Source organism: Cynocephalus volans, chromosome 2 (genome assembly GCF_027409185.1).
Source record: "Cynocephalus volans isolate mCynVol1 chromosome 2, mCynVol1.pri, whole genome shotgun sequence".
NCBI lineage: Eukaryota > Metazoa > Chordata > Mammalia > Dermoptera > Cynocephalidae > Cynocephalus > Cynocephalus volans.
Window position 1 is genome coordinate 176,491,852 of NC_084461.1, and position 65,850 is coordinate 176,557,701.

At 42.3% G+C, this 65,850-nt stretch overlaps 2 protein-coding genes across 3 annotated transcripts; both read right to left on the bottom strand.

The window, feature by feature from the left end:
• Positions 1–8,458: 8,458 nt before the first annotated feature.
• Positions 8,459–12,867, bottom strand: LOC134370705 (zinc finger protein 25-like). The gene is made up of 6 exons (XM_063087719.1): positions 12,720–12,867; positions 12,221–12,462; positions 9,362–9,709; positions 9,059–9,219; positions 8,677–8,869; positions 8,459–8,500 (listed from the first exon to the last, which is right to left on the bottom strand). Exons 1-6 carry the CDS (start codon positions 12,865–12,867, stop codon positions 8,459–8,461), a joined length of 1,134 nt encoding a protein of 377 aa, XP_062943789.1.
• A 33,737-nt stretch (positions 12,868–46,604) lies between these two features.
• On the bottom strand, positions 46,605–58,873 carry ANHX (anomalous homeobox). 2 transcript variants are annotated; one of them, XM_063083755.1, is made up of 9 exons: positions 58,625–58,873; positions 57,279–57,406; positions 53,808–53,931; positions 52,618–52,834; positions 51,975–52,095; positions 50,484–50,776; positions 48,089–48,236; positions 46,993–47,077; positions 46,605–46,691 (listed from the first exon to the last, which is right to left on the bottom strand). In XM_063083755.1, exons 1-9 carry the CDS (start codon positions 58,871–58,873, stop codon positions 46,605–46,607), a joined length of 1,452 nt encoding a protein of 483 aa, XP_062939825.1. The 2 variants fall into 2 exon arrangements, with proteins under 2 accessions (XP_062939825.1, XP_062939830.1); XM_063083760.1 differs by lacking the exon at positions 50,484–50,776 and having other exon boundaries at positions 48,089–48,217.
• Positions 58,874–65,850: the final 6,977 nt, after the last annotated feature.

Genomic DNA, 65,850 nt, shown 5'->3' on the forward strand with positions numbered 1-65,850 from the left:
TAGCCTTTCTACTTTTCAAAAGGTTTTATTTCTTTTAGTACTAAGTAAATTTCTTTGGGTCCACAGGTGATGGGGTTTGGATTTTTGTCCTCCCAGAACTCATGTGGAAATCTGGCCCCAATGTGGCAGTGTTGGGAGCTGTTTGGGTCATGGGGGTGGATGGCTCATGAATGGATTAATGCTCTCCCTGGGGGGTGGGGGTAGCGAGTGAGATCTTGCTCTATTAGTTCCTGCGAGAGCTGGTTTTTTAAAAGACCCTGGCAGCTCCTGCCTCTCTCTCTCTCTTGCTTCCTCTCAGCATGTGGTCTGCTTGTACTTGCATGGCCCTGACCCCTGAGTGAGGTGTAAAACGTACTTCTTAATTGTGTGTCTGAACTGAGTTTGGCTGTGGTTTATACCATTTTGTCACCATTATTTATTAATAATAGTAAAAGTAATGACTGACCAGGTTCTCGCTTGGTCATGGTGAGAACATAGGAGAACTCTTCTGTTGGGGGCTGGTCCATAGCAAGTAGCAGGGTTTAGAAAGCCCAGCCTACACTCCATTTGGGGTTCTCTGCTTCTGAGATGCTCTGTATACCCACGGATGGTTCCTGATTTGAGAGAGGAAGTGCACCCTGACACATCTGGGCAGAGAGGAAAGCTGGAGCCCTTGCCCAGCCTCTCCGGATCCCTCACTGTGAGGCAGCCTTTAGCTGAAATGCTTATCCTGATCTAAATTGTATTTTTACTTTAATGCCATTGCTATATAATATTCTTTTTTTCTTTAATAATCTGCAGATCTCTAAGCATTGCCATTTTGGGCCCTATACCTGTCAAGAGAAGAAATCTCTTTGTCATTAATTCATTGTATTTTGACCTAAGAGATGCAAACTTTGACAGCTATAATTGGCCTTAATTGGGTCAGTGTATTTTGGTGAATTTAAAACATGCCTCAGTTGCACACAATTTAATTACTAGGTAGTCGACTCCCTGCACACAGAGGATTTCTAAAACATTATGTTCCTGTCAGCAAGTGTCTCAGTTAGTTTTATATATATATATAGTTTCCCTAAGACCCTAAGAGAACAAAGTATATATGTCCTCAAATTCCTTTATGGAACTGACTGGCTTTGGATTCCAGATAATTCTTTTTTCTTTAATTCTGGAAGGCTGTGCAGTCCCAGCCTATATAAAGGAATTAAAGAAATTATCACAGGGTGGATTCCAGACCCAGTGGGCCCATGATGAGAGGGCCTCAGGCCTGCATTCCTCTGCCTTTGGGCCCAGCACAGCCTGTCAGGTCTTAGAGCTGAGCAGTCCAGAAACCAGAAGGTTGGGGAAGGATTTATTGGGCACCTACAGTGTGACTATGGCCCAGGCCAAAAGGCAGAGTCAGGCCAAGGCTCCACCACTCCCACGGGCCTGGAGGTCTTGGACCTGTCCCTCCTCCCAGCACAGACTCAGCTGAGGCAGGTTGTACCAAAATAGTACCTTTGTTTCCCCCAGCCCCGTGGGATAAGGTCTGAACAGGAGTGTCCTCCTTCCAGAAAAACCTGGAAGGCACCAGGTTTTTCTCCTCATGAACTTTGAGGTACTGTGAGAGGTCAGGATCTAGGCTGAGGGTATCCCCCATCCCTGCATCCACAACATCCCCTCCGATCTCTCTCCAGCCCAGTACTGCCTTGCTTGTGCCCCCTGCAGGAATGCCCTTCCCCACAGACCATCCTCTCAGGACTCCCAGAACCCTCCTTGCCCTCCTGCCCCCAGCTCCCTTTAGGATCTGTCTCTGCTGTCTGCCACCTGATCTGGGAGTTCATTGCCTCTCCTGGACTGTCCCCTTTCTCTTGCTTGCTGTGGGCTTGAGAAGTGTCCTGCACCTCATGCTTTTCCAGCTCTGCCTTCAGCCTGGATGAAAAAGGGTGGAGTAGAAGACAGAATGATGGAAGAAAGAGGGGAGAAGGGATGAGGACCCCCTCAGCCACCCTCAGGTGGAGGGGGAAGTCTCCACATTCACTTCTGTTGTTTGTGCTGAAGCTGCTGGCTGGGGTCCTCCACGAGCTTCTTGGCCTTTCTGTCCTCCTGGAGCAGCTGCCTGGGGGTATCAGAGCTGGCCTTTCTTTCCTCCTATCCCCTCCACCTCCTCATCTTACCCCATGGCTGCCGCCCCTAGGCTGTGGAGGAAAAGACCCTCAGTGATGGTGGAGGGGCCCTCTGCACCACATGGGGAGCACAGCCAGGCAGGGAGATTGCCAGGATATGAGGCTGGAGAGTGGGCAGGACCCTTAGCCATGGCAAGAGTGCTAAGCGTCTGGAATATTGGGTCAGGAGACACTTGAGACATCGTAGGGATCTCTGGGTGTTCCCTGGCTCACTTATGTGTGAGTCCAGTTTTCTCTGCAGGCTTCCCAGATGGTCTGGGCCTCTCCCAGCTTTTTATTGGCCTATTTTTTGCTTCACCAAAGAGTAGAAGGACAAATATTGTGTGAATTCAGTCACCAGCCACACTACTCCCTTGCAAATAGTGAAACTTCACATTTGTTTTTAAGCAAACCTGAAGGGACCCAGATTTTACAGAGCAGGAAACAAAGCTTTCAGATTCCAGGCCCTTCTTGCCTTGCTCAGCTGGCAGCAGCACCAAGTTCATGGGCATATGACGATGGCAGTTGCACGTAGAAGGGCCCTAGACCTAATTTAATGCTCTGCTGTTGTAGTTGTGAGTTTCTGGTAATTTTTGAACAAAGGGCCCTGCATTTTTATTTTGCATTGTGCCTAGCAAATCACGGAACTGGTCCTGGCTGGCCACCAAGGTCCCTGGGCTCACCTTGCTGAACCTCATTAATCCAGTTAAATAGGGCCTTAACCCAGGGCTCCAGATTTCCCGCTGCAGGGAGGAAAGGAGGTTGAGTTGCTGAAAGAGCAGGCAGATGTGGAGCGGGTGCCAGCCCTATGTCTCAGCTGCCTCCATTCAACATAAAATTATTGAGCACCTACTGTGAGCAGGTGCTGTGTGGGACCCTCAAGGGGCTCACATTATAAGACGGGGTGAAAAGGAACACATACTAAATCAGCTTGTGGTAACTGCGGTCAAGAGAAATAAAGTGGGGCAAGAGGTTATACAGTGAAGAAGTGAGAAGTGCTTCTAGATGTGGGAAGGCATCCGCAGGACCCCAAATTAACTGAGGGAGCAGGTTATGAAGCTCTCCAGGTGGCAGTAGAGGAAGTCAGTGCAAAGGCCCACCCTGAAGTGGGATTGTGGCTGGGGTGAGCCTGGTGAGCAAGTGGGTAGTAGGTGAGATAGAAAGAAGGGAGTTGAAGGTGGAAACTTCTGGATTTAACAGAGTGCAGTGGGAGCCAAATGGATGACCAGCAAGGGGCTTGGGACAGAGCTTTGGGAAAATATTTTGCTTTCTATCTTTCTATCTCTTTTTACTTTAATTTTGAATCATGGAGCCCTATTTTTAGTTTAAGAAATTAAATTTTTGGAAAAAGAGAAAGGGAATGGGATAACTTCTCAAGGTTGTGAATTGTGGGGCCTGGAATTGAACCCACATCAGCCTGATCCCAAACCTCAGGCTGAGCCTCAGGAACTAAGGAGACAAGTCATGTTCCTGAAGATTTCCCACTATTTTCATCAATTCTTCAACTTTCTGTGAGGATGTGGCCTGCCCTGTGGAAACAAAACCAAGCACTTCAGAATCCAGTAGGGTGAGAGGACAGTGGCAGTATCCAACAGCCCTGGGCTGGGACTGAGGGGGGCTGAGGGCAGATCTCCAGCCAGAGTAGTGACCCTGCTCCTTGTCCTGAGGCGATGCGTGCACAAGAGATGAATCAGACTTCTCCAGGGTCAGCTTTTCCCTCCAGGGTGAAATGACACAATAGAGATCCCCTTTATAAAATTCAGGGTGACGGCAGGGTGCACTCTCACAGCTGATGCTGTTCAAAGTCGGGTCAATGCTCACAATGTAAGAATGCAAGAAGAAAAAAAGGAGGGCATATAAAGTTGAAAATCATTATAACTGGCAGATGGCATAATCAATTAGAAAGCTCCAGACAATCTTATACAAAACCAAAAGAACTGGTAAGAAAATATAATAAGATGTCTGATTAAAACATATAAATAAAACAGCTTTTTTATATAAAATCAGTACAGATTCTGAAGCCTCCCTGTAAAACAATGTTTCATATTAATTCATTTATAATATAGGCACCTATTTTTAACCCCAAATAAATTAGTAGATCTAGGAAATTATTTGTTATTAACATCACAATAGCAGTAACCAGGCATCATGAACCACCTGATTTAAAGAGACAATATCACCTATTAACACTCTTGCCAAAACAAAACAAAATAAAATAAATGTGACACTAATACTCTAAAGCTCTAGATCTAAATACCATTTCAGAGGAAATTTTAAAATAGAGCAACATGGTCAATGGCATATGAAGATGCAATTAGCAACATCCAGACTGAGAAACTATCCAAGAAAAAGAGATTGCTGATCACAGGTCATCATAACAGATAGAGTAATAATGAAAAAGTTTGAAATATTGCAAGACTTACCAAAATGTAACACAAAGACATGAAGTGAGCACCTGCTGTTGGAAAAATAGTGCTGATAGACTTGTTCACATAGGATTGCCACAAACCTTCAATTTGTTTTAAAAAAAAAAAAGCGAAGCACAATAAAACAAGGAATGCCTGTGTATCTTTCCATTTATTTAGTTCTTTGATTTCTTCCAGCACATATGTACTTTTCTGGGATTACAGGACTACATTTTACCTAGAGCAAAGAACAGTAAAGAATGCTACATTCTGGGCCGACCCGTGGCGCACTCGGGAGAGTGCAGCGCTGGGAGCGCGGTGACGTTCCCGCAGCGGGTTCGGATCCTATATAGGAATGGCCGGTGCGCTCACTGGCTGAGTGCCGGTCATGAAAAAAAAAAGACAAAAAAAAAAAAAAAAAAAAGAATGCTGTATTCTGCAGCCAACTATTCACCTCTGAGCACCAGATGTCTGAGCATAGACAGGATGGTCAGAGAAATAGACAAGCAAACTGGGAAAATTGTGAAATTTAAGAATTGACAACTGTGTTTGAAGTAATTCATTTTATTCCCACAGGGTGCTTGTCATTCCATCAAAGACCTTCCAGCTCATGCCAAGCTTGCTGTTGCTTCTGGTCTTCCTCAGCTCTGCTTCTGGTTCTATCATTGGGTGTGTCTCTTGAAGTTAGCCAGAAAGTCTTTCTTTATCTCTACCTTGGAAAAAAGTCTGACAGACAAAAAGATTCAGTCTAACCATGAAACAATTATTAGTTTGCATTCTAGCACATCCTCTGACGATGGTCTCTACCTCTCAATTGAAGGTGTCTATCCTTTCCAAATATGTATTTTTTCCTTCTAAAGGAAGAAAAAAAAGGTTGGTGTCTTTTTCCTGACCCTGATCCTAACACCTAACCCTGACCCTAACACACCACAAGCCCTGACCCTGACCCTCACACCAACCCTGACCCTAACACTGACCCTCACCCCTGCCCTAACCCTGTCCTTCATCCTAACCCCAAACCTGACTCCAACCCTAACTCTAATCCTAATTGTGTTATGGTAGCCCAAGCAGACTAACAATAGATTAAAGGTAAATTGTCATAGTCATAATATAGGGAAACGACATTAGGAAAAGATTAAGTTAGATCCCCAACACACACCAAATCTAGTCAAGTAACAACAGGGAGAGTTATCAATGAAGAATTCAATTTAAACAATATGTGCTTTCAACAGTTTAAAGGACAGGAAGACCTGACACCATGCTATGTCCCAAGAAGGATGTTCTATTGATATGACAGCTTGTCAATATACAAACATATTTCCTTCAAACAATGGCATAATAACTTTATTTCTAGCATTTGGAGTTATCCAGGATGCAATAATAGCCAATCTTGAGGGAGTTTCTGGTAAGTAGTAATTCTATACTGTAATTGCTGTATGTAATATTTCTAAACTGAGTAACTTATAATATTAATCTTGGACAGTTCAGATACCTTCTGCTTTAAGAAACAGAAACCCACAATATCACTGCCACCCCCTCCAAAAAAGGATTTACAATCTACATATCGTACACACCCTAACATGACCTCTGAGTCACACCCTCATGCAATTCTCTGCCTAGTATGTGGGTGGGAACTTTGACTCAGGTCCAACCAACAGAGTATGGCAAAGGGGCAGGGATAACATCATGATGCTGTTTAACAGTATCCTAGCAGACTGGAGTAAAACCCTCCCTTGCTAGCATTGAAGAAGGAAGCAATCCTGAGTGCCCTGCCTCCATGGAGAGGGCCATGGAGCAGGCAACTGCAAGTGGCTTCCAGTCAACAGCCAGTAGGGAACCAGGCCCTCAATCATACATCCTCAAGAGAACAAATTCTGCCCGGACCTGAGTGAGCTTGTTTCCCAGTGAGAATGAAGCCCAGCCAAAGCCTGATTGCAGCCTTCTGAGTTCCTGAGCAGAGGACCTGGCTAAGCAGTGCCCAGACTCCTGACCCATAGAAACTGTGAGGTAATAAACGTGTGTTGTTTTAAGGTGGTAAGTTGGTAGCCATTTCCTCGGCAACTACAGAAACCTAAAGCTCTGCATAAACATCCCAGAATAGAGCAGCTCCTTTTCCTTTGAGGAAATTTTCTCAGACATGCCACAGAATCCTGCTAGTAAGCCCCTAGACAGAGCTGGGTCACATGCTCAGCCAGGAAGGACCATGAAAAGATTATCCTGAGCTCCTCATAAAAATCTCAACCAAGATAAACCCCTGAATAACTGTGTATGAATGGCTAACAAAACCAAATCAAGAATTCACCAAAGTGAGAGATGGCTCTTGTATAGGCAAACAACAGTGTGTTATCACCTCCTACCAATTTATGACAGTAATTTCGTAAATTATGATAATAAACAATACCATCATAGCTACAGACTATACTGTTAACCAGGTGCCAGGTAATGTTCAAAGTACTTTACTTATCTAATGTACTCCTCATGATGACCCTCTGAGGCAGGTTTTATTATTATTCCCTTTTTAAATATGAAGAAACAGAAGCTCAGAGAGGTTAAAGGCCAGAAGTCACAGACAACAACTGGAGCTGTAATTTACCAGGTTGCCCCTATAGTGACAAAGCACACACGCAGCACTTCATTGGTGGAAACAGAAACATAAGAGATTCCTCATGTACACAGCTCTTGGTACACACGCTCATACCTATGCTCATGCCCTACTTAAAAATGAGGAATAGAAACAAAGGGTAAATTTTCCTTCTAGAAACTGCTTTTCACTTGCAGAATGAAGTACTATTGTCCACAGATGTTAAAGTTAACTCAGACTTGCTGTTAATAATTATGTGCCTGATTTGTGCATTTCTATGGAAATAATGTTTGTATTAGAATCACTGTCTGGCTTACACTTTAGAAAAATATATCTTCTTAAAAGATAGTTTGGTAATACAAATGTACATATACTAGGAGAGCAGGGGAAAAGTATGTAGTGGAATACTTTAGACTTAATATGTTTAACAAGATATATAAGAGGCTAGAGTGGCATTAATTAGGAAAATCCTAATGTAAGTCACAATATCTATTATGCTAAGTGTACATTATTCCTATCCACAGATATGCTCAGTTCCATTAAGAAAAATTTCAGTTAACACAGAAAACTCAAAAGGGGGCTGTTCTGTGCACTGCAGGCTGTTTAGCAGTATCCCTGGCCTCTTCCCACTAAATATAGTAGCACGTCCCAACCTCCAGTTCTGACAACCAAGAATGTCTCCAGACACAGCCAAATGTCCTGACAGGCAATATCACCACTTGCATTTATCAGTAGACAAATATTTCTAAAGTATTTTTTATACTATATTTAATGTATCTATTTAAAAATTTACACTCATATTACACACATTGATAGTTTCCCCTTCATTTCAAATATTCTGATACATAACATGTTGGAAGTCTTGTAGAAAGTCTTGACCAATTAAAGATATTTGTAAAGATTCACTTTACTATCAGCAGTGCTCAATGAGGTGTCTCTGCCTGATAAGGCATTCAATGTGTTGTTTCTATGACTTGTTTGATTTTTCTATAAACTGATGTGGGGAAAACAGGTAGCATACAGGTCTCTCCCATGTGAATCTTCTCATATACAAGTACTAAAAAGTTCTCAAAGTGAAATAGCTACAATGGTCTGTTTGTGTTGTGATGCAAACAGATCACACATACAGGGTCTCAACAGAGTAGGTATTTATTTCTCGCTCACATAAAGTAAAAATGGAGGGTTTGGGGATAAATGTGGGAAGATCTCTGCTCTCTCCTACCACTTCCTTCTAACTTTCATCATGGTGACCTTCTCCTACCTATGCCTCCAAGGCCACCCTGGGGGTCATCTGTACTTCAGCTCCAGAGGGCAGGATAAACCAGGGACGACTGCACGGACATTTTTTGTAGTCAGGCTTCAAAGTAATGTTCATCATTGATGTTCATATTTCCCTGAAAAGAGCACACAATAAGGTGAGACTGAGAATGCAGGCTAAATCTGTGTCCAGAGAAAAGAAAGTGGTCTTAGGACCACTTAGCCAGTCTTCTACAGGATTTCTTCCCTGTATAAGTTCTCCAATGCCTGCTGAGGCGTGACCCATAGCAAAAGTTTCCTCCACAGTCATTACATTCATACAGTTTTTCCTGTGTGAACTCTGATGTTCAGTGAGGGCTGACTTCAGGCAAAATGTTTTCCCACATTCATTACATTTATAGGATTTCTCTTCTCTGTGAGTTTTCTGATGCTTCCTGAGGTGTGACCTCTGGCTGAAGGTTTTCCCACACCCGTTACCTTCATAGGGTTTCTCTCCTGTGTAAACTCTGTAATGCACAATAAGAACTTATGGTAGAAGGTTTTCCTGCATTCATGACATTCATAAGGTTTCTCTTCTGCATGAGTTTTCTGATGTACAGTGAGGTGTGACTTCTGGCAGGTTTTCCTACATTCTTCACATTCATATGGTCTCTCTCCTGTGTGAGTTCCAGATCTGATGTATAGTGAGGACTAACTTCTGTGAAAAGGTTTTTCCACATTCATCACATTCATATGGTTTCTCCTGTTTGAGTACCCTGATGCTTGTTGAGGGCTGATTTCTGGCAAAAGGTTCTTCCACATTCATTACATTCATACGGTTTTTCCCATGTGAACTCTGATGTTCAGTGAGGGCTGACTTCAGGCAAAATGTTTTTCCACGTTCCTTACATTCATATGGTTTCTCTCCCGTGTGAGTTCTCTCATGCACAGTGAGGACTGACTTCCAGGAAAACCTTTTCCACATTCCTAACATTCGTATGTTTCTCCCGTGTGAGTACCTTGATGCACCCTAAGGTTTGACTTCTTGCAAAAGGTTTTTCTACATTCACTGCATTCATGTTTCCCCTTGTGTGAATTCTGTAATTCACAATAAGAGCCAACTTATGGCAGAAAGTTTTCCCATATACATTACATTCATAGGATTTCTCTTCTGTGTGAGTTTTCTGATACTTCCTGAGGTATGACCTCTGGCTGAAGGTTTTCCCACATTCATTACATTCATAAGGTTTCTCTTCTGCATGAGTTTTCTGATGTACAGTGAGGTGCAACTTCTGGCAGGTTTTTCTACATTCATCACATTCATATGGTTCGTCTCCTGTGTGAAATCTATGTCTAGTAAGGTCTGACTTATAAGAAAAAGATTTCTCACATTTGGTACATGCATAGGGCTTTTCCTCTGAATGTGTTCTCTGATGTACTGTAAAGACTGATTTCTTAATGAAGGATTTCTCACACTCACTACATTCATAGGCTTTCTCTCCTTGTGTACTTTCTGGTGTTGAGTGAGTTTAAACCTTCTGTTGAACGTTTTCCCACATATATGACACTGAAAAGTTTTCCTCTCTATCTGAGTCTGTTTGGCAATGAGAGCTGACTTATCACAGGCCTTCCCATGTCCACTGTATTTACAAGAGGTCTGTCCCATGTGATCCCTTTTATGTGTCAATAATATAGCCTCTGTGTTGAAGGCCTCCCCTTGTTCACCACATTCAAAAGGCTGCTGCTCCTTTTGTATCTTGGGAGGCAGACTTAGATCTTCAGGTCATCTGAGTGATTTCCCCATCATCTTATGGGTTATTAGGTTCCTCTCCAGACTGCATCTCATCAAGCTCTCTAGAGAGAAATGTGTTCTGACATGCATTAAAATCCTCAGGCCTCATTCCTGAATGGTTTCCATTATTTATAATCAGATTTGAAATATCGTTTGAGCTCAAATTCCACAGTTTTTCTAATTTATCTCTCTCCTCAGTTGATGATATGTTGTGGTTGGTGACTACAACTTGCCACAAATGTCTACAGTGACTTTCTTGGCTCCTCTCAATTAGCTCATCAACTGTCTGGACATCTGAAATGAGAAAAAATAACCATATCCATGAGCCACACATATGCATATTTTATGGAATGCTTGTTTAAAGGTAAAGAAGTTTCTACCTATCCTAGTGATATAAGAGTTTGCAAAAATCAATAATGGTATTGATTTTACAAGTATATTTTTTCTTCTTGCTGTCTTAATATATTACATTAACAGATTTTCTAATGTTAAATCATGTTTTTTGCTGCTTTCTTATTTTATTTTTCAAAATGAAGAAATATTTTCTTAAAATGTTCACCTCTGCCTAGTCATAGTTTCAACTAAGTGCTTATCGTCTTCCATTTTTTCTCTTCTTTTTCTCTATTTTATTCTTATAACAACGGTGGGTGTCTAATGCTGGTATATTTCTCATTATTCTGCTTTGAAGGTGGCAAGGATTTCCTAGATCACCCACTTGCAGGATGTGGGTGAAGTCCATTTGTCTGTACCTTGCACAGGAATATGGCCTAAGATCAAAGTTATGTACAAATGTTGGTTTAGTTCAATCTTCCATGAGGAATGTCTACAGGAATCTGAAGGTTTTTCAAATACATAATCTCTTCTTCACCTTACTAGAAAAAGATAGCTTCCTGCAAATTCCTGGTTTAACCCAACTTCCTCTACTTCTCAGTATCATAACTGCAGGAAGCTCCAGTACACCACCCTAGCGACTCCCTCCCTTCTGGTTAAAAGGATTTGGTTCTGCAGCCAAAGCAGTGAACACCCTCTTTGAAAACTGTCTTTTCTGGCTCCTTCAGAGATTAATAGTCCTGGTATTCTTCCCCCAGTTCCTGGTACACCCCACCACCACCACCACCACTTGATAATTCACTGCTTCTGAAGGCTTTTGTTTCATGCACTGGTGTTTCAGCTGTCTCTTAGCTTTATAGTAAACGGAGTATCCTGTTCATTTATCATTCTCTTTGTTATTTTAGAATGACTTCCACAAAGAGAAGTGGAAATGCTAACTTCAAACTCCACTCCCAAACAGAAATCTGAGCCCTTCAACATGAACCCCTTGGATCACTTGGCCTCAGGACCCGGACTCTCCTGGTTCTCCTCCCAAGCCTAGGACCTCCCTTTTCCATGTTCCAGTGCCATGTCCTCCTCAGCTTCATGACTTCTGATATCCCGGTACACAAGGCTCACTCCTGGACCTCTCTTCTCATTTTATGAACTCCATGGGTGGCTTCCTATATAAGTATGACTTTAAATACCAGCTTTAAGCTAACAATTACCAAATTTATATCTCTAACAGTGATGTCCACTCTCAAATCTAGATTTTATATTCACCTGTGTATTATAAGTCAATACTGACAGAGTTAACTCAAACAGAAGTTATGCCAAAGTAAACACTTAATAATCCCCTAAAACTGCCTTCTCTGATCATCCTTCCTAAATTATCACGTCCCATTTTTCTCTCTCTTGCTCTGATTAAATATTCCCTGTGATACTTATACAACTACTTAACATACATTGTTTTCTTGTTTCTCTCTCATCAGAATATAAACTCCATGAAAAGGGGACATTACATTAATCACAGTTGTTATCAGTGCAATTATAAAATTATCAGTTCTTAAAATATGCTTGACTAAGTTGTATTGAAAGAATAAATAAATGTATGAATAAATGTCTGAAAAAAACAGTATATGAGAATGAAGGAAAGAGGGCAACTGAGAATATTGAGAAAATAAATAGAGAAAAAAATGTCTAAGAAGAGGAAGGTAGGAGTGACATTTTGGGTAACTATAAAGTATTCAGTGAACTAATAGGTGGGGACACATACTTGAGAGCCCTCCTTGGAGACTGTAAAAGGCACATGCTTGATGCATGCAGACCAAACCTGAGGGAAAAACTGGTGAAAACAGCTGAACATTGCCAGCATCTGCTGGACTCTGCTCTTCCTGGCCTCCCTGCCCAGTGTAACTGACGGTCCTGGGAGGCTCTGGTTTGAGAGCTCTTCTACTGACCACAGCTCTGCTCCTTGCTCCAGCTGGAAGATCACCTCAGGTTTGGAAATGCAGTACCCTGTTCATGGGAAATAACATAAGACTTTGCCAAACTTGTAAGTCAGGTCCTTGAATGACAACAGTCCTGCTTCAGAAGCTATGCAATGAAGTCCCCTTGAATTAATTTAAACCTTTTATTAGAGAGGAGTGACCCTCTCATTCTTCATGGAATGGAGTCTTACCCTAAATTGCATTAAATCTTATAAATGGCTCCTATTTTTACCAAAAAAAAGAGGAAAGTGCTGCTCCTGAGCATTACTGGGGAGTTTCACTCACCCAATGACACTAGGCTGCTGTAGGTCTCCAGCATTACATCCCTGTACAAAGTCCTCTGAGCACTGTCCAGGTCCTGCCACTCCTCCCAGGTGAAGTCCACACCCACATCCTCAAATGACACCAACTCCTGTAAGGGAACGTTTCTCATCATCTCAAGTCATCAGCACTGGGTCACAAAACAGGAATCTGGGAGTTCACTATTCTGTGTTTGAATATGTCTTACATATGTCTTACATAAGATGCAGATTCTTTGTACTCCACATGGTGGGAGAAAGAAAATCCACAAGAGGAATATCATGCCACTGTAATAATCTATTAATTACTAACAATACTATTATAAAGTTTGCCCTATAAATGTAGAACCATCCTTGATACTAGGGATAAAAGTATGAATAAAATTCTCCTCCTCCAAGGAGCTTAAGATCTGATATGAGGATGTAGTATAAATACATATCTGAAATAATGTGTTAGATGAACTAATTCAGACACAAGTTCAATGCAAACGGTGTAACACAGGAGAAAATATAGTTGTATTTTGTATTATGAGGTTGCACGTCACTGAAAAACCAAAGACGTTTAGCTCTTCCACATGCACCAAGGGCTCTCATGAATATGAGACAACGGCAGTCCAATCACAAGGGCACAAAAAGCACACACCACATCTATGGAACTACACACAGCACCGCATTGAGGTGAATGACACTGGGCTGTGATGAGAGAGATGAACACAATATTGAAGGAACTGATTACAGGGTATTTCCACATTTAAATATTTCCCCTAATTCTAAGAACACAAAATTGTATATACTTATCAATTTTAATTACTTATAAGTTAAAAGCATGTACACAGACATCCCAAAATTTCCTTCCTACATACCAAACTATTGTTTACCAAAGGGTAAACACTACCACTTCCTAAACCACAGGGTGTAAATAATGAGGTCCTGTAAGAACAAGTAAGTTACATGACCAGATTTTCATTTTAATAGTCATTCCCTAGAAGAAGAATGAGGATGGGCTTAAGGGAGAGTCAAGGAGAAGAAAACAGAGTGATGGATGACCGCCTACATAAGACACAGAGCAATGAGAATATAAAATAGGGAAGTAATCCTAAAAGAGATAAAAGAAAAGATAAACAAAAACATCCTTGGTACTAATATGCTTTGAAGAGAAAAAAGGGGAGTTTTACTTGCAGGTCATTTCCATATAAGCAGTTAGTCGGTACTGCTGCTGTAAAGCAAAATTTGGAATACGGAAGAAGAATACAATGGGCAGAAGTGACACAGACTTGGCCACATCATATTTGAAATATGTGAGGTGTCCTATAAAGGGAAGTCCAACTGGCAATTGGATATATGATTCCAGAGCCCCGAAGCAAGATCTCAGCTGAAGATAAGGATTTGGAAAGCATCAGAATTTCAATGGTACCTGAAGCCATCAGAGTGAATAAACCTAAAAGACTGAAAGAAAAACAGAAACAAGTACAGAATCTCAAAAAAAAAATAGTATTTAAGAAATAGAGAAAGAGAACAGACTATGAAGACCACGGAGGAATTTTCTGAGTTTACTCCATAAATAAAGTAAAGCTCAATATTAAGCACATTAAGATAATTCATCATATTCATAGCTCTGTAAAGAAAAATCCTTTGATAAGCCACACAGACATTGAGAAGGTACTTTGAGAAATACATTCCAGGTTCTATTTCTGCATGTAAGAAGCTTGGCAGTTATCATTCCATCATAACAACAAATAAAAAGCTAAGGAAACTGAAAAATCAACAACTCTTCTTGGATCCATAAGAGAGGGGAGGACACAGGGCAAACTGTTGCTCCAGCATTGGAGAGACAGACAGGCAGATACAGATAGTCAGAGCTTATGAGAGCAGAGACTCAACTACAGAAACCACCATGGGAACCAGTACCAGGGCAGAAAAAACCTGAACTGTGACTGATGAATTGCTGGAGGTTCAGTGTGGACAACTCTGAGTTAAAATCTCTAGAGGAACCCAGTCATGGGCAGAAGGACTACAGTATCATGAAATTGACCTCCAGTAGCTCGAGCAGGCTCCTACAGTAGATAGTAAAGAAGACTGCCCTCCTGCTTCCACCTGTGGGAGGGATAAAAGCAAACCATTTTGAAATATGCCACAGCATTCTATTTTTCTTAATAAGGCCAGTCCTCATGAAAAACTACTTAACCAGAGTCTAACCTGCTGTAGTATTATCGGAGCCTAAATGAACTGGGTGAAGGCAAATACCCAGCTCCAGCTCACTCCATCCATCCTGTCCTGCCTAAGGTAGAGGAAAAAAACAAACTGAGAAGCACTTGTAAAGTTCACAGTCCAAAGGCTTACTAAAAGAATGAGACCTAATCATAAGACTACAGAATATTTCTGCTCTGGTTTCTATCCCTCCAAAATCTGTATGTTGAAACATAATTCCCAGTGCACGAGAATTAAAAGGTGGGGTACCTGGAAGGTGATTAGGTCATGAGGGCAGAGCCTTCATGAGTAATATTAGTGCCCTTATAAAAGTGGCTGAAGGGAGCCACTATATTCTTTGCCCCTTCTACCATGTGAGAACATGCAACTGACACAATTTATGAGGAATAGGCCCTCACTAGACACTGAATCTTCTGGCACCTAGATCTTGAACTTTCCAGCCTCCAGAACTGTGAGGAATACATTTCTGTTGTTTATAAATGATTCAGTCAATGGTATTTTGTTATACCAGCACAAATGAACTAACACAGCTTCCCCTCCCTCAACACCTTACAACCACATTACTGAATGCCTATTTATTTACAGCAGTTCCTTTTACCTAGTACATCATGTCTGGCTATAAAGAAAAATCTACAAGGTATTCTAAAAGACAAAATAACACAATTTGAAATGACACAGCAAGAATCAGAACCAGATGTAGCTAAGATCCTGGAATTATCAAACAGGAAATTTTTTGAAATTCTGCTTAATATGCTAAGAGCTCAGATGGATAAAGTAGACAGCATTCAAGAATAGATCAGCATTGTGAATAGAGAGAGAGAAGTCCTAAGACAGCACTAAAAAGAAATACTAGCGATCAAAAATACCATTAAAGAAATAAGGAAAGAATATCTGAGCTTGAGGATATATCAACAGAAACTTCAAAAACTAAAAAGCAAAAAGAGCAACATAACATCCAAAGACTGCAGGACAACTACAAAAGGTATAACATGGAGTAATGGAAATACCAGGAGAAGACAGAGAGAAAGGAACAGAAAAAATATATGAAACAATAATGTCTGAGAACTACCACAAATTGTCAGATGCCAAACCAAAGATCCAGAAAGCTCAGTGAACACCAAGCAAGATAAATGCCAAAAATCTACAAATAGACATATAATTTTCAAACTACAAAAAATCAAAGATAAAGCAAAACTCTGAACAAAGCAAGAGGGGGAAACCTATAGACGAACAAAGATAAGAATTACATTCAACATCTCTATAGAAACCATGACAACAAGAAGAGAGTGGAGTGAAATATTGTGCTGGGAGAAAAAAAAAACCCACCAACCTAGAGTTCTGTACCCTGTGAAATCAACCAAAAGGGAAGCAGAAACATTTCACCAGAAAAACAAAACTTGAGGGAATTTGTTGCCAGTACATGTTGTAAGAAATGTTAAAAGAAATTCTTTAGGGTAAAGGAAAAGCTATAGGTTGGAAATCTACATAAAGAAAGAGCAATAAAGAAGGGATAAGTGGAAAACTTTTATTTTTCTTATTGGTAACTGATCTAACAGATAATAGTTTGTACATAATAATAGTTAACAATGTTTACAATTATGCATGGTTTTATACACACACGATGTATGCTTATATACAAATCAAGTGAATGACAACAATGATACAAGAGAGAGGAGGATGGGAGAGAGGAATTAGGATTAGTTTGTTATTTATAAGGTAGTCACACTACCTGTGAAGTGGCATGGTGTTATTTAAAATGAACTTGAATTAGTTGTAAATGTATATTATGAACTCAATGCCAACGAGTAAAAACATAAAGAAAAAATAGTATATAAAAAAAGAAGTATGAGGTAAAATAAAAAAAAAAAAAGTGCAACATGCTAAGATAGAGAAAATGAAATCATATAAAATGCTCAATTAACACCACCAAAAGTAGAAACAGTGGAAGACAAAAGTAAGAACAAAGAATAAGGGGAATGAATAGAAAACAGTAACAAACATGGTAGGTATTAATCTAACTATATCAATAATCACTTCGAATGTCAATGGTCTAAAAGCACCAATCAAAGACAGAGGTTGTCAGAGTGGATCAAAATACAAGAGCCAACTACCTGTTGTACACAAGAAAACCACTTTTAATATAAAGACACACATGGATTCAAAGTAAGTACGTGGAGAAAAATATACAATGCTAAAAACCAAAAGATAGCAGATGTGGCTATTTTTATTTCAGACAAAGCCAACTTCAAAGCAAGGAAAGTTACTAGGAATAAAAAACAGCATTACTTCATGTTATAGGGCTTAATTCTCCAAGAACACAACAATTCTTAACGTGTATGTGCCTAACAACAGGTTGGCAAACCACATGACGCATAAACTAATAGAACTAAGGGAGAAATAGATGAATCTACCATCACAACTGGAGACTTCAACACCATCTATCACAAAGGGACCAATCCAGCAGGCAGAAAATTGGTAAAGAAATAGCTGAACTCAAAGAAAAGATAATTCATCTGTATATAATTGACAACTATCGACTACTTTAGTCAACAGCAGAATACACACTTTCTCAAGCTCACATGAAACAATCACCAAGAATCAAAAGCTGAGTTCTTACCCAAAAGAAATTTTAAAATATTTTTAATGAAAAAAAAAAAAAAAAAAAAAAAAAAAAAACATCAAATTTGTGAGATACAGCAAAAGAACTGCTTAGAAGAAAATTGAAGGCATTGGATGTACATATTAGAAAAGAAAAAAAGAACTAAAATTAATAATCTAAGTTTCCACCTTAGGAAACTAGAAAAAGAAGAGCAAATTAAATCCAAAATATGCAGAAGAGAAATAATAAGAATTAGAGCACAAATCAATGAAGCTGAAAACAAAAAATTAATAGAGAAAATCAATTTGAAAAAGGTGGTTGTTTAAAAAAATCAATAAAATTGATAAGCCTATAGCCAGGCTAACTAAAAAAAGGGCAAAGGACAGAAATTACTAATATCAAAAATGAAAGAAGGGCTATCACCACAGACTTTGTGCATACTAAAAGAATAATAAATGAATACTATGAACAACTATCTTTGCACACATTTGATAACCTAGACGAAATGGACCAATTCTTCAAAAGACACAATTTAACAAACACATTTAACAAAATTACAGTCTTAATAAGCTTATATCTATTAAGGAAACTGAATAAATATTTAAAACAAAATGAAAAACAACCCAGATGTGTTTGCTGGTGAATTTCACCAAACACTTAAGGAAGACTTTATACCCATTCCCTATAATCCATCTGGGAAGACAGAAGTAGATGGAATATTTCCTAACTCATTCAATGAGGCCAGCATAACCCCAATACCAAAACCAGACAAAGACATTACAATAGAAAATTACAAACCATTATGTATCATGGACATACTCAACATAATATTAGCAAACTGAATCCCAAAATGTATAAAAAGAATTACACATTACAACCAACTGGGATTTATCCCAGGCATGAAAGGCTGGTTTGACATTTGAACATCAATTAATGTAACCCATCACATCAACTGATTAAAAAAGAAAAATCATATGATCTTATCAATAATAGATGCAGAAAAAGCAATTAACAAATCCATCACTGTTTCATAATAAAAATTCTCAGTAAACTAGGAATAGAGAAAAAATTCCTCAACTTGATAAAGAATATCTATAGAAAACTACACCTAACTTCGTATTTAATACTGAGAAACTCAGGTACAAGACAAGGATGTACCCTCTTACCACTCCTTTCAACATCCTACTGGAAATACTAGCTAATGAAATAATACAAAAACATGGAAAAAGATATACAGATTGAAAAGGAATAAATTTTTTAAAAACTGTCTTTGTTCACAGATGACATAATTGTCTATGCAAAAAATCTGGGGAAAAAAAAAAAAAAAGACCAAAAAACCCTGGAACTAATAAGTGATTATAGTAAGATTGCAAGACACAAGGTTAATATACTAAAGTCAATCACTTTGCTATATAACAGCAATGACAAGATCAAATTTAAGATGAAAAATGCAATACTATTTACATTAGCACCCAACAAATGAAATATTTCATATAAATCTAAAAAACATATGTATTAGATCTATAAGAGGAAAACTACAACATCCTAATAGAAAAAAATTCAAAGAAAAACTAAATAAATGGAGAGAGAGTGCTTGCTTCAGCAGCACATATACTAAAATAAATGGAGAGATATCCCATGTTCATGGATAGGAAAACTCAATATTACCTATATGTCAGTTTCCCAACTTAATCTATAGATTCCTAATGCAATCCCAATTGAAATCCTAGAAGTTATTCTGTGTATATCAACAAACTAAATTGGATTCTAAAATTTACACGGAGTGTCAAAGACCCACAATATTGAAAGAGAGGAACAAAGTTAAAGAACTGACCAACTTCATAAATTATTATAAAGGTACATTAATAAATAAAGAGGTTCACCAGTTAGCTCAGCAGTTAGTTAGAGCATGGGACTGATAACATCAAGGTTCAGGGATCAATCCTTGCACAGGACAACTGCAAACAAAACAAAACAAAACAAACAAAAAAAACCCCATGTGGTAATAGGCCAAATAAGCAAACGGGTCAATGAAACAGAATACAGAGCCCCTAAATACACCCACATAAATACAGTCAACTCATCTTTGACACAAAAGCAAAGGCAATGCAATGAAGCAAGATTTCTCTTTCCTAAAAATGGTGCTGGGACAAGGAGAAGCCCAGAGCAAAAAAATTAATCTAGACACAGATCTTACATCCATCATAAAAATTAACTCAAAATGGATCATAGACTTAGATGTAAAATACAAAACTATAAAACTCTAGAAAATAACAGGGAAAAAACCTAGATGACTTTGGGCAATGTAATGACTTTTACATACAACACCAAAGTCAAGATCCATGAAAGAAATGATTGATAAGCTGGACTTCATAAAACTCAAAACCGTCTGCTGTGCAAAAGACAATGTCAAAAGAATGATAGGACAAGGCACAGGTTGGAAACATATCTGAAAAAGACACATCCAACAAAGGAACTGTTTCACAAAACATACAAAGAAATCTTAAAATTTTACAGTAGGAAAACAAACATCTGATTTTAAAAACTGACCAAAGATCTTAATAGACATCTTACCAAAGAACATATACGGGTGGCAAATAAACATATGAAAAGATGCTCTATATCATATGACATCAGGAAACACAAAATAACAGGGAGATATCACTACATACCTAGCAGAGTGGACAAAATCAGAAACTCTGAAAAAACAAATGCCAGTGAGGATCTGAAGCAACAGAAATTCTCATTCATTGCTGGTGGGAATGCAAAATAGTACAGCAACTTTGGAAGACAGTTTGGTGGTTTCTTACAAAACTAAAAATACTCTTATATAGTAGCTTCCAGCAATTGCGCTCATTGGTACTTGCCAAAAAAGTTGAAAATTACTGCCTGCATAAAAACCTGTAAACACATGTTTATAGAAACTTTTTTTCAAAGTAGCCAAAATCTGGAAGCAACCAAGATGCCTTCAGTAGAATGGATAAACTGTGATACATACACTGGAATATTATTCAGTACTAAAAAAAATGAGCTATCAAGTTCCAAAAAGACATGGAGGAACCTTAAATGCATACTACTAAGTGAAAGAAGCCAGTATGAATAAGCTACTTACTGTATGAATACAACCATATAACATTCTGGAAAAGACAAAACTATAAAGACAGTAAAAAGATCAGTGGTTTACAGGGATGGGGGGCTGGTGGGATGGGGAGGGATGAATATGAGGTGCACAGAGGATTTTTAGGGCAGTGAAAATACTCTATATGGTACTAAAATGCTGGATATATGTCACTATACATTTGTAAAAACCCACAGAATGTAAAACTCAAGAGTGAATCCTATAGTAAACTATGGACTTTGGAGGACTATGTATGATGTGTCAGTATTGGTTCAACAATTGTAACAAATATACCACTCTGGTAGAGAAGGTTGATAATGAGAGAGACTGTGCATACAAGGGGTCTTAAAAGCTTATAGAAAGAATCGTGTTATTTTTTAATTCTATTTTTCTATGATTTTTTTTTTAAAAACCGGTAACGGGATCGTAAACCCTGGCTCAGTGTTGGCTGCACCACGCTCAGCCAGTGAGCGCACCAGTCATCCCTATATCGGATCCGAACCCGCGGCCTCGGCGCTATCAGTGCTGCACTCTTCTGAGTGAGCCACGGGGCCAGCCTTCTATGAACTTTTTGAAGTACCCTCATATGTGGTGGTAGGAGTAAAAATAGAAATAGAAAATCTATGTACCTTCCTCTTAATTCCTCTGTGAAACTAAAACTACTCTAACAAAATAAAGTGGTTTTCTTTTTTAAAAGAATCCAACAATCTAAAAACTTGTTTTTAACAGCAAAAATTAAATCAATATTAAAAAAATACCTCCATTTTTGTAATAAAAACTCAGTAATAATGAACGGAAAAAGAAAATGTGGCCTACCCATGCAATGGAGTATTATTTATTCTTAAGAAAGATGGAAATCTTGTCATTTGCAGCAGGATTGCACAGGACTGGGCTGCCTGGGTCTAGGAGGAGATGGAAATTGAGAGTTGCAATTTAATGTGTATAGAGTTTCAGTTTTCCAAGATAAAATATCTGCTGCACATCGGTGTGAATATACTTAACATTACATAAAGGTTAAGAAATGGTTAAGATGGTAAATCATGTGTTATGTGTTTTCTACCAAAATTAAAAATAAAATAATTGTTAAAAATTATTTCAAAATGCCAATAGAGCAATCAAACAGGAATATGAAAAAATATTTGATTAATCCAAAAGAAATTAGAAAAATCATAAAACCAAGTCAGATAAAACAATTAGAAAATAAGGAGCAAAATAGCAGATCTAAATTCAACCTTATTAATAATTACTTAAAATATCAGTGGACTAAATATTCTACTTAAGGCAGAGACTGCCAGACTTGATAGTAAAGCAAGACCCAAGAATATGCTATCCACAGAGACACGCTTTAAATACAAAGACACAAACAGACTGAAAGTAATAGGATGAAAAAAGACATACTATGCAAACACTAATCATAAAAAGCTTGAGTGGAGATATTAATACTAAACAAAACAGATTTCAGCACAAAATATATTACCGGAAAAAAAGAGAGTACTTTCACAATAATAAAAGAATTATATGTGAGGATGATGTAACAATTATAAATGTGCCTGTGCCTAAACACAGAGCCTCTCAAAGTACCTGAAAGAAAAAAACTACAGGACTAAAGAGGGAAATTGACAAAAAATAAATAAAAAGCTACAACATGTGGCATTGTCTGTGAGATCGAGCATAGTTTGGGCCTCAAGGAGACCATCTGTGCAAGGTGGAAGGGCATCAACACTCTAGGTGAAGTCCTAATGGACAGTAAGAAAAAAATCTCATCGTAAACTGGAGAAAAAGGCATGGAGGTTATGTACTGGAGAACTGAGGCCACATTATTACCTGCCATAACATGGAAAACCGAAAGGACATCTCACCATCTCAGGTGTCTGCCAAAGGAGGTTTCTGGGAAGACTGTGGAAAGTGCTACCTGGCCTCCTCTCTCTGCCTTTGAGAAAATATGAGAGGGATGAATTAAAGAAAAATGTTCACTTTTCAAACAGAATTGCTGGGTTTGCAATAAAACCAATTTTCATCCCCAGTTTTTCCCAGCAAAGCATTTTAAAGAAAGAAATGGCTTTGTGGCAAGGATCAAACCCAGTGTTTGTGTAAAAAAAGATAAAAAATCAAAAATATTTTCAGCATTCTAAGAATATTAGGGTATGAAACATAGATAGTACCTGGTAAACACTAGGAATTCTAAGGCTGTTATCCCATAGCAGTCTTGCAAAGAACAGGAGGCCAGAGAACAAAGAGCCTGACTCAGAGAGCATGTTGAGGCAACTTTGGTCTAATGGATTTTGTTAGTGTTTTAAAAAGCACACACTTTTTAAAGACTTGATTACACTGAATCATTTCTTGTACCAAAAGGCCAGAGTCAAAGAAAAGGAGCCCACTGGATCCCCCACTTACTATAAGCAAGAAAAAAGTAGAGAAAGCTGGTCAACTGCAAACCCAGGCATTTAAGTAAAAAAAAAAAATTGATAGATATGGTGACAGCCCAGAGGGCAGAATGAAGAGGCATGGGGCATCTTTTCCAGGGAGAAGGACTGAGCCCAATTCAAAGAACTGGAGCAGGTGCCCAATGGGCATAAATACCTGCTGAGACCAGTGCCAGCAGGACACCTCCCCTTCCTGCTGATACTATCTGATGGGAAGTGCCCACATGTTCATGTCAGTCTCCTAACTACATACTGGGCATATGTGGAGGGGCAGTTGACAGGCCACCAGCACCTGATTTAGTTGGGCTTTCAGCCAGTGTCATAATAGGGAAAGATTTCTGGGGCTCATGAAGGGGGCAAAGTCTATTTTGCTTCTGGAAAAAATGCAGATAATTTGTGGCCAGAGGGCAAACTGGTTTATTAAAGATTATGGCAAATTCTTAGAAACCCTCTTATTGAGAAGTAAAATTTAATAGCCCTCCCCTAAAACAGGGACTGGTCTCAGTGATGTGCTTGACTAAAAGAATGTGGTGGAAGAGATGCTTTGGGACTACTGAGGGGAGATCAGAAGAAGGCTCACAGCTTCTGCCTGGGCCTCCTGGACACTGGCTCTGGGAGAAGCCTGACAAACCTGACTACCCTGAGACTGCCAGAGTGCCAAAGCACAGAGGGCTGAATCGGTCAAGAATTGCAGAGTGAGACAAATGGGGAACCAGTGGAACACCTGGATGAGCTACGTTAAGAAGAAGAAAGTAGAAGAATTCAGAGAAAAATAGAAGAAACCACCTGTGAAGTCATGATAGAAACTAACACTGAAGAATTTCCAGAAGAAGATCATGAAGAGTACTTTCCAATATGACAGAAAACCCAAGTTAGGAGCATTGGACTACAATCTAGGTTACTGGTGAGCTGTAGAAGAAATGAATTAAGACTATATTGAGTGGGTTAAAGTGCAAATGAGCAGTGGAAATACTTGGCAGAAAATATAATTTTGAATACTGTGCTGCATAACCTGCATGTACAGATGAACTGAAAAACATATGGAAATTCCTAGGTGAGGCATATCTAAAGAAGAAAAAAATATATATGTGGAGAGTTACTTAAGGATCTGTGGTCAACACAATCCTCCAGACATTCCAGGTTTTATCCATGAATCAAGTACAGCCTTCCAAAAGCTATCCAGAACCATACATTTTAGCAACTTCAGAAATATCTTAGTGAGTTATACTTTAGAACTAGGTAACTGTTTCCACTGCATAATGCTAAGTGTTTATCTCCAGGTTGGTAGTGAAAAACTTTTCACTATATCTTCTAGGTAACCAATGACAATGGAGTTTCAGACTTCAATGCCAGCAAGTCTTTGTGTTCCTTCATGTTCCACGAAAATGTGGCCTGCTCTGTTCTCAGGTTCTATTCAAATCATATACCAAACATGACTGTCTTTTCTGAGATGACATGAGAAATATCAGAGACAAATCTGCACTCAACCTAGAGACTCTAAGGCCTATAACCAGCCCATATCTACGTGTCAACTTTATCTTATCTATGTACATTTCCTTTAACTCAAGATTTTAATTCATGGAACCCATAAAGCTCATTAAATGCAATGTAAAACAAAGTGAGGAATAAATAAGCAAACTCACCAAAGATTTATTCCTCTTTTCTTGGAAATGCATGGAGCACTCCAGGTGCATAGCTGGGAGAGAAGGTGAATGAGTGGATTAAGGAGAGAACTAGTGTGGCTCAATCCTGAATTCTCTTGCCCCAAACCCTCTACACATGAGCTGGAAAAAAGCTCCAAAAAAGCCTCCCTGTGGGAGAATAGTCCTTTATGCCTCAATAAGGGTCAACAAAGACCCCATGAAAGATACATCTACAATTAGACATATGATATAGCAACAATTAATATTTCCCAAAGATATAATTTAATAATTTAAGCCAAATAATAAACATGTCTTCACTAAAGTTAATGTTATGGAAATGCACTTGCACAGAGTTAACTATTTCCCTAATACAGGAATTCCACACAGGACTCCATATGAGTGTTTCCACTACAACACATATATATACCTAAACATCTGGAAAGTATGCATGTTGTAACCCAACATTTTTTGCCCATGATTACATAGGAAACAAATGTACATAATTTACATTTGTGTTACACAGTTCCAGTAATGCTTCCCAGTGACAGTTCTCCCTGTATCCAAGACCTCATATAGTATGCTCTGACAATGAACTCCACTTTACTATTTGACTTGCTTTGGCCAATGGGACATGAGAAAATGTGATGCAAATATAGGTTCAAAAAATGCCTGGCACTGGTGCTTGCCTCTTGCACACTGTCATCTTGTGAAGAAGCCTAGGGATAATCTGTTGAAGACACAGGGTCTAGCCAAGAGCCAGCACAAACCACAGGACATCTGAGTGAAGACAACTTAATCATCCACAGTCAAGTCACCAGGTGACTAAAGCCTCATTTGTGATCCAGGCAACACTAGGAAAGGAACTGCTCAGCTGAACACACCCCAAAATACAGATCGATAGAACTTCAAGCAAAGAAAATCATTGGTTTTCTTTAAGCCAGTAAATTTTGGTTGGTTCCTAACACAGCAAAAGCTAACTGATACTAGCCACAAGAACTTGCTATGTTTTTAACAAAACTATATGGAAAAGAAAGTCTTAAATTACATGTCAAATACAATCAACAGAACTTCACAACTACACGCAGAAGTTTTGAAAATCACAGTGAGTGTAACTGGATGGACTTCAATAAGTTTTCTGCCACTAAGAGGCCATGTGAATCACAAAAAGCAATTGTTTGAACTTTAGTAAAACATGTTGTACTTTTTCTACAGTATAAAAAGTCTGTTTACTTAAAAAAGAAAAACATAAAGAGGATCTACTACTTAAATGAGCATTGTATTGTATTTACATTTTAAGAAACTAGTTTGGAGTAGAAGTGTGATGCCGTCTAACTTTCCCATTTTATATAACATAAAATTATTATTTTCCTGCAGTTTATGATCTTAACTGATTACTGACGTTAACTGGGAGATACTTGTGTTATTTACTCTTCAGGGTGACATAATCCACAGAAAGTGTGTGGGACAAAAAAGGAAGGGATATTTAAAGCACTATTTGTTCTAAGTTTATTTCAGTGCTGCAAAAATAATCTCAAAAGTAAACAAACACTTGTTTCAATACAAATGGTAAAATGGATAACACTAGCCAAAAAGTCAGGATGTCTGACATCTACAAATCATGTGATCCTGGGCAAGTCACATCTCATATTCAATTTTTTAAACTTTTTTATTTTTCTTACAAGGTAGAAGTACCTTGGCAAACACTTCCTGAACTATCAGGAAGAACTATCAGAATAGCGGGAGCATCAGCATATCTCTAGATACTAAATTTAGTGACATGATAGGTTTGAAAGAACTCAGACACTGGAAACAATGAGGGAAGATTGAAGGAATGAGAGTGTGTTTAGAGAGCACTGTAGGCAGATCCTCTCAGGTATGAGGTACTACACCTTCATGCACCCCTCAGTGAGTAACTTTTCCTAGACCCTCGCTTATCCTTCTCAGCCAAAATCACCTCTAGTTTTTGAAAGCTAGTCCAAACCTTCCTAACATCACCCAGCCTTTGACAGGTATTGTATGAGGTATTGTCAACCAAACCTTGTGCACTCCAGGCAGAGTCAATAATGGCGTGGACCAAGCAAAGCCACGATCTTTGCCTGTCTGGAACTCTCTGGCCTTTTCTCTTTAGAACTAGTAATGGGGTTCAGGCCAGAGGGGTGTTCTTTCAGGTGGGATTCCTATTCATAGGGTGCCCTCCTTCAAATTTTGTAACACCTACTTTATTCCAAAAAAAAAAAAAAAAAAAAAAAACCCAGACCATCACTTAGTACCCCAATCTCCCTCCTAAAAGCCACTGTCCCTGAAAATTAGGTCTCGTATGAACTTCTGTAAACTCAAACCAGGAGTGCTAGAAAAGCTATACAGTGCGGAAGATCAAAAACTTCCCTTCTTGAAGAGACTCCAAGAAACCCCACAAAGGAAGACTTGGTCTGCACACACTCCATAATTTATTCCACGGGAATTTGGAGGTATTTCACTAGTACTGTTAATATGCTCATCTTACACATGTGTAAAGTACATGTCACATAGATTAATAACACGCTCCTTCATGGCACAGCTGGAATGTGACCTCAACTCGCTCAACTCCCGCGGTCGCGCCGTCTGCAGAACAGCTCGCCACACCCAAGCCCCGTTCCTGGAGCTTCTGGAATCAGCTTTTGGCCACCTGGAGCGCACACCAGGCCTTCTGGCAGCGCACCGTCTTCTGACAAAGCAGTCGTGGAAAGCACCGCAGGAGTCTCCCCTTCCCGGCCCAGGCCCGCGGCTCTCCGTCACCTCAGGCCCTGCCCGCCAGAGACCCATTAGGGTCCCGCCTCCACCAGGCGCTGCGACACCCATGCCGGCCCCCAGGGTCTCCCCACGCTCATGGGGTTCATCTGTCACCCTTAGCAACCTCCAGGGACGCAGAATCCAACCCCCGACTCTAGAAAGAAGCAGAGAGGGGCCTGCAGCACCGAAAGTTTCCGGTGGAAGATGGCGGAAGTCGGCAGAGCGCACATGCGCAGAAGAAACTCGGAAGTCCTTCCCATGGGCCTGTGCTGGTGACGTCATTGAAGGGCGAGACTACATTTCCCGCAAGCCTCTGCTGTTCTCCCTTGGGAAGGAAAGGAGGAAGTTTTATTTCCCCCTCAGAGTTCTGTTACCAGGAGACCAGGACCTGATGAGTGAGGAATGGTCTCTATCCACATGACAGCGATGGGAAATTCTGGTTCTTTATCGTCGATGATATTAATAAGTAACTTTATTTTTTTTCGTTCTTATATAGGTATTATAGTTATGGACCCCACTTCTACTTCTTAAAAATGGTCTCTAAAGCGTGAAAAATCATATCTATTTTACTTTAAATTTGTTAACAAACAAGAAGTTAATATGGTAATAACTCTCTTCCAACTCATTAAAAATTGTTCTCACTCACTAATTTTTGTTTTCAATGGATTATATCACACAGTTGAAAAAACTTCTCTAATGTAATACTGTAACTAAATGGCGGGGTCGTAGGGTAGGTGCCCTCCATAATCCTTGTGCCAGTTTCCACTTTTAGTGTTTCAGTTGACGACAGACCACAAATACCATCGTGGTTCTATAAGATTGTAATGGCTATATCATGCAGCCTAGGTGTGTAGTGTCTATACCACCTAGGTTTGTGTAAGTACAATGATGTTCGCATGACAGAATTGCCTAATGACGCATTTCTCAGAACGTATTCTTGTCATTAAGCGACACATGACTATATTTGCCCAGAAAGTCATGTTTCATCCATCCATCCTTCTATTTATCTATCAAGTCTTTATTCATTTTTGTCTGTTTATTTGTGGTTTTTAGTGTGTGTGTGTGTGAGAGAGAGAGAGAGAGAGAGAGAGAGACCTGAACTTTGTCTTTACTTCTCTAGTTTTTGCCACAAACTAGGCCAGGCATTCTGGATACCACCAAATTCCTCTTCAACCAGGAAAATGTCCAGCTTGAGTGATCAGTGTTGATGTGGTCTTAAGTGGTGGAATGGAAGGTGGGGTGGGTGAATGAGGCGTGGGAGAGGTGTGACGCTTGCCCAAGGCCTATCCCTGTTTTTTTCTCTTTTCCTAATGTACCTGCCTTGTTCAAATTCCTCTATCTTCTCTGATCCTACAGTTGCCCCTTGGTAACTCTATTCTGCAGATCCAGGGATCTCAGCCTCAATTTTCACAGAGCCCTCTTATCTCAGACTATGGAATCCCTACTCTCCATTCCTCAGAGCCCTGGATCCCAGGTGTCTCTCTAAAACACCTATTGGTGTGATATCTGGGGATCCTTTAAATACAGGAAGATTGGCAGGGGTTGGGTGGGGGAAATCAGTGACTAAAATTACACCCTCTATAATATACATTATTTCCCCTCTTAGTGGGCCTCAGTCATCTATTCATTCAAATGAAGACAGTAATACACATGTGGATATATAGACCTCACCCTGAGCCCACCTCTAATAAAGGCCAAGAATGCAAACCATTTTCTCCCCTATGAAGGTAAATCCTTAAATCCAAGGAGAGGAGGCTCAGCGATGGTACCTACCTAGGTATCCACACTAGCCACGTATTGTAGTTTTTGGTGTTCAAGTCTACACTTCTCCTTTTTATATGATTTGATGATTTTGTTTTTGTTTTTGTTTTTTAAACAAAACTTGAAACATAATTGATTGTGTGTATTTATGAGCTACAGAGTTGACTATCAGTATTTGTGTACAATATGTGATGATCAAACCAATATTATTAGTATGCTCATCATTACAAATTGTAATCGTTCTTTGTATCCATTACCAATTTCTCCCTAATCCCACTCCTCCTCCCTCTTTCCTTTGTTAAAGTTATTACTAAATATTTTGCTTTTGATTCTACTGTAACTAGAATTGTTTTCTTAATTTCATTTTTTGATTGTTAATTTCTCATATACAGGAATACTAATGATTTTTTAATATTGATCTTGTATACTGTTACTTTCCTGAACTTGTTTGTTAGCTCTAATAGTTTTTATTGAATTCCTCACAATTTTCCAAATACAAGATCATGTCATCTCTGGATGAAAATGGTTGTACTTCTTCCTTTCCAATCTAGATGACATTTATTTATTTCTGTTGCCTAATTGTCCTGCCTCGCACCTTCAGTACGATGACAAATAGATGTGGAGAGAGGACATAAGTGCACAGGCTTTAACCATTAAGTATAATGTCAGCTATGGATTTTTCACATGCCCTTTATCAGTTTGAATACGTTCCTTTCTATTCCTACTTTGTTGAATGTTTTCATCATAAAACAATGTTTGATTTTTGTCAAATTCATTTTCTGCATCTATTGGGATACTTGTTTGGGTTTCTTTATAGTTGTATTGATATGGTGTATTTATTAAATAGTTTTTCCTCAGAGCAGGCCTTGTTAAGAAAAACAGAATGCTCTGGCATATTTCAAAGTAGTTTGCCTTTGTCCCTTCCACAGGTAGAAGCAGGTGGGGACAGTTCTTTACTGATAGATGTTGAACATAACTGGCACCATTTTAGGCAAAATGGCCTAAAATGGCCACAAAATGGCTGCCAACCCCTCCCCCTTATCTTTACAAGAAGACTCGTGACTTCTGCAAAATAGAAACCCTTTTGCTTCTGCTTGGGTGCAATGCCCCTCTCTCGCAATGCCCTTCCTTGACTGCTTCAGCCAGCCCTTAGCACCCTACAGCCCATATAAGCTCTCCCACCCCAACAAAAGTTGTTGCTCTCCATTTTGAGTGCAGGCCGTCAGATTCTTTTCCTTTAATAAAGCTTGATTGGTACCCAGCATTTCAGCTCACTTTCTTTCATTTACTATTTACTATAGGAGCCTGGTAAAACTCCTGGAGGTCAGTTTCACAATATTGTGTCCCCCCCATCCCCATGACTGTGTCCCTCTAAAGTTTTCATATCACAGTTGTCCATACTGAGCCTCCAGAAATTCATCATAACTCAGGTTTTTCTGCCCTGGAACTGGTTCCCATGGTGATTTTTGTAGGTGAACCTGTGCTCCTGTAAGCTGTGACTCCCTATATTTGCCTGTCTGTCTCTCCAAACCTGGGGCAAGTTTGCCCTGTGTCCTCCCTTTTCTTATGGACCCAAGAAGAGTTGTTTATTATTCTGTCTCTTTAGCTTTTTATTTGTTGTTATGATGAAGTGATGACCTCCAAGCTCCTTACATGCAGAAATAGAACCTGAAACATATTTCTGAAAGTTACTTCTCAATGTCTATGTGGATAATCAGATGATTTTTCTCTATAGAAATATGAATGTGATGATTATCTTAGTATACTTAATATTGAGCTTTACCTCTTTTATGGAATAAACTCAGAAAATTCCTCCTTGGTCTTCATAGTCTATTTCTCTTTCTCTATTTCTTAAATATTAATTTTTTTGAGATTCTGTACTTGTTTCTGTTTTTCTTTTCGTCTTTTAGGTTTATTCACTCTGATAGCTTCAGGTACCATTGAAATTCTGATGCTTTCCAAATCCTTATCTTCAGCTGAGATCTTGCTCCTGGACTCTGGAATCATATATCCAATTGCCAGTTGGACTTCCCTTTATAGGAGACATCACATGTTTCAAATATGATGTGGCCAAGTCTATGTCATTTCTGCCCTCGTATTCTTCCATATTCCAAATTTTACATTACAGCAGCAATACCTACTAGCTGCTTATATGGAAATGAGCTGCAAGTAAAACTCCCCTTTTTCTCTGCACAGCAAATTAGTACCAAGGATGTTTTTGTGTATCTTTTCTTTTATCTCTTTTAGGATTACTTCCCTATTTTATATTCTTACTACTCTGTGTCTGGCTGATGTAGGTGGTCATCTATCACACCCTTTTCTTCTCCTTGACGCTCCCTTAAACACATACTCATTCTTTTTCCAGGGAATGACTATTAAAATGCAAATTGACTATATAAGTTACCTCATATATAACTTGTCTCATATTCATGAACCCTTGGTGCACATGGAAGAGCTAAACATCTTTGGTTTTTCAGTGACATGCAACCTCATAATACAAAGTACAACTACATTTTCCCCTTTCTTACCCCAGTCTGCATTGAAATTTTGTCTAAATTTATTCATATAACATATTTCAGATATGTCTTTATACTTATTTCTTCATACCAGATTATAAGCTCATTGAAGAAACAGAATTTTATTCATACTTTTATCCCTAGCATCAAGGATAGTTCTAGATTTATAAGGCAAATTTTGTAATAGAATTGTTAGTAACTAATAAGTTATTACAGTGGCAGAGTATTCCTCTTGTCATTTTTTCTTCCCATCACGTGGAGTACAAAGAATCTGTATCTTATGTAAGATGTATATAAAACACATGCACACAAAGAATAGTGAACTCCCAGATTCCTATTTTGTGACCCAGTGCTGGTGACTCAAGTTGAGGAGAAATATGCCCTTACAGGGATTGGTGGTGTTTGAGAATGTGGCTGTGGACTTCACATGGGAGCAGTGACTGCACTTGGATGATGCTCAGAGGACTTTGTACAGGGACATGATCCTGGAGATCTACAGCAGCCTAGTGTCATTAGGTGAGTAAAACTCCCCAGTATCACCCAAGAGAAACACTTTTCTCTTTTTTCATAAATATGGGAAACATTTGTAAGGTTTAATGCTATTTAGGTAAGACTCTATTTCATGAAGAATGTGTCACCTCTCTCAAATAAAAGGTTCAAATTCATTCAAGGGGCCTTCGTTACACAACTTCTAAAGCAGAGCTGTTGTCATTCTTCCAAGGACCTGACTTAGAAGTTTGGCAAAGTCCTATGTTATTTCTTATTAACAGGGCACTGGATTTCCAAACCTGAGGTGATCTTCCAGCTGGAGCAAGGAGCAGAGCCATAGTCTATAGAAGAACTCTCAAACCAGAGCCTCCCAGGTCAGTCAGTGCACACTGGGAAGGGAGGCTGGGAAGAATGCAGCCTGGCAGATGTTGGCAGTGTTCAGCTGCTTTCACCAATTTTTCTCATTTCAGGTCTGCATTCATCAAATATGAGCATTATATAGTCTCTAGGGAGGGCTTTCAAGCATTTATCCCCACCTATTGCTTTGCTGAATTTTTTATACTTATCCAAAATCTAATCTCTACCTTCCTCTTTTTAGCCATTTTTCTTTGCTATTTATTTCCTCAGTTTGCTCAGTTGCCCTCTTTTTCTCCATTCCCATAGACTTTTTTTCCAGATATTTATTCATGTATTAATTTATTCTTTCAACACATCTCAATCAAGCTTATTTCAAGCACTGGTAACTTTATAGTAGTACTGATAATGGCAGTGATCAAAGTAATGTCCCTTTTCCTAGTTTATATTCTGGTAAGAGGGAAACAAGAAAACACTATATATTGAGTAGTTATATAAGTACACAGGGAACAATTAATCAGAGCAAGAGAGTGGGGGGGGAAATGGGGTGTGATAATTTAGGAAGGATGATCGGGAAAGGCAGTTTTAGGGGATTATTGTTTACTTTGACATAACTTCTGTTTGAATTAACTCTGTCAGTATTGACTTGTAATACACAGGCAAATATAAAATCTAGATTTGAGAGAGGATATCACTATTGTAGATATAAATTTTGTAATTGTTAGCTTAAAGCTGGTATTTAAAGTCATACTTATAGAGGAAGCCACCCATGGAGTTGATAAAATGAGAAAAGAGGTCCAGGAGTGAGCCTTGTGTAGGACATCAGAAGTCATGAAGCTGAGGAGGAAGGACATGGCACAGGAACATGGAAAAGGGAGGTCCTAAGCTTGGGAGGAGAACCAGGAGAGTCTGGGTCCTGAGGCCAAGTGATTCCAAATGGTTCATGGTGAGGGGCTCAGATTTGTTTGGGAATGGAGTTTTAAAGTTAATGTTTCTCCTTCACTTTGTGGAAATCATTCTAAAATAACAAAGTGAATGGGAAATGTACAGGAGACTCCATTTTCCATAAAGCTAAAAGCTGAAACACCAATGAAACAAAAGCCTTCGGGAGCAGTGAGTTATCAAATGGGGGGAGGGAGGGTGTAACAGGAACTGGGGCGAGAGTGCCAGGACTGTTAATCTCTGAAGGAGCCAGAAAAAACACTTTTCAAAGAGGGTGGGCACTGCCTGGACCGCAGAATCAAATATTTTTTACCAGCAGGAAGGAATGGTGGATTGGAGCTTACTGTACTTATGATTCTAAGAAGTAGAAGAAGTTGGGTTAAATTAGGAATTTGAAGGAAGCTATCTTTGTCTAGCAAAGGTAAGAAGAAATTATGTATTTGAAAAACTTTCAGATGCCTATAGACATTCCCCAGGGAAGATTGAACTAAACCAACATTTGTGCAAAATTTTAATTTTAAGCCTTATTCCTGTTTAGGGGACAGACAAATGGGCCTCATCCACATCCTCCAAGTAGCTGATTCAGGAAATCCTAGCCACTTTCAAAGCAGAATAATGAGAAATATGCTAGCATTAGACACACACTGTTGTTTTAAGAATAAAATAGAGAAAAAGAACAGGAGGAAAAAATAGCAGGTGATAAGCAATTAGTTTAAAATTATGACTATGCAGAGGTGAATAATTTAAACAAATATTTCTTTATGACTTGAAAAATAAAATAATAAATGAGCAAAAAGCATGATTTAACATTAGAAAATTTGTTGATGTAATATATTACATTAAGACAGTATGAAGAAAAACAATATACTTGTAAAACCAACATCCATTATTGATTTTCATACACTCTTATGCCACTAGGACAAGTAGAAATTTCTTTACTGTACATAAGCATTCTATAAAATATGCTTATGTGTGGCTCATGGATATGGTTATTTTTTCTCACTTCAGATATTCAGACCATCAATGAGCTAATTGAGAGGAGCCAAGAAAGTCACTGTAGACATTTATAGCAGGTTGTCATCACCAACCACAACACATCAACTGAGGAGAGAGAGGAATTAGAAAAACCATTCAATTTGAGCTCAAACCATATATCAAATCTGATTATAAATAATGGAAACTATTCAGGAATGAGGACTGAGCAGTTTAATGTATGTCAGAAAACACTTCTCCGTAGAGAGCTAGATGAGATGCAGTCTGAAGGGGAACCTGATACCCATAAGATGACTGGGAAATCTCTCAGACAACCTGAACATCATAGTCAGCTTCCCTAATTCAAACAGGGTAGCAGCCTTTTGAATATGTTGAACAAGGGAAAGTCTTCAACAGAGGCAATATTATTGACACATAAGAGGGATCATATGGGACAGACCTCCTGTAAATAAAGTGAACATGGGAAAGCCTGTGATAAGTCAGCTCTCATTGTCAAACAGACTCAGGTAAGGAGCAAAACTTTTCAATGTCATGTATGTGGGAAAACATTCTATAGAAAGTCTAAACTCACAAAACACCAGAAAATACAAGCAGGAGAGAAACCTTATAAATGTAGTGAATGTGAGAAATCCTTCGTTGAGAAATCAGTCCTTGGAGTACATCAGAGAACACATTCAGAGGAGAAGCCCTATGCATGTACCAAACATGAGAAATCTTTTTCTTATAAGTCAGACCTTACTAGATGTAGAATTCATACAGTAGATAAACCCTATAAATGTGATGAGTGAAGGAAAATCTACTAGGAGGCACACCTCACTGTATATCAGAAAACTCATACAGAAGAGAAACGGTATAAATGTAGTCAATGTGGGAAAACCTTCTACCATAAGTCAGCTCTTATTGTACATCACAGAATTCATATAGGAGAGAAACCATATGAATGTAACAAATGTGGGAAAACCTTTCACCAGAAGTCAGACCTCACTGTACATCAGAGAATACACACACAGGGAAAACCCTATGAATGTAATGAATGTGGGAAAACCTTCTGCCAGAACTCACACCTCAGGGTGCATCAAGGTACTCATACAGGGGAGAAAATAAATGAATGTAAAGAATGTAGGAAAAGATTCTACTATAAGTCAGTCCTCACAGTACATGAGAGAATTCACATGGGGAGAAGCCATATGAATGTACTGAATGTGGAAAAACTGTTTCCCAGAAGTTAGTCCTCACTGTACATGAGAGAACTCACACAGGAGAAAAGCCACATAAATGTAAAGTATGTGGGAAATCTTTCAGCACAAAGTTAGGCCTCACCGTGCATGACAGAACTCACACAGGAGAAAAACCATATGAATGTAATAAATGTGGAAAAACATTTTGCCTGAAGTCAGCCCTCACTGAACATCAGATCATTCACAGGTCAAAAACTCTATGAATGTAATGAATGTGGAAAAACCTTTCACCAGAAATTAGCCCTCAACAAGCACCAGGGTACTCACACCGGAGAAACCATATGAATGTAATGAATGTGGGAAAACCTTCTACAGTAAGTCAGCCCTCATTGTGCATCAGAGAACTCACACAGGGGAAAAACCATATGAATGTAAAGTGTGTAGGAAAAATTTCTACTAGAAATAAGCCCTCACTGTACATCAGAGAATTCACACAAGGGAGAAACCCTATAAATATAAGATATGGGGAAAAGCCTTCCATAAGTCATACTTCAGCAAGCATCAGAGAACTCACACAGGGCAGAAATCCTGTTTGGCAGAGATTATGTGTTTTCCTAAGACCACTCTCTTTTCTTTTGGACACACAGCCTGCATTCTCAGCCTCCCCTTACAGTGTGCAGGATTATGAAACTGAGCCCTTTTCAGGGAAATACAGACACAAGTTATGAACATTACTTTAAAGCCTAGCAGCAAAATATGTCCTTGCAGTTCTGCCTGGTTTCTCCTCCCCTCTTCAACTGATGACCCCAGGTTGGAGATAGCAGAGATCTTTGCACCTTTATCCCAAACCCGCCATTTGTACTTTAAATGAATGAGAAATAAATATCTATTCTGTTGAGCCTCTCTGTATGTGTGATCTGTTTGCCTCAGACCACAAACAGCCCACTGTATCTAGTTCACTTTGTGAACGTTCCAGTCCTTGCACATGACAAGATTCACACAGGGGAGACTTATGTGCCACTTGTTATCCCCACATCAGCTTATGGAAAAATCAAAGAATTCCTGGGGAGAAACAACACATTGGAAAAGACTTACCAGGCAGAGATATCTCATTGAACACTGAGAATAAAGTGAGTTGTATGAAGTCTTCAATGGGTCGAGACTTTCAACAATACTTCCAACATTTTTTGTATCAGAAAATTTGAAATGAAGAGAGAACTATCAATTTATATAATATGGGTGTAAATTTTCAAGTAGATACATTAAGTATAGTATCAAAAATATTTTAGAAATATTTGTATACCAATAAATATGAGTGGTTATATTGCCTATTGGAGACATTTTGCTGTGTCTGGGGACATTTTTGGTTGTCAGAACTGGAGGTCAGGAGGTGCTACTACATCTAGTGGGTAGAGGACAGGGATGGTTCTGAACAGCCTGCAGTGCACAGAACAGCCCCCTTAAGTATGTAGGGTTTATGCATATGAGTTTTCTGTGTTAACAGGAATTTTACTTAATGGAAGTCAACATAATGTGGGTAGGGGATAGGTACACTTAATGTAACAAATATTGTAACTTACATTAGAATTTTCCTCATTAAAGCCACTCTAGCCTCTTTAATTCTTGTTAAAAATATGAATTCTGAAGTATTACACTACTTACTTTTTCCCTATTCTCCTACCATATGTACATTTGCATGACTATTTTTACCAATCTGTCTCTTAAGATAATTTTTTTCTAAAGTTTGAGTCACATGGTGAGGTACAGGTCCAGTTTCATTCTTCTGCATGTGGATGTCCAATTTTCCCAGAACCACTTATTTAAGAAGCAGCACAAGCAACAAAAGAAAAATAAACAAATAGGATTATATCAAACTAAAAAGCTTCTGCACAGTGAAGAAAACAATCAACAGAACGGAAAGAAAACCTATGGAATGGGAGAAAATATTTGCAAACTATACATCCAACAAGGGATTAATATCCAGAATACATAAAGAACTCAAACAACTATACAGTAAAAATAATAATAATGATAATAATAATAATCCAATTAAAAACTGGGCAAAGAAGATGAATAGACATTTTTCAAAGAAAGACATACAAATGGCCAACAGGTACATGCAAAAATGCTCAGCATCACTAATCAGAGAAATGCAAATCAAAACCACATTGAAATATCATCTCACCCTAGTTAGACTGCCCATTATTAAAAATGCCAAGAATAACAAATGCTGGCGAGGATGCAGGGAATGAGGAACTCTTCTACACTGTTGGTGGGACTGTAAATTAGCACAGACATTATGGAAAACAGTATGGAGATTCCTCATATAACTACAGGTAGAACTGCCATACAATCCAGCATTCCCACTACTAGGTTATAGCCAAAGGAATGGAAATCATCATGTCAGAGGGATGCCTGCACTAACATGTTCATCACAGCTCTATTTATAATAGCCAGAATATGGAACCACCCTAAGTGTCCATTGATGGATGACTGGATAAGGAAAATGTGGTATATATACACGATATATATATACACTACTCAGCCATAAAATAGAATGAAACTCTGCCATTCGCAGCAATATGAATGAGTATGGAGAAAGTTATGTTAAGTGAAATAAGCCAGACAAGAAAATTGAAATACCACATGTTTTCACTCATAACTAGGTGGTAAGAAAGAAGAAAGGAAGGGATGAAGGGAAAGAAAGAAAAGAAAAAGACCACAACAATATGCTGAACTTACAGGAGAGAACAAACCTAAGGATACTAGAGATGGGAAAGAAGAAGGGAAGGGATTTGGGGGGTGATAGGCCCAGTATAGGGCATAAAGAAAAATTACTGTTGTTAATAATGAATATGCTAATAATAAAAAATAAAAATAAATAAATAACGTTTAAGCCAGTCGATGGGTCTAATAGAAACATCTCCATAGAAATGTACAAATCAGGCACATAATTGTTAACAGCTTAAGTCTGAGTTAACTTAAACATCTGTGGACAATAGCACTCATTTCATCCTACTCAGTGAAAAGCAGTTTCTGGAAGGAAAATTTCCCTTTGTTCCTATTCCTCATATCTTTAAACAGGGCATGAGCACAGGTATGAGTGTGTGTACCAAGCACTGTGTACATGAGGAATCTCTTATGTTTCTATTTCCACTGATGGGGTGCTGCATGTGTGCTTTGTCATTATAAGGGCAACCTGGTAAATTACAGCTCCAGTTGTTGTCTGTGACTTTTGACACCTTAACCTCCCTGGGCTTCTATTTCTTTAAAAAGGGAGTAATAATAAAACCTGCCTCAGAGGGTCATTATGAGGAGTACATTAGATAGTAAATTGCTATGAACATTACCCGGCACCTGGTAAACAGTATATGATCTGTAGCTATGACGGTATGGGTTATTATCACAATTTACAAAATTACCCTAATAAATTGGTAGGAGGTGATAACAGACGCTTGCCTACACAAGAACCATCTCTCACTTTTTGTTGAAGTCTTGATTCGGTTTTGCTATGATTCATAAACAGAGTTATTCGGGGATTTATCTTGGTTGAGATTTTAATGAGGAGCTCAGAATAATCTTTCCTTTTGTGGTCATTTTTAGCTGTGTATGTGATGCAGCTCTGTCTAGGAACTTACTAGGAAGATTCTGTGGCATGTCTGGGAAAGTTTCCTCAAAGGAAAAGGGGCTGCTCTGTTTTGTGACATTTATGCAGAGCTTTAGGTTTCCGTGGTTTTAGAGGAAATAGCCACCAACTTACTGGTTCAAAACAACACACATTTACCACTTCACAGTTTCTATGGGTCAGGAGTCTGGGCACGGCTTAGCCAGGTCCTCTGCTCAGGAACTCAGAAGGCTGCAATCAAGGTTTTGGCTGCACTACATTTTAATTTGGGAAACTCTGCTTTCAAGCTCTTACATGTTTGGGCAGAATTTATTCCCTTATATGACTGAGGGCCCAGTTTCTCACTGGCTGTCGATGAAAGGCCACCCACAGTTTCCTGCTCCATGGCCCTCTCCATACACAGGGCACTCAGGCTGCTTGCTTCTCTAGAGCTAGTGAGGGAGGGTTTTACTCTGGTCTGCTAGGATAGTCTGATGTAACAACATAATCATGGCAGTGACATCCCTACCCCTTTGCCATATTCTGCTGGTTAGAGCCAAGTCTAAGTTCCCACCTATACTCCAGGGCAGAGAATTGCATGAAGGTGTGACTCAGAGGTCACATTAGGGCAAGAACCACATGTAGATCATACATCTTTTGGGGGGAGGTGCAATGAAGTTGTGATTTTCTGTTTCAGAAAGTGGAAGGTAACAACTCTCTGAGATTAATGACAGTTACCCACTTCAGAAATATTACATTTGTTTATTTTTTTCTTTTGTTGCCTGTGCTTTTGGGGTCTTATTCATAAAGTCTTTGCCCAGTCCTAAGTCCTGAAGGGAATAAATTCTGCCCAAATATGTATGAGCTTAAAAGCAGAGTTTCCCAACTTAAAATGCAGTGCGGCCAAAACCTTGATTGCAGCCTTCTGAGTTCCCTATGAAGTGTTTTCCCTGTTTTCTTCTAGGAGTTTTATGGATCCAGTTCTTAAGTCATTAATCCATTTTGAGTTGATTTTGGTATATGGCAGATGTATGGGTCTAGTTTCATTCTTCTACACATAGTTATCCAATTTTCCAAGAATCATTTACTGAAGAGAATGTCTTTTCCCCAGTGTATATTTTTGGTGCCTTTGTCAAAGATCAGTTGGCTGTAAGTACCTGGGTTGATTTCTGGGTTCTTTATTCTGTTCCATTGGTCCATGTGTCTGTTTTTATGCCAATACCATGCTACCATGCTGTTTTGGTTACTATAGCTTTGTAGTATAATTTGAAGTTAGGTAGTGTAAGGCATCTGGGTGTTTTTGTTTCTTCCCCCTCTCAGGATTGATTTGGCTATTCAGGGTCTTTTTTTGTTCCATATAAGTGTTAGGATTGTTTTGTCTATGTATTTTGATGGAAATCACATTGAATTTGTAGATGGCTTTGGGTAGTATGGACATTTTCACTACATTGATTCTTCCAATCCATGAACAAGAAATGTCCTTCTATCTTTTGGTGTCCTCTTTAATTTCTTTCAGCAGTGATTTATAGTTCTCATTGTAGAGATCTTTCACCTCCTTGTTTAGATTTATTCCCAGGTATTTTATTGTTTTAGTGACTATTGCAAATGGGCTTGCTTTCTTGATTTTTCTTCCAGTTTGTTGTTGGAGTGTAAAAACACTACTGATTTTTGCATATTGATTTTGTATCCTGCAACCTTACTCAATTTGTTTATCAGCTCTAAGAGTTTTTTGGTAGAGTCTCTCGGGTTTTCTATGTATAGAATCATGTCATCTACAAACAGGGACAACATGACTTCATCTTTTCCTGTTTGGATGCCCTTTATTTCTTTCTCTTCTCTAATTGCTCTGGCAAGTACTTCCAATACTATGTTAGATAGGAGTGGTGAGAACTGGCATCCTTGTCTTATTCCTGTTCATAAAAGAAACGCTTTCAGCTTTTCCCCATTCTGGATGATACTGGCAGTGTGATTTTCATATATGGTTTTTATTGTGTTGAGATACCTTCCTTCCATACCTAATTTGCTGAGAGTCTTTATCATGAAGAAAAGTATGGAGATTCCTCAAACAACTACAGATAGAACAATAAGATCCAGCAATCCCACTACTGGGCATATATCCAGAGGATTGGAAATCATCACGTCAAAGGGATACCTGCACTCCCATGTTTATCACAAGTCTATTTACAATAGCCAGCCTATGGAACCAACCTAAATGTTCATCAGTGGATGACTGGATAAGGAAAATGTGGTATATACACATGATGCAATACTATTCAGCCATAAAAAAAGAATGAAATTCTTCCATTTGCAGCAACAAGGATGAGTCTGGAGAAAATTATGCTAAATTAAACAATGCAGGTGTTTAATTTAGAAAGAGCAATTCCACATGTTCTCATAAGTGGAAGCCAAATCCATAAATAAAGAAAGAGAGAGAAAGAATCAACAATCACAAAAATACATTAAACTTTTAGGAGAGAAAAGAACTGTGGTTACTAGAGGTGGAAAAGGGGAGGGGTGGGGGAGAGAGGAGTTAACAAGAAATTGGTTAATGGACAGAAAGAATGATTATATTTCATAATGGTGAATAAGCTAACTATCCTGATCTTACAATCACACATTGTGCTCAACTACCGAAAGTCAATTTTGTACCCCACATATATGTATAATAAATCATCTTTTAAATAAATTTTAAAAAGGTTTATGTACTGTAGGATCCCATTCCTAAGACAGTCTGGAAAGAGAAAACAATGAAGTGGATAAGCAGATCAATGGTTGCCAGGGATTCCTGAGGGTAGTGAGACTAAGGTGAAGACTTCTGTATGATACTTTAATGGTAGGTACCTGTCACTTTGTATTTGACAAATCCATAGATTTTTACAGCATAAATAGTAAATCTTAATTTATGTGTATTTCATATAAAAGCACTTAGGTAAATAGATTCCAGGCTGGAATGCACCTTTCCCAAATTGCTATATTCCAGTACTATAAAGTTTATAGTGATAAACATACAGATTATTTTTAAAAGATCACAGATAAATTACCTAACTTTACATAAGAAAATAGAAAAAGAAAAAAAGAAAAAAAGAAATAAACTAAGCCCAAAGATAGCAAAAAGAAGGAAATAATAAAGATTAGAGCAGAAATAAATGAAAGAAAGAACGAAAAAAAAAAAACAATAGAACAAAATCTGGCTTTTAAAAAATTAATTTTGTTAAGCAAAATTAACAAAACATTAGTTACACTAAAAAAAAAAACAGAAAGACTCAAATAAGTGCAATCAGAAATGAAAGAAGCAATGATGAAGCCACAGAAATGAAAAGAATCATAGGGGACTATTATTAACAACTATACACCAACAAATTGACAACCTAGAAGAAATGGGTAAATTCCTAGAAACATACAACCCACCAAGTCTGAATCTTGAACAAATAGTAAACCTAAACCAACTTTCAACTACTAAGAAGATTGAATCAGTGTCAAAAACCTCTCAAGAAAAAACCCTCAGGATCAGAGGGCTTCACCAGTGAATTCTACCAAAAACCTAAAGAAGAATTCATGCCAATTATCAAAAAAACTAAAGAAAATAAGACATCCAAACTCACTTTGAGGCCAGGGTCACCCTGATACCAAAGCCAGACAAAGACGCTAGAAGAAAAGAAAACTAAAGGCCAATGCCCCTCATAGACATGGATGAAAACAATCTTAAAAATAAACTGGCAAACCAAATTCAACACATTAAAAGGATCATAAACCATGACCAAGTGGAACTTATCTCTGAGAGGCAAGTATGCTTCAACAAACAAAAATCATTTAGTATAATATACCATATCAACAAAATAAACTATAAAAATCTCAGCATCATCTCAATAAATGCAGAAATAGTACTTGACAAAATCCAAACTTTTTCATGATAAAAACTCTCATCAAACTAAGATTAGAAAGAAAATCTACCTAAACACAGTAAGTGCCGCAAATGAAAAGCCCAGAATTTACATCATTCTCAACTTTGAAATGCTGAAAGCTTTTCCTCTAGGATTAGGAAGAAGGAGAGGATAGCCACTCGTGCCACTTCTATTCAGCAGAATGCTCAAAGGTCTAGCCAGAGCAATTAGGTAACAACAGAAACAAAAACATCATTCAGGTTGGAAATTAAGAGGTAATATTATGTCTGTTTGCAGATGGCATGATGTTATATTTTTAAAATGTTGACTTCACAAAAAAATAAAACTGTCAGAAATAATAAACAAATTCAGTAAAGTTGCAGAGACAAAATTTTCCTACAAATATCAGTTGCATTTTTATATACTCACAATAATCTATCTGAAAAGGGATTGAGAAAACAATCCCTGTACAATAGCATCAAAAAGAAAATACTTGGAAATAAATCTAACTATGGAAGTGAAAAACTTGTACACTGAAAATTACAAAACACTGCTGAAAGAAATTAAAGAGACACAAGTAATTGAAAGGATATCCCTCATTAATGGATTGAAAGAATTAATTATTGTTAAAATGTCCATACTACCCAAAGCAATCCACAGTTTCAATGCAGTCCCTATCAAAATACCAAAGGCAGTTTTACAGCAATAAAACACAATCCTGGGCAGAGCCCGTGGCGCACTTGGTAGAGTGCTGCGCTAGGAGCACGGCGACGCTCCCGCCGCGGGTTCGGATCCCATATAGGAATGGCCAGTGCGCTCACTGGCTGAGTGCTGGTCACGAAAAAGACAAAAAAAAAAAAGAATCTTTAAAAAAAATAAAATAAAATAAAATAAAATAAAATAAAATAAAAATAAAACACAATCCTAAAATTCATATAGAACGCAAAAGACACACAATAACCAAAACAACCTTGAGAAAGAAAACCAACCTGAGGTATCACACTTCCTGATTATAAAATATAGGGCCGAGCCGGTGGTGCACTCGGGAGAGTGCAGCGCTGGGAGCGCAGCGACGCTCCCGCCGCGGGTTCGGATCCTATATAGGAATGGCCGGAGCACTCGCTGGCTGAGTGCCGGTCACGAAAAAGACAAAATATATATATATATATTGCAAAGCCACAGTAATTTAAAAAGTATGGTACTGGCATAAAAACAGACATGTGGATCAATGCAACAGAATACAGAGTACAGAAATAAATCCAAACATACACAGCCAACTAAATTTTTATGAGCAGAATAAAAGCTGACCCTTTTTATACACCACACACAAAATCAACTCAAAATGCATTAAAGACTTAAGCATAAGACCTGAAATTGTAAAACTGCCAGAAAAAAACATAGAAGGAAAGCTTTATGACATTAGTCTTGGCAATGATTTCTTGGATTTGACCCCAAAAGCACATGTAACAAAATTAAAAATAGACAAGTGGGACTATGTCATACTAAAAACCGTCTACACAGGGGAAAAAAAAAAAAGAACAGATTAAAAGGGCAAAGTAAGTACAGAATAGAAAAATAACTATAAACCATATATCTGATAATGGATTAGTATCCAAATATTCACAAATTAATTAATGTAAGGAAGCCCTACATCTCAATACAAAAAAGGAAAGATAAAACATGAGCAAATAACTGGAATAGCACTTTCAACAAGGAAGACATATAGATGGCTAACAGATATATTAAAAGGTGCTCAAACCACTACATCAAAGAAATGCAAGCCAAAACCAGTGAAATATTAGGTCACGTGTTATGACAGCCATTATTATATTGAAAAGATTAAAAAGGCAAATAACCTGAACTTTCCCCAAAGAAGACATAACCCTAACTCTAACCCGACTCATAACTCCTGACCCCTCACCTGATCCAGACCCTAACAACCCTAACCCTAATCTCTAACCCTAACCTCTAATCCTAACCCTAACCCCAACCGTTAACCCAAACCATATCCTAACCATAACACCAAACCAACTTCAACCCTAACCCCTAACCCCTACCCTAACCTCTAACCCCATCCCAAACTCCAACCCCTAAACCCTAACCCTAACTCACAGAAGATTAATCCTTCAGAATTAAGCTTAATTCCATGAAACCGAGCACCACCATGTGGAACTCGCATCGAGATAGCGGGAACTCAGGAACCCTAACCATAACTCTAGCTCTAGCCCCAATCCTAACCCCAACCCCTAACACTACCCCTAACCCCCCTAGCAGCACACCCTCTTCATCGCCACCTCCTCCTCCTCCTCCAGGCCCACAGATTGCCAGGGGTGTGCCTGGCATGGGTGAGCAGTGCAATGGCCTCTGTTCTCCCAGTGCAGCTGCTGGTCCCATGACACCATGATCCTACAGGGAGGAAATCTTGTGCCTGCATCTTTCTCAAGCTTAGGAGTTTTGAGAGCAGGACCAGGGACTGATTTCTCTGGGTCACAGTCCAGCCCACCCATGGCTCTCCTCCAAGTCAGGCATGTGGGCAGAGGTGCAAAGGGTCAGTACAGACACCCCCAGACCCCACAGTCCACTTCTTGGGCTACCATGACTGACCCAGAAAGTCAGCTTCCAGGAATTTATCCTGAGGAAATAACCAGGTTAAGGGGCAAAGGGCGGAGGACAGGGAATCCCACCCTAATGCTGCTCATAAAATAGAGACACTGGACACAACCCCAATGTCCATCAATAGGGTATGATGCCCCCATCAGCGCACACTGCCATGAAACACCAGCAAAACCGGAAGGCTGACGCAACACAGACAGATGCCCAGGGTTGTGTATAAGTGAATAAGAGGTTGTGTATAAGTTCAAAACATTAAACTTTAATTAAATTGAAACATTTGCATCACAAACATGAATTACAACCTGAAGGGAAAATCCACCCTGCCTGGGACTGTCTCTCAGCACTCAAGGGAGAAGCCCCACAAACACAGAAATGTCAGAACACCAGCCACACCTCACTCCCACAGTACCTGGGCGCAGGGCAGGTGGGAAGGCCACCAGCACTGGAACACTCTCCTCTCCCCAGAAAGTCCTTCCCTGCACACATCTTGCACCAGAGTTTGGCTCCAATCCATCGCTGCCCCCGTGGGACATACCAATCTTTGACGTCTGCTCTCATGAACATTTCTCAAATGCTCCCTGCAGTACAGGGAGCTGCCCACCAAACTATTCGAACATGCCAGCAAGCCAAGAGGCCCTCAGTGCTTCTCAGCAGAACCCCTCAGGGAACTCTGGGGACCTCCATTTTTTATTCAGGATAAAGCTCTATAACTTGTGTTGAACAGCTGGACAGTCCACACCTGCTTCTGTTGGGGTTCTGGGCTGGCTCCTAGGGTACAACTCAGCCCAGGCTGCCCCCTGAAAACTCAAGGAGCATCCTGGCTCCCCAGAAGGCATCACAGGAGACCTGGCCATCAGGCCACTGCACCTGGAAGAACAATGCAGCGTTACACAGAGGCTGCCTCTGCCAGGCGCCAAGACCTGCCTCCAGCCTGGCATTCTTGAACCTGTGCAGACCCTCCTACCCTGGACTCAGGAGGGAATGTTGCCCCACGGCACCCCCACCCCAGCTCCCAGTCCACTGATGTCCAGCCAGGAGTCATCACTGCCCCTCACCCATCTCTGCCTGGTTTGTTCAATCAAACAGCACTAGCTGAGCCCTCCCAGCACCATGAGCTCAGATCCTGGAGTCAAGAGGGAGACACATGGTGCTTGTAGGAAGATCTCACCTTGCTGGAGGGCAGGGGCTGGTCCAGCTCCATGGAAGACCCTGAGCCCTGGAAGGTGGATGGGGCTGGCGCCAGCTCTAGGGGACTAGAAAAGGAAAGGTGTCAGGACAGGCTGTTTTGAGGGGACATGAAGTGATGAGACCCACCCAGATATGCTTTCTACACATCAGGAGCTGTTCTAGGTGCTTGAGACTGATCAGGAATAGACTCTCTTCCCACAGGGCCTGCACATCTGTAGGGTGTCAAGAGGGAAATGTGGTTCACACTGAGGAGAACCTCGGTGGGAGAAATAATAAAGAGAAATGAAGGCAAGTGTACAGAGTACACGTGTGTCGGAATGTCCATAGCAGCCTTATCCGTAGTCACCCCACAGTGGGAACACCCACATGCCATCCACAGGAGAATGGATCAACAAACAGGTCCACACCCTGGAACACGGCTTAGCCATGAAAAGGAATGAACTACTGATACACCCAGCAACGGGGCAAATCTCAAAGAAGCCAGACCAAAACCAAACAAAAAGCCCCAAGTACATACCGTGTGATTGTATTTACATGAAATTCTATAGAACGTAGCTAATCTACAGTGACGGAAGCAATCTATGTCCCTGGGGGGGGGGACAGGGGGGAGGGTACATTCACACCCCTATGGTTGTGGCTTTGTGGTGGACATGAAGGTCTCACTGAGAAAACTGTCAGCTGCTCCATCTAACATGCATGATTACCGTACGACAATCGCACCTCTGTGAAGCTGAAGCTGCTTTAAAGAAGGATTTAAGGTCCTCAGATCAGAACAAAAATGTATGAGAGGAATGGTCAAGGCAGCCCGGAAGACAGTCCACGTGAGCCATGAGGGACACCGTCCAAAGGACAGGATGCCCACTTCTGCTCTGATGTTTTGGGGTGCCGTTTTGTTTGAGGGAAAAACTACCCTTCTTTCCATATATACAGGCTGGGAGGACTGTTACAGCTTTCAGAAACCCACGAGTAAAGGACTTGATCTGCACGGTCTGAGATGTGAGTCTGTAAACCAAGCACTGCCCCACACCTCGTGGTCCAGAGAGCATCGTCCAAGCCCGTTGCTCTCTGGGACTTACCTCTGGGTGAGGATGAGGTCAGGAGCCTGCAGCGGGGGCTGTGTCACCAGGAAGTCACCCGACTGTAGATGTGCTCGTCCTCCACTTGTGCCTTGACATTCCTCCAGGTACATGCTCTGGGGATGGCCACTGGGTGGGTCAGAAATTCCTGCACATAAAACAATTCCACAATCCACTGGAGGAGAAAGGGGCATGGCCCACGTGTGGCACAGCCAAGACCACCAACACCAAAAAAAAAAAAAGACAGCAAGAAATGGAAGACCAATATCACCAAAGTGACAGGTCCCCTTAGAGGAACGAGTCCCCAGATCCCTTCCTCTTTCTGGACCCACATTCTTCTCTATTCAAGGAAGGGCCAGAATCCACAGTCCCAATAGTCCCACATTCAAACTATGAAGCATATTTTCAAAATTCTAATTAGAATCCTCAGAAAAGTATAAGACAGAAAGTAACAATCTATACAGGAAGGTGATGGAGTTCAGATGTATTTTCCTCCCAGAACTCATGTATAAATGTGATCCCCAGTGTGGCAGTGTTGGGACCTGTTTGAGTCATGAAGGCGGATCCCTCATTAATGGGTTAATGCTCTCCCTGGGGGGTGGGGGTAGTGAGTGGGTTCTCGCCCCTGAAAGCTGGATGTTTAAAAGACCCCAGCACCTTCCTTCCTTCCCTCCCTCCCCCTCCACCCTCCTCCCCCTCCCCCCTAATGTGATCTGCTTGTACCCACCGGCTGCCTGCCACTTTCAGCCATGAGTAAAAAAAAAGCAGCCTGAGGCCCATGCCAGATGCAGCTGTCCCAGAATTGTGAGCCAAATAAACCTCTGTTCTTTATAAATTACCCAGTCTCAAGTATTCTGTTGTAGCAACACAAAACGGACTAATACAGAAGGAAAATTCAGAGATCAGTAAAGAGAACTTTCAATGCTCTTAAAATATATAACTCAAAATATAACTGTGAAAATAAAAAATTGGAAGACAGAATTTAAGAAATATCCCAAAATGCACATACAATAAAAAAGAAAATGAAATATAAGACAAAAGATAAGCTCTTGGGGGAGACAGGTCTCAGAGTTTCAACTTCTAAATACCATTTGTGCTCTGAAGAGAGAATTGGAAACACAGACAAAATGACTTATCAAAGATATTACTGAAGACATTATCAAAGAATATTACAAAAAATGCCCAGAGCTTAAAGGAGACCTTGCTCTTTAAACTGAAAGGCTTACCAGAAAGATTTATTAAAAAGACCCACACATAGAACCATCAGTGTGAAATCTCAGAACACCAACACAGACAAACAAAGAAAGAACCTAAAGCTCTAAGAAAGGAAAAATAGGTTATCTGCAAAGGAATAAACATCACAATGACATCTAATTTAACAACACTAAATGCTACCCCCCAAAATGATACAATGTCTTCAAATTTCTGAGGGAAAAGTATTTTCAACTCAGAATTCTGTCCCTGCCAAACTGTTAATCAAACATGACAGTAGATTGAAGACATTTTTAGAACATGCAAGGACTCAAAAAATGTATCTTGCAGGCATTCTTCCTTGCCAAGTTAATTGAAGACAAGGGATTTGAGAAAGAAACAACACTGGAACATTGTTTCCAGTGTTCAGGAAACACTGGAGCAAACACAAGGAAGCAGTTATGCGAGCTCTGGGGATGACGGCTCCACTCAGGCCTGAGGGGACGTCACTTGGATTGACAGGAAAAAGGAGGGCTCCCAGTAGTGAGTTTACAGATGAGATTCTTGAAATGCTGGAAAATGTTAATGATGTAATAAAAGCAGACAATGTAAGGAAAAAGAAAGGCAATTAGAAACCCCAAGAAAACAAAAAGCTGGAGAAAAGATGTACAAACCCATAAAATACTAAGAAAGGTACATGAATCATAGTGCCAATATCCTCCTTACAAGGTGCAAAAATCACAAGATTCTATTGCATTTGAAAGGCAAAATATATATCTAAATACATTTTACTTAAAGGTACTTATAGCTACAATAAGAACTAAGAAAGAAATTAAAATAATGATATTTCTATGATAGGTTGAGGGTGGAGAGTCTAACCTCCTCTTGCACCAGGTGTTAACAGGTAAGTTAGGTGGACTGGAGCAAGGGCAGCAGGGGAGCATCAGTTTCCTTTCATTTTATCTCTTTCCTCAGTGTCTTCTTTTTTGTCATGTGCCTATTTTTTTACCAAATAAAATGAATAAGTAATTTGGATGTTTGCTGGAAGAGTTTCTGTCCCATCTGCACTGGTTCTGGATCTAATCAAACACTACAGATCAGGCAGAAAATCCTGGTCCTGCCCACACTTTCACCCCCTCAAACAAGACCCAAGTAGTTGCAGTGTCTGGTGCAGAAACTCATGGTCTGTCCAAAGTGGACCCACCTGTAGGCCTGGGATCACCGAGGGTGGCGAAGGACACTGACACAGTGGCGTCTGCGGGGTGCATCATGTAGTCCAGCCCATGATGATGGGCCAGTTGCCCCGTCTGGAAGGAAACTTCCTTGGAGGATGCCATTGCAAGAGACATCAGCCACGATTCAGGCGCAGCCAGAGAGGTGTCCATCATGTTACTGCTGGCAGCCAGAGGACAGAGGCGAGAGCCAGGGCAAACGAGGGGGAGGGTGGCAGGATCATGGCCAGGCCCCTCCTGGTACATCTCCCCACACTGTAGAGACCTGGGGGACAGAGCATACACCATCCCTTGGTGGGGAGAAGCTCCCTCAGGCCTGGGCAGTAGGGCCTGGGAGGAGACTCCTGCCAAGCTTGGGAATGTGGGTCTTGACTCAGCACTGAAGGCTGTGGAGCCAGCACCTCACTCAACACATGGCCTTCACCATTCTCCCTGTGGTCGCAAGGACTGGGGCTGGGTTCGGACAGGCCCTGTCCCTAGAGACACTTAATAAAGACTATTACTGGAAACCTAAAATACATTAGCAGTTTATTTACAATGATCCTCGATGAAGTATTTTTCTATAGTACTGGAAAATAAAAATGATTAGTTAGAGCCTTAACAGTTAAGTGAATAAATGATGGTTGATCCTAAAGGCATATTAGGCAGAAGTTGATTATAATTTAAAGAAGTAAAATTCCATGAATGCTCAGATGTCTTAGATGGTGCCCCCAGGCCTTTGTTAAACACCTCCCCCTTAATCTTGGCAACAACCCCCATGGCAGGTGCTATCACCATCCACATTTCACAAGTGTGAGATCATGTGAACCTAAGGTCACACACCTGGGCGGTGCCAGGCCTGGATATGAGCCAGGCACAGGTGATGCCATAAGATATGGTGACATCACCACAGAACACGGAAAAGAAGCAGAAGTGCCCATGGTGTGATGGTCAGACAGGACGCGGGCAGCCCTGGCGGACCCAGTCCTGAGGCTGACCAGCCTGTGGGCTGCCCCCACTTTTCTTCTTACATCAGGTTCTTGCCTCATCCCAGGATGAACACAGAGCACAAGGAGAGCACTCAGTAGTGCCAGTGCACAGTAGGAACTCGAGAGACACTGACTAACTCAGTGAAATACATAACAGACAAAATACTAGAAATAAACAAAGCTCCACAGCAGCTGGGTTTGTCTTTACGTGTTCGGTCTGCATGGTTTTCCTTCTATTTCCCCCATTTTCTGAAACAGACATGAATTCAGGTATGAGTCAGGCTGCAGGGAGCCAAGTGTGGGGTCTCTGATACGGGGTCCTTGATGGTAGTTTCCCCCACCCCTGGGGTCACAGCTGTCTCTGCTCTCAGCAGTCACTGACCCCCAGTGTTGGGGCCCAGCATACCCAGGCCCAGTCCATGCCCTGGTCTCCACCTGAGGAGGGAGGGGACTGAACAGGTGAGATGGTCTCATGGCCCGTGGAGATGACAGTACCTGGGAGCCAGTGGCTTTGAGATTGTCTCATCTCTAGGAACGTCTGGGACCAGGGCCTGCAGCTCCCACAGTCCTGAGGTGTTCTCGGGGGACTGTGGAGGCCTATTTTCCTCACCTCCTGCTAAAAGCAGATCAGATGGGAAGGGAGGCTTAGTGAGGCTGCGATCCCAGCCTCCTTCCCAGCAGGTAAGAGCAGCCCTGCTGGATGGAAAAGCGTATCCCCACTGTGTCATCCCAATGTTCTGTCTGTCCTTTGGTCTGAACCAAGAATCCATAATTACAAACCCAAGACACCCCAAATCCTGCCGCTTGCTTCGTTTCCCCAGTCTGCTCACTGGACCCCTCCCTCTGGCCAGAGGATGCCCCCTCCCATCCCACGTCCCCCCTCTCCAGCCCAACTCCTGGCCCTGGAGACACACTACCCTCAAAACGCAGATGGGCAGCCACAGCCCCACCTAGGCCGATCCTGAGCCCAGCCTGACCCTCGGTCTCAGTGAACTTGCTCCCCACAGGGTGAAGCCCTGAACCTGCTGACTGGCGGCGGGGGGCTGTCCCTGTAACCAGAGTAACCCTACCTAGGCCTAACCCTTGTCAGAAATCAGCCCCCCAAACACAAGGAGGCTGGGGCTCTCGGGCCACTCACCTGACCACTGAGGTCTGTCCGCAAACCCAGGGTCAACACGAGGGTCGCCCGAGGAGTGCAGGGGATCAGGACCCCTCTGCCTTGCACTGGGGTCTTCTGCGGTGGCCTGCTGGGCTGGCTCCATGCGCTGGAAAAGGGCCCTTTGGCGCCGCCGGTAATTGGCAAACCAGTTGTACACCTGCTCAGCGGTCAAGCTCGTCTCCAAAGCCAAGTTCTCCTGCCCCCAAACAACAGAACTTCTAGCCCTGTTTCCATGCTTCGAGCCACAAGGGTGCGCAGAGCCGACTGCGACAGCTCATTTCCACGGAGACAGGGGGCCGGAGCCCAGCCCGCCCTCTCCAAGAACAGCAGAGCGGGCACTCGGGGCACTGGGGTGGTGGACAAAGGAACGGCTCCTGGGCACGTGCTCGGGGAGGCCGAGGGCGGGTCAGCGTGGGCAGGACACGCAGGCCCCGCCTTCCCGGGCTGCCCCCATCCCCGGCCAGCTGAGGCCCCTGCCAGGCCGTCTGCGCAGTCGCCGCGCGTCCTCCCGGGCGGGAGCACTTGCTCAGTCCACCTCGCGCCAGCGCGCCCGGGGCGATCCTGAGCCCTGGAGGGGCAGGGGCTGCGGAGTCGGCGCCAGGAACGAAACCACCAGGCGGTGGGACAGCACCTCGGCCGCCGCATAGCCCTGACCAGGACCGGCGCATCCGAGCCCGCGCCCTTGGCTTTCCTGGAGCGACCCCCACGCCCCGTCCTCCAACAAGCTGAGCCCGGGGCACTGAGAGAGCCTGCTGCTCGGACAGCGGAGAGGAGCGGGCAGAGCGAGGGCGCAGAGCCTGCTGAATGAATGGGGCGGAGGGCTCCAGGGCGACGCCCGCTGATTGGACGGACATGAGGTGGGTGGGGCGAGCACTGGGGAGAGTTCTGCCAATTGGACGAGGGCGAGAAGTGGGCGGAGGGAGTCGTCCCGGGCTCTGGAGAGCCGGAAGTCGCGCTCACGCCCGCGCCCCTGCGGCTCCCTCGGGCTGCATCTCGAGCCCGCACGCACGTGCTCCGCTGCACCTGCCCCCCACGTCGGAAGGGCACGTCCCGGGCCCGCCACCCTCTAGTACGCGGTCACGAGGGCTCGAGGAGAGGCTGAGACCACCAGCGCCCCGGGAGACAGGCCACTCGGGGCCGGGGAGGGTCGTCCCCTCCTCCCTTCTTACCCGCTGCGCCTTGCTGGGGTTGGCGCTCACGCCCGAGGCGAAGGCGTGCAGCTTCTGGCGAACCTCTCCGGGGAAGTTACGGCTCTTCGGGCCCTCCGGGCAGAGGGAGGGGGGCGGAGGGTTCCTGGATGAGGACGGTGAGGAGGTGGTTACAGCACAGGACACACACCCCCAATCTGCTCCCTGCTCAGGGCCTGGCCCTCTGAGCAACATGACACTCGTGTCCCCTTCATCCCGTGGTCCTCTTCCTAGGGGACGCCTCTCTGTCCCCAGTTTGTGAAAACGACAGTCTCCCATAGAAATGCACATACCCCCGACATACAAAGTTCACACGAGCGTGTGGGGTTTGCCGACGCCCTGAGCATCTGCAGGCCTGAGTGAGGCGCACCCTCTGGGTCCCGTGGCGCTCCTGGGCGCACCTCAGCCCCCTTGGCCCCTACACGGACGCCCGCCTGCACAGGCCTCCCAGAACCTGGCTCCCCGCTCCGTACAGTGTTTTCCTGCTGGTCACTGGTGTCTTGGCCGTCGGCCACTCCCGGGAGGGAGTCGACTGAGGAACGCAGCACTCTGCCCGCCTCCTTCCCCTTCCTGCCGCCCTGCATGGCCACACTAGCCTTTCTCCTCTCTCTTCCAACACCTCCAACCAGGATTCACTATCCTCAGATGACCTGGTTCTTACTTTCCTGAGATGTCATCGGAAGAGCAGCGCCACGTGTCTGCCACCACCTGCCATCCCAAGGCACTCTCCACGCGCCTGCAGGACCCCTGGCCAGTGGAGGCTCCCGCTCCTCTCCAAGCCCAGCCCTGCCTCACCTAGAACTTTCCTCCTGAAACTATTTCCTGTTTTTCACCATCAGTACTTTTACAGAGTCATTCCCACGAGCTGGTAAACATTCTGCAAATCTCTCACCATAAATATAAACCTCTCTTGACTCCCCCCTTCCCCTCAGCTGCTACCCCACTCTCTGCTCCTTTCCAACAAAACTTCTCAAAGAATGACCTAGGATCACTGGCGCCAACTCGTCTCTGCAACGCACCACACCGGATACGCTGCACCATGCCACTAAAAACATTGTTGCCCAGCTCACCAACACCCTCCATCTCCTCAAATACAAAGGCCTTTCTCAGCCCTCCTCTTACCTGACAACCCCCACACACCTCACTGGCTTCTCAGCACCTCACACCTCTGAATTTCCTCTCATCTCACTGGCCACTCCTCAGCTGACCCCTCGCCCTGCTTTGAGCTGCAGAGTCCCAGGGGCCCATCCCCTGAACAAAGAGGCCGCCTCCTCTCTCTGCGCCTTCAGGGCTCTTCAGTACCACTCCGAGAGATAACAAAGGGACAAGTGGCTGACAGCTGCTGAAGCTGGACGATGGAGATATTCAGGTTGGTTATGCTATTTTCTACTATTGTGTATTTTTAATTTTTTCCATTAGAAAAACGTGACATATAAACATATGTCACCTATCTGTGGAACACTTGATACCCACATGCTCACATGGACATCTAAGATGCTTCTCACACATCACCCATCCCAGATGGAACTTGACCCCTGCTCTCCAAACCCTCCCCCAGCCCAGCCCCTGCGCATCTCTGAAGAAACCACCCTGTTCCTGGTGGTCCCACTCAGGCCCCGAGTCTGGCTTTCGTCCCTGTCTTTATCTCCTCCAGCATGTCTAACTCATTAGCAAATCCTCATCTCTACCTCAAAGTCTACCCTGACAAGCCCCTTTCCACCTTCTCCAGCCACTACTGGAGTCCTGGACCAGGCAGAGAGCCTCCACGAACCTCCTACCTCTCTCTGCCCCTGAGCACTGCATCTGCTGTAACTCAGACATCACCCTGATGATGCCCCAGGTCAGAACACAGCATAGCGGTTCACCTTGGCCACGGGACCGGACTGAAGTCCTGCTCCTGCTCACTCATCAGCCCCTGGGGGTCCCCTAGGGCAGGAGGGCGAATTCAGCCACCAGCTGTTTCTATGGCCATGGGCTTAGAATCATTTTTACATTTTTCAAGGTTTGTAATCACACACATGGACACACCCCCCAAAATGTTTACTATCTGCCCCAGGACACCAATCTCCTCTCGACCCCAGGCCTTTGGACTTGCCGCTCCCTCTGCCTGGAACACTTTCTGCTCACGTGGCCAGCACCATCACCATGCTCAGGACCCTCCAAGGCTTGGGCAGGCCTGTGCTGACCGTTCTGTCTAAAGCAGCTCCCTTCACACAGTGGACACCCAACATGCCCCAGCCCTCTTCTGCGCACACTCTCTACATATGGCTTCTCACTCCGTGGACGAGGGAATCCACTTTGTATCCGTATTTATCATCCATTGTCCACATCCAGTGTCAGCTCCAGGAAAGTAGGGCCTAGTCTATATCTCCAGTTCCTCCCCACACCATGCAGGGGACACGTCACAAACACAAGATGCCATCATGCCGGGCCCCCATCACTGCAGTCAGGCAGGTTGTCAGCGTCTCCATGAAGGGATATGATCACATCCACTGATGACCCCAGGCTGGCTAACTGCTGGGCTTCTGAGGACTTGTCTCACTCCATCACTATTTGGTTGGCGCCATGCAAGAGAAGCCTCTCTGGTCCACAAATGAATCCATCTTTTCTTCCTCCAGTAACCAGTGTTGCTTCTCTACCAGGCACTGTGGCTCAGGAATGCTTCACCACTCAGGCTATCAAGAGCTCAGCGCAGAATCTACAGCCCTTCCCTGACCAGTGGAGAACACCCGACAGGAAAAGTAAAGGCTCTGAGGTCTCAGGGTGTAGGCTGGAATCCTGGCTTTGCACCTCCCTTGTGTAAAACTTCAGGCAACTGATTTAACTTTACCGTTTCTCAGTTTTCTTATTCATAAATGGTGATGATGGTAATAAAAATTATTAATAATAGTAACATTTATGCATTGCTGATTATGGTGACAATAATTATTAACATTTATTTAGCACCATCATGTGCCAGGCATTCTTCGGCGCACGTACATATAACTCATTCTAATACTTGCAACTCTCTCGTCCTTATTGCTCCCATAGGCCCTGCGGCCCCTAAGTGGCCACTGGAGCCTGGGTGTGGGGTAGGTGACTTAGGGCACATGTGCTGAGCAGCTCCCTCCTGCCCCTCCATATCCACTGTCCATCCCCGGTCCGTGGGACCTTTGTCCAGCCAGCCCTGGGTGGGAGCTGGGAGAAGGAGGAGACAGGATGCCACCCGCTGGCCTCAGCCTCAGTCCCCCTGGGTACGGCCATTTCCAGCCACCACCTGTGACTGGGTGCCCAGCACACAAGGGCGTGACACACACTGCGATAATATTAAGCTTATTACATTGTGACTATTGCAGCTTTACCTGACTTTCTGCCCATTTCTCCTCACCTTTACTTTACTTTTGGGGTTTGGGATGGTATCTCTAATCCCTTGGGAGCCCCATGGAATAAGCATTAATAAATGACAGCAGGTACCTCTTCCTGCAGCGGAACTTCTGCACCGGGGTCAGTGCAGACACGCCCAGCCTCCTCATCACCAGACGGTAATGGATGTTGTTCCAGAGCTGCACCAGCTCCTGGCTGCCTCCGGGCACCCGGCAACCCTGCCAAGAAAAGCCTGCTGAGCCCTGGTTGCCCCACCCACCCTGAAGCACTGTAGGGACCTGTGTCTGCCATCCCAAACCAACCCAGCCTCGGGAAAGGCCGTGACGTTTATGGGAAGACCAGGGGTCTGGGTTCAAGCACACCAAGTGGGCCAAGCAGTGCAGACATGAGTCAGACAGCCAGCACTCAGTCCCCACCAGGCTACGTCATGTGACCCTGGCCAGGGGGTCACCTCACAGGCCATGAGCAGACACACTCATGTCAGCCACAAACGGACCAGTCATCCCTCCCCCAGCCCGGCCCCACCTTGAAACCCTTCGACCCTCCCAAGAAGGTCTTAAGTGACAGACCTTCATCTCCCATCTAGCAGGGCTGGCCCCTCAGGTGCTTGGCACATCTCAAGCCAAGTGGGATGAAGGGTCCCCTATCTGTGCCCAGTGACAATTTACCCATCCACCTGACCAGACTTTGCAGATGACTGAGGATACCCGATATAGGCCTCTCCTGCGCAGTCCCTGCCACTTACTTAATTCCAATCACCGGCCATGTGAGGCATCCCCATGGGCCCACCTTGGCCTTTACTGCCAGTGTTCTCAGGACCACCTTGGCAAACGAGGCACTGAAAATTATTGAGCTCTCTCTTCAAGGCATAGGGAAGGCCCTATTTTGCCAGGCAGTGGCCCCCTCAGAGCCGATGACTCTGTGCCCCAGCCTCCTGCCAACATGCAGCCATCAGGACACCTGCACTGGAACCTTCCTCTGCCCTGACTTAGCTGCAGGACTTAGCTCTGGTCAGAAATGCCCTGCACAGGCCAGGTCTGTCTCCCCCCACTGCGGGGCCTGAAGCATACGCTAGCAAATAAATAGGCTTCTAGTCAGAAGCGGAGGAAGGCGCCATGGGAGGGGTAACAGGGAGCTACACTGGAGAATAAAGACAGCACTACCTAGACCAACTGACATTTAAAGCAGAAACGGGAAGGGAGAAGGCCACACAAAGAGCCAGGCTCCAGCTTCTGGCAGAGGGAATGACACACAACGGTCCTGAGACTGAGAACTATCTCGCAATTCTAGGAACGGCAGGAAGCCAGCATGGCCACCTCAGGAGGCTGGGAGAGCCCAGGGGCGAGATGGAGGCTGAGGACGAGTTGCCGCAACTCCCTCTGCACCCACCCCCAGCCCAGTCCTACCCTCTGCACCTGCTCCCAGCCCAGTCCTACCTCCAGAAGCCGGCAGGCCGCCTGCTGCTGCTCCTGCTGGGCCAGGACATGGGCGCACACCAGGGCCACGTCTGCGTTGTCCAGGAAATGCAGACGGAGCTGGCTGTCCAGAATGCTGGTGACCAAAGGCTGCACCTGGGCGAGGTCATCCTGGAGGTCCCGACACAGCCTGCCCGCGAGGGTCACCAGCTCCGCAGGAGGAGGGCACGTGTCCCCGTGCTCCTTCAGCAGCATCAGGAAGCTCTGCATCTCGCATCGGGTCAGGGCCACTCTGCCAACACACAGAACAGTCACACAAGGGCAGCATCGACCTTGTCCTTTCTGCCAGTCAGTCCTCAAACCAACTCTACGTGGCAAGTGATACCATGACCCTCATGCCACGGATTCTTGTAAGCTAGGACTAATAAGAGTTCCCTTAAGAAAAGGTAGGGCCATATCACACAGCCCCTAGAATTTCTTCCTAATTGCCCCAAAATACTTTAGTCCTTAATGAACTTGGTTGTGCACCAAGCAGTGGGCTGGGTGCTATCTGCAACGGTTCCTTTCACTTCTCTGAGCCTTCCATGTGGTCCCCTGGCGCCATGTGCACAGGGACCACCCTGCTCCTCTCACCTCTCCTTGCCCTTCTTTGCCCCACGCTGATACAGGTTGGGATGATGTTTCATCTCACTCTTCTGGGCTCAGTGGGGTCAGGAACCTCGTGAGTTGAATTCAGGAGCCGTCCCCAGCATCTGCCGGATGGACGCCTAGGCCTTCCATCTAACCATTTTTAAGAGCAGAGAGACTCGTAGGCCAATACTTAACCTGACTAGTAGACATATTTCCTAGTCCATATGGTTGATCTTGCGAAGTCTCTCATGAAAGGAGGGGCCATAACTTGCTTAAAGAATTCCCCACCTGAGGACATTTAGGCAACGTGCTACTGATTTTTTCCTAACCTAATACCTCTATGTACTCATTTCTGTGGAATACACTCCCTAAAAATGAGGTTTAAGGGTTTAGTAGATGCTGCCAAGCTGCTTTCCAAAAAGGTTGTGAGAATCAGCGTGCCCAGAACTGCAGAGAACCTGCCTGACGCCTCCCCACCTCCCCAGCCCCCCGCCTGGCCTCAGTCTGGATCCTTCGGCTCCGCATGGATCTGGGGACCTCCTGGGCTCTCAGGCGCCACTGGAGACCACGATCTCGTCCACGCCGCCGCCTCCCGGCTCTAGTGCCGTCCCAGCGGGCCTGACTCCGGCCTCGGTGTTTCCAACCACCACGGCGGGCAGGACGCCCTGGACCCCGGGTCTCTCCCGAGAGCTGCGGCTCCGGGAGGAGGGAATGGGAGGACCCCTCCCGGGACCAGCTTTCCTCCAGCGCCAAGCCCCGCGGGCTCTAGGGGCTGGGCACATGCTGGACGGGGCCCCGCGTTCAGGAAGGAGAAGGGCTCCTGCGGGGTCCGCGGGCCTGTGCCCTGGGGGGGGACCCGGCCCCCGGCTGGGATGGAGGCCGGTGGCTCTGCTGCGTTTCCGAGCCACGCAGCCCCCGCGCGTGGCCCGGCGCCCCCTACCCTTCGGGCGCGCTGCTGCCGGCGGAGGCCGCGACGCCCGCGGGGCCGGCCGGGCGACTCCGCTCTCAGCGCCGCGGGGCCCCGCCGCCCAGGTGCCCTCGGCCGCCCCCGACTCACCCCGGGCCGGGCCGCCCACTCCCCGCTTCCGCGCTGGGCGCACTTCCCGGGCGCGCACCTCGGCCTGGCGAGGAGGCGCCGGGGCGGCGGCCGAGGCGCTCTCGCTACAAAGTATCCAGGCGGCGGCCAATCCCCGCGTGGCCCCGCCTGACGACCCGGCCGGGGGCCTGTGCCCCCGCGGCGCCCCCAGAAGCCGGGAAGTGTGGGGGTGCGCGGGGGATCCCACGGGTTCCGGGGGATTCACGGCTCTGCGCGTCCTCAGGCACCAGTAGGAGCGGGGCTCTGCGAGCTGTGGGCTGCGGCGGGGACCGGGGCGTCGCGATGCCCACTCCCTGCAGCCGGGGACGGAGGACGCTGTGACCCGTAACTGACCCCAGGCCTCCCGCGGACGTGTACTGCGAAGCCCAAGTCTGGCTGGGGTCGCAGCTCCGTTAGGAGGACACCCCTCTCCGGTGCTCTCTCAGACCCACACCCCCATCCCTGGCCCCCTCAGACCTCAGGACCGAGCAGTCACAACTGCAGGGTCCCAGGGCACCGGGGAGGGGGTTTAGCGGGCCCTGCTAAGGCAGCCACGACCCCGGCCTACCTCCCTGGGATCCTTGACCTGTAGGTTCAGGGAACAATGGGGAGATGCTGGGGGATCCTCGCCAACGCTGGTCAAGAGATGGTTGGGGAACCCTCCTGCCTCCCACACAACCTAGCCTCTTTTACAGCCTTGAAAATTGGTCTCTAGAAATGCGAGACCAAGAAGACCCTGAGTTGGCTTTTAAGAGGTGGTCCAGGTCTAATTGGAAAGAAAAGATTCTCTGATGGCATAGATTCTGCATAAGCTTATGCCAAAGACTTAGGCAGAAAGATAAATATTTCAGTGCTTCTTCCAGTGAAAATCTGGAAACAATCCAAGCGCCTGGTGGAGGATTTGCTAAATGAGCCACAGTTCAGACAGCTGTTGGACTTCCTGGACGGTTATTAGTAATTATGCTGAGGAAGGATGCTTATCAACCAGGCTGATGATCACGATACATTGTTCAACAAAAATGGTGTGTTACAGGAGAGTTTGAGTGATATGGACACATTTGGAAAGTACAGAGAAAATGATATTTGCCACCTTGTTAAACCCTGATTGCCCCTGGGGTGATAGAATTGTTTTGTTTTAGTTTAGTTTTTCTTTTTTTTTTCTTTTTTTTTTTTAGTATTTTTTAATTTTCTTGTTTTTGCTTACTCATATTTTGATTTTTATAAAATTATTATTTTCTTGTTTTCAATTTTTAAATTTCTTTCAAGGAGTGGAAAGAGAAAACAGGACAACAGGGTTGGGAAGAAGCAATTCCGAGTGACCAACTACACTGAGGCCGGAGTGACCCTGACATGGATGGAGAACAGACCAGAAATTAGAGACTGTCTGTAGCAAACTCCCATTTGCAATGAAACCTTTCTGGGAATGCAATCATAGGCTCATTCTCTAGGACACACTAGATGGTCAATGAAAATATTCCTAATTGCTTTACACCCATTAAGTACCAAGGAATTTAAAAACTCAATGGAGCCTAAAAGGTCAAAATACCTACATTTAAATTTAAATGAATTCAATAAATGTTATGATCCTAAATAATTGGCATAAAATCAGTTACTCTGGGAGGTTTTTGTTTGTTTGTTTGTTTTGGGGGGGGTTGCTTTTTTGTTTGTTTTCGTTGCTATTTGTGAAACACTCAATATGTTGCAGGTAAGAGGTTATTGAGAGCAAACATTGTTTTATTTGAGCCTCCCAACATGCCTCTGAGCAAATTCTAAAACTTTCTGGAGACCCTCCACCAATAACTGGTCTCCCACGATTGTCACACTCAAAAGCCTACATTCTTAACTTCATTCTCTTCATCTCTTCTGTTTAAATTATAAGTATTCCAAATCAAGACAAACCTTTTATAAGCTTCTTTTTTAAAAAAAATTCAAGCATTTTTAACATTTCCTTGTATATATTTCTGGGGTACAGTATGTTGTTTCAATACATCCATACACTGCAAAATGATTCAGTTAGAGTATACAGCATAGTTTTGTACCCATTAGTTCACCACTTTTCCTCCTACCTGCCAACCCTCCCGACCCTAGCTTCACTGTTAGAGGCTTGATCTTCCAACAAAAAGTAACGCCAGAATGAAATTAACCAATGCCTGTTGTAAATATAGGCTATCTCCCCTTTCCCTCCATGCTCTGTAATGTGAAATATATTCATTAACATGTAAGGCATTCTAAGGCATACTCACCCACTATTTCTAGATTTTTCTATTCCCTCCTGGACCCAGCCTACCCGGGGTGAGTCCAGTTCAGTTACATAATAGCTGTGTGACCTTGAGCAGGTTACTAACGCTGTTCCTTTTCTCCTCATAAATAGAATGGGAATAATAATAGGACCTCTCTTTTTTTTTATTGAATCAAAATTGATTATACATATTTTGGGGGTTCAACATTGAAATATGTTGGTCAAATCAATATTACTCACATATATATTGTTACAAATCGTAATTATTCTTTATGCCCCGTGTCCAATCTCTTCCCATCCCTCTTTCCCTCCCCCCCTCCCCTCTAATTACCCTAGATTTCTTCTCTCTTTCTGAAAGAATAATGGTCACTCTATTGATTTGTTGCCTAGATGATCTGTTCAATGCTGAGAGCTGTGATCAGGTCCCCCAATACAATCATAGAGCAGATGCTTTTTCTGTCACTCTGAAATGGGCTTTGTGGAGAGAGACATCCTATTCTTTCCTATATCTCTGCTGGTGACTCTCCTTGTGTCAATGCACTCCAGTGGCTGGCGGACCACCTGCAAGGTGGTTGTGGCGTCTAGCTGCTTTCACGGCATCCATGGTTATTGTGGTGGCTGTGGTGGGCCACCCACATGGAGGTGATGTTTTTGGCATGCTATAGGACCTCTTTCTTTGTGGGATTGAGATAATTAGAGTCAATACTCAAAAAGTGCTGTCTTCATCCTCATTTTGTGTCCTATGTACACTGTCCATTTTTAACACATTCAAAATCTGGTAAGTTCCCCCTTATTACTTTCCCTTTTCAGGAATTTCCCAGCAATTCTTGCACTTTCCCCCATCCTAATTAGCTCAACACTTTTTTTTTTTTTTTTTTTTTTTTACTTCTGATCCATAGAAGACCGGAAGCCCATCTATATCAACCTCCCAAGAAACTCTGCTTCACCCAGAACCCCCCTCTCTCCTCCAGGAAATTACCTTCATCATCAGGGGTCCCCTAGAGTCCCTGCCCCATCTGTCCTGTCCCATGAAGCCTTCTTGATGGCCCCAGGGTGAAGACCTCTTGGGAGATTTGTAAAACATCTATCTGCATGTTAGGGAGGCTTGTAGCTGTAGGGGATCAATCCTTTGGGCCCCTTCCATGGGGTTCACAGAATTACAAAGATCCAGTCTTTGGGGAAACACCATGGGAAACATGCCTGTCAGGAAAAGTGCCTGATGTCCAGCATAGAATTCCGCAAAGGACAGAGGGAACATAAGACCTTGAGGGAGTGATTGAGTCATCCTTCCTTTCCTGAAGGTAGGCAGAGTCCCAGAAGGCAATCATGGATGGGCCAGAGAACAGAAAAAGAGGATTCTCCATTTAAAGCGCTCCCACCCAACAACATAATGACCTGGAGGAAATTAGGAATGAACTATTGCTGTAGATTAGTTTTGCCTTTTCCTAAATTCCATATAAATAAAATGACATGGTATGTATTCTTTCCATTCTGGCTTCTTTTGCTCAAAAAAGAAAAAAAAGTGTTATGAGATTCATCTGTGTTGTTGCATATATCATTCATTACCTTTTACTGTATCGTAGAATTCTATGGTTTAATATAAGAAAAATTGTTTATCTATTCAAATATTGGACATTTTTAATTGTTTGCATTCTACATATTATCAATAGAGTTACTGTGAACACTCTTGTGACATTTTTTAGTGAACATATGCTCTCATTTCTCTTGGGTATACACCTAGGAGTGAAAGTGATAAATTATAGTCATATGTTTAGTTTTAGAAGAAACTGCCAAACAATTTTCCAAAGTAGCTGTACAAATTTATATTCCCTCCAGCAATGTATGAAGAGTTCCAGTTGTTCCTCCTCATCCTTGCTAATACTTGTAATTGTCAGTCTTAATTTTATCTGTTCTGTAGGGTGTACAGTGGTACATCATTGTGGTTTTTATTTGCATTCCCTATATTGTGTAAGGTATGGGATGTCAACATTTTTTTCATATGAAATTGGAATTTCAATTGACATAGCCCATTTACTGGAAAGAACATCTTCACCACTGCATTGCAGTGGCACTTTTTGTCTTAAAGTAGGTAATTGTACATGTGTGGGTTTGTTTCTGGGTTCTCTAATCTGTACCATTCGTCTACTTGTCTTGCTTTGCACAAAACCGTATATTTTAAGCATGGCTTAAGTCTTGATATTCAATGGATATTCTTCACTTTTCCCTTTTTCTTGCCTATTTTTGGCCCACATAAATTTTAGAGTCAGTTTAATTTTCACACACATAAAAAAATGTATCTAGTGGGACTTTACTGGGGATTATACTGAACCTATAGATCAATTGGGTAATGTTTGAGAACAACATTGAGACCTTCATTTCATGAATAAGAAATACCTCTCTAATTTCAAGCAGTATTTTATAGTTTCCTGTGTAGAAGCTTTACACATCTCTTTAGACTTATGTCTAATCATTTATTGCTTTTGAAACTATTGTCAATGGTATTCTTAGTAGCATTTTCCAATTGCTTTTCTAATATATAGAAATAGTTGTTTTTGTATATTGGCATATCTAACAACTTTGCTAAATTCACTTAATTCATTATTGCCTTCCTTCTACTTCCTTGGGTTTAAGTTGACTTTCTTTTCCAGCTTCCTAAATAGAACACTATATAATTGATTTTCAATCTCTTTCTCTCCTAATATATGAATTTAAAGCTATACATTTTTTCCAAACACTTTTTAATGTACTTATTATTTATGTAAAAATATTTTCTAATTTTTCAAAATTCCACTCAAAAGTTACTGTTTTTGTGATTATCACTGTAGATACCTGTTCCTCAACTCTTTGCCCATGAGTTTTGCATCCATTGATAATTACTGCCTGAAACAATTCTTACTATAATGGTTGCCAAGTGGTGATTTTCTCATTTTGTTGTTTTTCTACATCAGTTGGAATTCTACTGTCTTAAATAGCTTTTCCTTTCTCCCACACCACCCCCACTTATTTCAGTGCAATATATTTACACTTACTTTTTTATTCTACATGGTTCTTGGTTCTTTCTTTCAGAAGAAACTTTGCCTGATTTCAATTCTTTGAAAATTTGTAAGGTTTATTTTATGACCCAGAACATGGCCTGTATTAGTTAATGATTCATCTGCAATTGAAAAGAATGTGTATTCTGATGTTGTTGGATTAAGTGTTCTAGAAATGTCTCTTAGATCCAGTTCACTGACGATATTGTTCAGTCCTACAGCCTTGCTGATTTTTTATCTATAAGTTCTGCCTACTTACTGAGAAATAAAT

Coding starts and splice junctions, on each gene's coding strand:
- LOC134370705 (XM_063087719.1), bottom strand. CDS start 12,867: ATGAGAAACGTTCCCTTACAGGAGTTGGTGTCATTTGAGGATGTGGGT. Junction 9,710..12,220: donor TCTCCAAGGAGGGCTCTCAA/GTATGTGTCCCC, acceptor TTTTCTTATAAG/TCAGACCTTACTAGACATAG. Junction 8,870..9,058: donor GGAAAAACCTTTTCACAGAA/GTTAGTCCTCAC, acceptor TGTGCATTACAG/AGTTTACACAGGAGAGAAAC.
- ANHX (XM_063083755.1), bottom strand. CDS start 58,873: ATGCAGAGCTTCCTGATGCTGCTGAAGGAGCACGGGGACACGTGCCCT. Junction 57,407..58,624: donor CGGCCTGCCGGCTTCTGGAG/GTAGGACTGGGC, acceptor TTTTCTTGGCAG/GGTTGCCGGGTGCCCGGAGG. Junction 52,096..52,617: donor GGACAGACCTCAGTGGTCAG/GTGAGTGGCCCG, acceptor ATCTGCTTTTAG/CAGGAGGTGAGGAAAATAGG.